Below are 67,003 nucleotides of genomic sequence, written 5' to 3'. Positions count from 1 at the left end.
TATTGGCCAATACTTCTCAGGCAGGAATGCAATTACACTAATAAATAATTATTAAAAACAAATTGAGGCTCTAGACGTTGGAGTGGAGTTGTGGATCCGAAGCAACAAGCCGGGCCGGCTCTTGCTACCCCGCTGGGGCTAGGCGGCTGCAGGGGCTTTGGGTGGCAGAGATGGGGAGAAGCCATGGGGAGGCCTGGCACAGCCGGGGGTCCTGCCCGTCTTCCCTTGGGGAAGCCGGCGCCTGTGTCCGAGGGGAAGGAGCGGGGCTGGGCCTCCCCGCCGGCCACTGCCGCTGCGGCTCAAACGTTGTGCATCCTCTTGGTGAGCTGATGCTCTTCGTCCACCATCTTGGACTTCAGGTGCTCCTTGTAGGACAGGATGTCGCCAGGCCATTTGCTGATGGTCTTCTTCTCGCAGACCCAGATCTCCTGGGCCACCTGGAGAAAGAAGGGGGAGGGCCTCCGTGAGGGGGAGGGGGAGGAGGAAGAACCCGCAGGCCGGGGGGGGGGGCTTGTACAACTTGCCAAATCATGGTTTGCAAAATTTCACTGTGTGAATCGGACAGTGGCACATTATGTCTTAACTGCGTTACGCCTCCCCTCCCCCGCCCCCAACAGACCTCGGGTTTCTTCCTACATTCTGACGCCTGACTTTGGCGGGAAGCTGGAGGCCTCCGGAGCACCAGGGCCCTCATGAGGAGAAACTGCCCGAGTTTTGACTTCACATCCAAGGAATCCCGAAACCGTTTAACAGACGGTCCTCATTTTGGCAACCGCAAAGGGACTGTGACCGTTCGGCTGTTAAGCGAAGGGCTTACTAAACACCGTCAAGGGTTTATGATCTTCCTTCAGCTTTCCTTTGATTTGGCGAGCCCAAATGCGAGAGATGGCTGTGGAGTCACTTTTTCACGACCGTCACAACTCATTAGTTGCTCTCTGAAGCAGCCATGAAACAAGGACTGCCTGTATTCTAAGGGTTTGCGCAACATGTGGTCCTTACGCTTTTGTCCAACCATCCACAATCAGACCAAGATTTTTCCCGGAAACTCAGTGTACAGCTTGCTGGCTAGTTTGCTCGGATCCAGGATGATCCACGAACCCTCCAAGGAGGCCCCCAACCAGCCCCCCCCAGCATGTTTGGCATGGGATCCTGGGAACAGCGCACAGGGTGGGCTCAGGAGCTCTGCAGGGGAGTCACAGGCCAAGCGGAAGGCCCCCCCCTCGCCTGGACAGGCCTCACAGCAGCAACCCCCCCACCTTGGACCGACCTGCTGAATGAGGCGGAAGTCGTGGCTGACCAGCATCATGCCGCCTTCGAAGTCGTTGAGCGCGTCAGCCAGGGCGTCGATGGTCTCAATGTCCAAGTGGTTGGTGGGCTCGTCCAGGAAGAGCATGTGGGGGTTCTGCCACGCCAGCCACGCAAAGCACACTCGGCACTTCTGCCCGTCCGAGAGGTTCCGGATGGGGCTGACCTGCCAAGCAGAGCAGTGCCCGTCTGACCCACGGCCAGCCTTCCCGGCTGGCCTGCACACGTGTGTGTGTGTGTGTTTACAAAAGCCACCAAACAGGCCCACGGGGTGGCCCGAGTTCAGCACTGGAGAGAGGCCGGCCACGGCTGCCTCTCGGAGACAACCGGAGCTGGCCCGGAGAAATGCCGGGGTGGGCGGGTGTTCCTCTCCCACTGAGCTCCCTCCGCGAGAACGGCTCCCCCGAGACCCCCCTGGGAGAGCCCCTGCTCCAGGCTCCAAGTGAAACGGGTGGCAATCCACGGGGGGAGGGGGGAGCCAAAGGGGGGGGCAGGGGAGGAGCCCTGCTTTCCTGACTCGCCTTAGGGCAGAGACGGAAGTCCTTATCCGTATAAGCCCAGACTCCTTGTTCGGCTCGCTGCGAGAGCAACCTGGCTGCTTCCGGCCCCAGATCCTTCCTCCCCCACCCCCCAGCCCCACCTCCGCGAGAGGTAAGGGAACCAGGAGCCGCGTGGAGGCCCTGGGCTGCTCGGCCCCTTACCTCTGGGCAGAGAGAGTGCAGTGCAGGAGGAGGCCACCCGGGAAGTCCCCCCCGCCCCCACCCCGTGCTGGGCACCCCCACCCTAGGCAGAGTGGGGGGGAAGGGGGGGCTGGACTAGAAGACCTCCAAGGTCCCTTCCCAGCTCCCTTCTGCTCTAGCGCCGGGCCCACCTGCTGTTTGCCGGTCAGCCCGTAGCGGCCGATGATCTTCCTCATCTCCTCCTTCTCCTTGATCTCTGGGTAGCACTTGAGCATGTACTCCAGTGGGGACAGGTCCAAGTCCAGCTGGTCTTGCAGGTGCTGAGGGAGGGATGGGGGGGAGGGATGGGGAGGGCCCGTTAAGAGGAGGCTTCTCCCCTCCCCCCTTCTGAAAAGCCTTGTCTAGGTCTTTGCCTGGGGGAGGGGGCAGCACGAGGCGTTGGCCGGGAAGAGGGTCCCTCCCTGCCAGCATTCAAAGCCCATCCCCCAAAACTCCACCTGGTGGTAGCGGCCGATCTTGACGTGCGAGTGCTTGCGGATCATCCCGTCGGTGGGGAGCAGCTGGGAAGGAAGCAGCGGCTGAGTAAGGGGCAGAGAGGAAGCCCACCCACCCACCCTTCTCCAGGGTGCTCAGCCCTCCCCAGCCCCTTCTCCCCTCCTGCTAGAAACGCCGCAGGGGTGGGGTGGGGTGGCTTTACCTCTCCAGTCAGGAGCTTCAGCAGCGTGGATTTCCCCGCCCCGTTGGGTCCCACGAGAGCCACCCGCGTGTCCAGGTCGATGCCAAACTCCAGGTTGTTGTAGATCCAGTGCTGGAGGCCGGCGGGAAGCAGAAGGGAAGCTTGCTATCCCATCTTCCCTCCCCTCCCTCGCCCCCTCCCTCTCCCTCTCCACTCACCCCATCTTTGCTGTAGCGGAAGCTCACGTTCTGCACCATGATGACCGGCGGAGGGATCTTCCCACACGAGGGGAAGTAGAAGGAGAGCGTCTGGGCGGAAAAAAAACCATTTTTTTCCCGGTTAGAATACGGCGTCGTCATGGGAAAGAAAACCCGTAAATTGACATCAACTTCCCACGAAGAAAGCTGATACGAAACATTCTACGGGTGGCACTTGCCAGCAACCAGATCAGCAAAAATGTTTTAAAAACACGTCAGGTAGATGTTGGAAATGTCAACAGAAGTCAGGCACGTATCGTCACGTTTGGTGGACAGGTGACGAAGCAAAGAATTATCGGAAAAAGACACATACTTGGTTAGAAAAGACGTTGGGAGGAGAAGTTGATTTTAAACCTGAATTATTATTATTATTTTTTTAATTAGGTATAATGCCAGAAAGGACTCAGAAACAAAGCTTATACGACTTTGCACGTCACAACAGAGGCAAGAATTATATTTGTGCAACACTGGAAAAATGAAGGAATAATTTAAAAAATACCAGAATGCGCAGAGGTGGACAGATTGACTATGAGACTGAAGGAAAAAGAAGAAACAGAATATTATCAAACTTGGGACTTATTTTACCGGCTGGAGAAAAGAAGAAAGGGTTAAGAATTAAATATGTATCAGCGTGTACCCTTGCGTCGGTTGAAAAATTATTATTGTATGGAAAAATGAATTTTAAAAAAACTTATAAAAGAAAAAAAAGGAGAGCGTCTGGAGACACACAGGAGGAGCACAACTCACAACTGTGTCCGGGTGCACCGTGTGTGTTTGTGCGTGGGGGAGGGAAATCCCACTCGCAACCCACCTTATCATTGATGACTCGTTCGGTCAGCCCGGAGGCCATCATTTTCTGGAGGGTCTTCTCTTTGCTCTGGGCCTGGCGGGCTAGCTTAGCGCTGCCGTGACCGAAGCGGGCGATGTAGTTCTGCAACGGGGTAAAAGTTTACTTCGGTGGCGAAAAGAACCCGCCGGGGGGGGGGGAAGCTGGCTGGAGCTTAGCCTGACTCGCAAGGCCCGCAGCTCGGGAGAGGCCAGCTGGCCTACCTTCATGTGGGCGATCTGGTCTTGCTCCCAGTGGAAGCGCTTCATCTGGTTCTCCTCCAGCTCCAGGCGGGTCTTTACGTACTGGTCGTAGTTGCCCTGCGGGGAAGGGAGAGGCGTTGCAGTTTTTCCACCACCCCCCCGCAACCAATGGGTCAGTGAAAACAAGGACTCCGCCCGTTTGGGAAGATTTTCCACCACCACCCTGCGACCAATGGGTCAGCAAAAAGAAGGACCCCGGCCGTTTGTGAAGGGTGCTGCTGCCTGGGTTCGGGGGCCGAGTCCCGCCACCCGCTTACCGTGTAGTACTTGAGTTTGCGGTTGTGCAGGTGGATGATGTTGGTGCAGACGCCGTTCAGGAAGTCCTGGGAATGCGAAATCAGCACAAGGATGCGCTTGAACCTGCAAGGGGAAGCCCAGAGGTTACCCCCCCAGCCAAAGAAAAAAAACCCACACACAAGAGGGCGGCCTCCAAGCATCAGGACCATCGTCTCACGTTTTCAGCTCCTCCTCCAGCCACACGCAGGCGTCCAGGTCGAGGTGGTTTGTGGGCTCGTCCAGTAGCAGCATGAAGGGCCGGATGAAGAGCGCCCTGCAAAAATAAGCCCCCACTTAGGAAAGCAGCCTCAGCTCCGGTGGGGGGACCCCCAAAGGTCGGCCGGGGTGAAGGGGGTCCCAGAAGGGCTGGGCTGGCAGCATACCCACCTGGCGAGCGCCACCCGCATCCGCCAGCCGCCGCTGAAGTCCTTCAGGCTCTTCCTCTGCATGATGGGTGTGAAGCCCAGGCCGTGGAGGATCCGGGAGGCTCGCGCCTCCGCCTTGTCTGCGTCCAGCTCCTCCAGCCGCTCGTACAGCTCCAGCAGCTTCTCGCATTCGGCTGTGGGGAGAGGGAGGAGGAGGAGGAAGAGGGGGCAGACTGAGCACGAGAGTCCTGGGAGGGCCTGCCTCCCCTGCCCGGCCGTCCCTGCAGCCTCACCGTCCTCGTGGGCCAGGCGCTCGGCCTCCCGCTCAAGCATGGCTCGCTCCGTGTCCACCTCCATCACGCACTGCAGCGGCGTCTTCTCGCTGGGAGGCATCTCCCGGGTCAGATGGTGGATGTCAATGTGCTCTGGGATGGGCACCTCCCGCTTTCCGATGGCCGACAGCAGCATGGACTTCCCTGCGGGAGAGGGGTGTGTGTGGATGGCCGGACGGGGGAGGGAGGGAGAGAAGGGGGAAGAGAGAGTGAAGGAGGGGGGAAAGAGAGAGGGGAGAGAGAAAGGAGAAAGAGAGTGAAAGAGGAGGGAGGGAGGGGGAGACAGAGAGGGAGGAAGTGAGGGAGAGGGAAGGGAAGGGAGAAGAGAGGGAGAAAGAGGGGAGAGAGGGAGAAAAGGAAGGAGAGAAAGAGGAAGAGAAAGAGGGAGGGAAAGAAAAAGAGAAGGCAGGGAGAGGGAGAAAGGGAAAGAGGAGAGAGGGAGAGAAAGGGAGAAAGGGAGAGAAAGGAGGGAGGGAGAGATGGAGAGAAGGGAAAGAGAAGGGGAGAAAGGGAGGGAAAGGGAGGAGAGAGAGAAAGAGGGAGAGAAAGAGAAGGGAGAAAGAGGGAGGCAGAGGAGAGAAGAGGGAAAGAGAGGAGAGAAAGAGGGAGAGAGAGAAAGGGAAGAGGAGGGAGAGGAAAAGAGGGAGGGGAAGAGAGGGAGAGGTGCCACCGGATGATGCAGCAGCAGCAGCAGCATACCACCACCACCCCGTCCCTCCCCCTCCCCCTCCCCCTCCCCTCTCCCTTACCGGTGCCATTGAGGCCGATGAGGCCGTAGCGGCGGCCCGAGTTGAGCTCCAGCCGGGTGTCGCTGAGCAGCTCCTGCCCGTGGAAGGTGAGCGACAGGCTGATCACGTGCACGTCGGTGCTGTTGGGGTGCGAGGCCAGCGCGCCCGTCACCGCCCGCCAGGCCGCCTTCTTCAGCTCCAGTGCCTCCAGCGCCCGCGACGCCGCCTCCAGCTCTGCACCCCGCCGAGGCAGGGAGGGAGGGAGGGAGAGTGGGTGAGCCCCGACAGCCTTCCCCTCCCCTCCCTCTGTGGCCCCAGCTCTGCCCCGGGAATGGGGGAGGGACGCGACGCCTCAGCCCTTCTCGCCCTCCCTCCCTCCTCCCCAGCCCCCCTCCCCCTCCCCAGGCCCCTTGGCTCCCCGCTTCCGCCTTTGCCCCACAAGGGGGGAGAGACCCGATGGCTCAGCCCTCCCCCTCTGCCCCCTCCTCCCCCTCCGGGTGTCCCTTGGCTCCCTGCCCAGGGAGGGAGGGAGAGCAGGTGAGCCCCCTACGCCCTTCCCCTCCCCTCCCTCTGCGGCCCCAGCTCTGCCCCGGGAATGGAGGGGAGGGACCCTTCTCGCCCTCCCTCCCTCCTCCTCCTCAGCCCCCTCCCCCTCCGGGCACCCCTTGGCTCTCCGCTTCCGCCTTTGCCTCGCAAGGGGGGGGGAAAGACCCGACGGCTCAGACCTCCCTCGCCCTCTCCCCCCTCCTCCCCCTCTCCCCCCTCCCTGACCCCCTCCTCCCCCTCCCTCGCCCTCTCCCCCCTCCCTGACCCCCTCCTCCCCCTCCCTCGCCCTCTCCCCCTCCCTGACCCCCTCCTCCCCCCTCCCTCGCCCTCTCCCCCCTCCCTGACCCCCTCCTCCCCCTCCCTCGCCCTCTCCCCCCTCCCTGACCCCCTCCTCCCCCCTCCCTCGCCCTCTCCCCCCTCCCTGACCCCCTCCTCCCCCTCCCTCGCCCTCTCCCCCCTCCCTGACCCCCTCCTCCCCCTCCCTCGCCCTCTCCCCCCTCCCTGACCCCCTCCTCCCCCCTCCCTCGCCCTCTCCCCCCTCCCTGACCCCCTCCTCCCCCTCCCTCGCCCTCTCCCCCCTCCCTGACCCCCTCCTCCCCCTCCCTCGCCCTCTCCCCCCTCCCTGACCCCCTCCTCCCCCCTCCCTCGCCCTCTCCCCCCTCCCTGACCCCTCCTCCCCCCCCTTGCCCCCACCGGGATCCTCCGGGCGCCCGTTGGCCTCCCCGCCGCCTCCTCCTCCTCCTCCTCCTCCGCCGGCCTCCTCCTCGTCGTCGGGGCCCCTGCCGGGCCTGGGCCGCGCCTTGCCGGCCTCCTTGCGGCGGGCCGCCTCCTTCTTCTTGGCCGCCTTCTTCTTGGCCAGGTCGGAGGGCATGGCGGCGGCGGCGGCGGCGGCGGCTCTTCCTCCTCCTCCTCCTCCTCCTCTTCCTCCTCCTGCGGCTGCTCGGCCCGCCACGGCACAGCTGCGGCCGCGTGCGCTCGCCCCGCCCCGCCGCCCGGACGCCGCCCAATCGCCGCGCCCGACGTCACCCGCGCCGGGGCCCCGCGGCCGGCCGGAGGGAGGGGGGGCGGCGCTCTCGCGAGAGGGAGGCGGCCCGCCCGGAGCTCGCCGGGAAATGGAGTCCGCGCGCCGACGCGAGAGGAGGGGCCAAGCCGCTGCGGCCGGGAGCCCCGCCCCCTCGCCTCCCAGCCCCGCCCCCCGGCCGGGAGGGCTCCCCTGGCCGCTTTTGGGGGGGGGGGCGGCCGGCTTCTCGCTCTGTGTGTGTGTGTGTGTGTGTGTGTGTGTGCGCGTGTGCGTGTGTGCCGCCGGGTGTGCAGAAGGTGGCCACGTCCCCCCCCCAAAAATTGCCCCCGACATCTCCCCCCCCCCCAAGGAGAGCCCCTTCCCTCGGTTCGGGACCAGCCTCCGGACCAGGGAGGGAACCTGGACTCCTCCCTTCGCTCTCTCTTTCCGGGAACCTGGTGTGTGTGTGTGTGGGGGGGGGCTTCTCTCGGTCCCCTGCCTGGCGGAGGAGGAGGAGGAGGGGAACTTGGAGGTCATCTAGTCCAGAATCGGCAGAGCACTGGGTAGCAACTCCCAGGATAATGGGACCCGGAGTCCATCTGCAAGGAAGGGGATTGAGGGACCCTTGGGTGGCATAGAAATAACAGAGGTAATACTAATACTAATAATAACAACAAACAAAATAATAATAATAATAATAATAATAATAATAATAATAATAATAATAATAATAATAATAATAATAATAATATTATGGAGGCTAATGCCTCCTTAAGTAACACCAGCTGCCTGCAATTAGTGCAGGTTCGAGTCCCACCAGGCTCAAGGTTGACTCAGCCTTCCATCCTTCCGAGGTAGGTAAAATGAGGACCCAGATTGTTGGGGGCAATTAAGCTGACTTTGTAAAAATGCCGCTTGGGTGTGTGTGAAAGCCCTAATAAGCAGGCATATACAAAGAATGAAGGCTACTGCTAAGTTTGTAAAGCCGCCCTGAGTCTTCGGAGAAGGGCGGGATATAAATGGAATTAAAATAAAATAAATAAAATAAATATAATAATAATAACAATAATAATAATAATAATAATAATAATAATAATAATAATAGCCATGGAAACTGCGCGATTATGGATGAAACGTGTAACAGTGATACCCATTGTCATCGGGGCACTCGGAACTATGTCCAAAAACGTTGCAAAACACATCAAGAAATTGCAGCTTCCTGCAATAACTCCAGCAAAGCTTCCAAAAAACTGCGCTACTCGGAACATCTTACATTTTAAGGTTGATACCTAGGATGCTGGCAGCAACCCGTGTCAACCATTAGTGCCAGTCAATTTGAGTGTTCAGTTGACTGAGTTTCATGTTTAATAATAACAACAACAACAACATGACAAAGTAGCAACAATGCTGCATTGGAAGATCTGCAAGAAATATCATTTGCCTGTAAGCGAGAACTGCTGGGATCATAAAATAGAGAAAGTCCTAGTAAATGATAAAAGTTAAACTGCTCTGGGACTTTAGAATTCAAACCGACAAGCACCTGCCACATAGCACCCCGGACTTAACAATTGTCGAGAAGAAAGACAAAAAAAGTCTGGATAGCGGACGTGGCGGTGCCTGGAGACAGCAGAATAGATGAGAAAGAACTGGAGAAGATTTACAACATACAAAGACATAGACATGGAACGACTGTGGCAAAGGCACGCAAGGGTGGTGCCAAAACAACCGGAGCACCACTTGGACACCATCATCGGCACCGACAAATTCGCCATCAGTCAATTGCAAAAGGCGGCCTTACTAGGAACTGCCTCCATCTGTAATGCCATCCAACATCCACATCTGCCTATCCCAGGTCCTTGGTAATTGAAATTGAAACGAAGCTTCATTGTCAAAGTACAACTATGTGTACATTGAGATTAGCCGAGCCTCCCTTTGTGCTCCCACCCCCAACACACAGTGACAACAAACCCTCCATCTTACTACACCATGTGAACCAACTACACCACACACCGGCCTCCCAAGTCAGTTCTGCATAAAATTCACAAAAGTTATTTCCCATTCAAAAGCCTAACAGCCTACGGATAAAAGCTGTTTTTCAGCCTGTTGGTGCGGCTGGCTATACTCCTGTATCTCCCACCCGATGGTAGGAGAGTAAAGAGGACTCGATAGGTAGACAAAAATGCCAAATCCAGTCTGAACATCTGGCTGACTGTGCGAGGATCAATAATAATAATGATGATGTAACAACAACAACAATAAAAAAGTTGGAAGGGACATTGGAGGTCATCTAGTCCATCCCCCTGCTCAGGCAGGAAACTCTATCTCGGGGGTCTTCAAACTTGGCCCTTTTATGACTTGTGGACTCCCAATTCAGCCTTGGTGGAGCAGTGGGCTAATGCCTCCTTAAGTAACACCAGCTGCCTGTAATTAGTGCAGGTTCGAGTCCCACCAGGCTCAAGGTTGACTCAGCCTTCCATCCTTCCGAGGTAGGTTAAAATGAGGACCCAGATTGTTGGGGGCAATTAAGCTGACTTTGTAATAATGCCGCTTGGGTGTGTGTGAAAGCCCTGATAAGCAGGCATATACATAGAATGAAGGCTATTGCTAAGCACATTGGTTTGTGCTTTAGATTGTAAGCCGCCCTGAGTCTTCAGAGAAGGGTGGGATATAAATGGGATTAAAAAAAAATTCCCAGAATTCCTCAGCCAGCATGCCTCGCTGAGGAATTCTGGGAGTTGAAGTCCACAAGTCATAAAAGGGCCAAGTTTGAAGACCCCTGCGCTATACCATTTCAGGCAAATGGCTGCCCTGTCTCTTCCAGTGTTGGAGCACTCATAACTTCTGGAGGCAAGGAGTTCCACTGGTTAATTGTCCTAACTGTCAGGAAGTTTCTCCTTAGTTCTAAGGTTGCTTCTCTCCTTGATGAGTTTCCATCCGTCGCTTCTGGTCCTGCCCCTTCGGGCACTTTGGAGAAGAGCTTGACTCCCTCTTCTTTGGGGCCACCCCTGAGATACTGGAAGGCTGCTCTCATGTCCCCCCCTCGTCCTTCTCTTCCTTAAACCAGTCATACCCAATTCCCGCAACTGTTCCTTGTATGTTTTAGCCTCCGGTCCCCTGATCATCTTTGTTGCTTTCCTCTGCTCTCTTTCTAGAGTCTTGGCATCTTTTTTCACATTGTAGTGACCAAAACTGGACGCCGTATTCCAAGCGTGGCCTTACCAAGGCCTTGTAAAGCGGTAGTTAACACTTCACGTGATCTTGCTTCTATTCCTCTGTTAACGCAGCCTAGCACCGTGTTGGCTTTTTGGGCAGCTGTGGCACACGGCTGGCTTAAAGAGCTGGACAGGTCCTCTGTGAAACCAATTCCACACACACACGCACACACACACACACACACACACACACACACGCAGCTTGACCTTTGCCCTCTCTGGTTGGCCCAGGTTGGAGGCCTCCTCCCAGGTGAAGGACTGGATGGCGGTGGTGGGATTCAGCCAGTCTGCCCCACTTCAGCAGAACTGGTTGTCATGGTTCCGACCGATGAAACTCTTCAAATAACTTGGAGGCCTCGTTTAACCTTAAAATACTATTTGAGTAGTGTAGCATCGGCGCTAACGTAGTCGAAGCCAAAAACTTGAGTTTCCCTCCCCTGGGTGCCTAGTATCAAAGCACAATTCCCTCCTTCAATGAACTGTCATAAATCACATTCCCCAATTAGTTTGAAATTGGGCTTCCCCTCCGGCTCTCCAGCCCGCCAATTCTTATCATCTCTTTCTTATTTCAAATAACCTCGGTTCTCACGCTAGGTTCACCATGGTTTGGTCTAACTAAACTTTCTCGTGCGACTCCCAAAGATGGGAGAGGATGGGAAGGCCTGGAGGAACCTTGTCCATGGGGTCGCGATGGGTCAGACACGACTTCGCAGTTCACAACGACAACCAACTCTCACCCATGTTCCTCCCCACGGCACCATCCAACTCTTAACTCGTAAGAGCGAAAGCAAAAGGTGACCAACGGTTGCGTCTCTGTTGTCGAAGCAAAAACGGCCTCGACACTGGTAGCGAATTTTTTGATGGCCCAGGCCCAGAACCGACTTCCGGAAGTGGCATCCAGGCAGAGAACCTGTTGCTCTCCTATTTGAGTCCCTAACCACTACCTGAGGGACTTGGTCTCCAAGCCACCGGCCGCGGGCACCCTCTTCCTCCTGACCAGCGCCTGGACGGAGGTCCGGAATGGCCCCAGCGGCCGGTGGGCCTCCTTCCCCGTCTCCTTCCTTCCAGGAGTTCAACCCGGCGCTGGGCTGCCCCTCGGAGAGTCCTCGGCCACAGCTCCTAGCACGGACCTCCTGTTGGACGGGCACTTCAACCGGTGGGTCTTCACCAAGGCCTCCTCCTACGGCGTGGACTTCACGGCCGCCCTGGGGCCAAGTTGGCGGTGGCCACCCTGGGCCAGCTCCCGCGCCCTTCGCGGCCGCACCTCATCCGAGCAGCAGAGCCAGAGGCACTGGGGGTGGGGGTGGGGTCACCGATGAAAGGTTTCTTGCTGGGGTGTGCCAACGCTCTGCCCCCCTCCCCTTGCCAGGCTGGGTAAGCCAGGGGCATGTGCGTCGGTGAACAGAGGCTGCCAGGCTTGCAGGTGTGTGTGCGTGTGTGTTTCTCGTTTCAGCCCTGAAGTGGCAGCCCCTCCCTCCCTCCCTGGCAGGGGGGCACCACCACCGCTTAAGGCCCCCTGGCGCTGGATGGGGGGGCTGGGTGCCCCTGCAGCCCTGGCGGCTTCCTCCCCTGCCCAGAGGCCTCAGCCCGCCCGGCATGGTGCACCTCCCTCACCTTCGCTTGTTTGCTGCTGTGAAAGCCACACACACACACACACACACACACACACACACCACCTCCCCCTTGCACCCACGGCAGGGGCTGTTGTGGGACAGCAGCACTGGCCCCGGGTGCTCTAGGGGATGAGGCCCGGCTTCCCTCTGGAGCTGGCACCTCGGCCTCCCTTTCTCCTCCTGTCAGGCACTGGGGTTGGGTTTGTGTATCCAGGGAAGGGAAGACAATTAAGCAATGGAACAGCCTGCCACCAGAAATCGTGGGCGCTCCATCACTGCAGGTTTTTAAGAAGAGACTGGACAGTCGCTTATCTGAGATGGTGTAGGTTCTCCTGCTTGAGTAGTGGGGGGCTGGACTAGAAGACCTCTAAGGTCCTTTCCACCTCCTATCCCAGGGGTCTTCAAACTTGGCCCTTTTATGACTTGTGGAGTTCAACTCCCAGAATTCCCCAGCCGCTGGCTGAGGAATTCTGGGAGTTGAAGTCCACAAGTCATAAAAGGGCCAAGTTTGAAGATCCCTGTCCTATCCTATCCTATCCTATCCTATCCTGTCCTGTCCTGTCCTGTCCTGTCCTGTCCTGTCCTGTCCTATCCTATCCTATCCTATCCTATCCTATCCTATCCTATCCTATCCTATCCTATCCTATCCTATTCTACACTGTTATTTCTATTCTGTTAATTCCATACTCTGTTCTATTCTATTCACACTGCTGTACTGTAAAGATCTCCTTCTTGAGCAGGACTAGATGACCTCTGAGGTCCCTTCCAACTATTCTGTTCCATTCCGTTCCATTCTATATTATTCTCTTCTCTTCTCTTCTCTTCTCTTCTCTTCTCTTCTCTTCTCTTCTCTTCTCTTCTCTTCTCTTCTCTTCTGTTCTATTCTACAATGTTATTTCTATTCTATTAATTCTATATTCTATTCTATTCACTCTGCTGTATTGTAAGGGTCTCCTGCTTAAGCAGGGGGTTGGACTAGATGACCTCTGAGGTCCCTTCCAACTATTCTGTTCCATTCCGTTCCATTCTATATTCTTCTATTCTATTCCATTCCATTCCATTCCATTCTATCCTATCCTATCCTATCCTATCCTATCCTATCCTATCCTATCCTATCCTATCCTATCCTATTCTACAATGTTATTTCTATTCTATTAATTCTATTCTATTCACTCTGCTGTATTGTAAGGGTCTCCTGCTTGAGCAGGGGGTTGGACTAGATGACCTCTGAGGTCCCTTCCAACTATTCTGTTCCATTCCGTTCCATTCTATATTCTTCTATCCTATCCTATCCTATCCTATCCTATCCTATCCTATCCTATCCTATCCTATCCTATCCTATCCTATCCTATTCTACAATGTTATTTCTATTCTATTAATTCTATATTCTATTCTATTCACTCTGCTGTATTGTAAGGGTCTCCTGCTTGAGCAGGGGGTTGGACTAGATGACCTCTGAGGTCCCTTCCAACTATTCTGTTCCATTCCATTCCATTCTATATTCTTCTATTCCATTCTATTCTATTCTATTCTATTCTATTCTATTCTATTCTATCCTATCCTATCCTATCCTATCCTATCCTATCCTATCCTATCCTATCCTATTCTACAATGTTATTTCTATTCTATTAATTCTATATTCTATTCTATTCACTCTGCTGTATTGTAAGGGTCTCCTGCTTGAGCAGGGGGTTGGACTAGATGACCTCTGAGGTCCATTCCAACTATTCTGTTCTGTTCCATATTTCATATTCCATATTCCATATTCCATATTCCATATTCCATATTCCATTCCATTCCATTCCATTCCATTCTACTCTGTATTTCTATTCTATTCTATTCTATTCTATTCTATTCTATTCTATTCTATTCTATTCTATTCTATTCTATTCTATTCTATTCTATTCTATTCTATGGCTCCCACTTTCGGAGGCTTATAAGCTCCAGGGTTTGTGGGGGTGGGGGTGGGGGCGGGAGAGCAGGAGAGCCGAGGGGGGCTTCTTCCTTCACGGGGGACCCCTTCGAGTCAGCTTCGGCCTCTTGGTGCCCCCCTGAAGGAGGAGGGCCTGCAACTTCCCAACCAGGTGCCCTCGCCTCCTTCCTAGGGCTGAGGGGATCGGCTGGCTTCCGGCCTACGGTCAGACCGGAACTCGCAGCCTCCTGCTTTGTAGCCCGCTGCCTCCATCTCTACTCCAGAGAGGCGCTTCTGGGGCCCGGTCGCTGGCTGTGGGGGGGGGGAAATGAGATCGGTCCTCAGTCCGTCGTTTGATTGACGGTTTTTGCAGTGGGAAGGTGTGCCTGGGCCCTGCAGAATTTGGGCTGGTTGGCCAAGGCCCCGGGAGACAAATAGACAACTTGGGGAGATTGAGAGAAAGTGAAGAGGAATAGAAGAGCCTCTTGTTACGGGTGAAGAAGGAGAGCGCAAAAGTTGGCTTGAAACTGAACATTAAGGAAACCAAGATCGTGGCATCCGGCCCTCGCAATTCCTGGAAAATAATAATAATAATAATAATAATAATAATAATAATAATAATAATAATAATAATAATAATAATAATAATAAGAAGAAGAAGAAGAAGAAGAAGAAAATAAAAATAATAACAATAACAACAAACAATAATAAGAAAATAAAAATAAAAATAATACAATAACAAACAACAAAACAACAACAAAACAACAACAAACAACAACAACAAAACAACAACCATAATAATAATAATAATAATAATAATAATAATAATAATAAGAAGAAGAAGAAGAAGAAGAAGAAGAAGAAGAAGTTGGAAGGGACCTTGGAGGTCATCTACTCCAACCCCCTGCTCAGGCAGGAAACCCTAGACCATTTCAGACAAATGGCTGTCCAGTCTCCTCTTAAAAACTTCCAGTGTTGGGAGCATTCACCGCTTCTGGAGGCAGGTGGTTCCACTGGTTAATTGTTCTGTCAGGACGTTTCTCCTTAATAGATGGGGGAAGAAATGGAGGGAGTGACAGATTTTATTTTCTTGGGCTCCAAGATCACCGCAGACGGGGACTGCAGCCAAGAAATTAAAAGACGCTTGCTCCTGGGGAGGAAAGCCATGGCAAATCTAGACAGCACACTAAAAAGCAGAGACGTCACCCTGTCAACAAAAGTGCGTATAGTCAAGGCCATGGTCTTCCCAGTTGCAATGTATGGCAGTGAACGTTGGACCGTAAGAAAGGCGGAGCGCCAAAGAATTGAAGGCTTTGAACTCTGGTGCTGGAGAAGACTCCTGCGAGTCCCTTGGACTGCAAGGCGATCAAACCGGTCAGTCCTAGAGGAGATCCACCCTGACTGATCTTTAGAAGGCCAGATCCTGAAGCTGAAACTCAAACACTTTGGCCACCTAATGAGAAGGAAGGACTCACTGGAGAAGAGCCTCATGCTGGGAAAGGTGGAGGGCAATAGAAGAAGGGGACGACGGAGGAGGAGGTGGCTGGATGGAGTCCCTGAAGCTGGAGGCCTGAGCTTAAATGGACTCCAGAAGATGGTAGAGGACAGGAAGGCCTGGAGGAACGTGGTCCGTGGGGTGGCGATGGGTCGGACACGACTTCGCAGCTAACAACGCCAACAGAGAAAGGGTCTGGAATTTAAAAAAAGGAAGCAAAAGGGAAGGGTCGCCCGTGCCAAATGCTGGGCTGAAGAAGTCCTCGGATCCTCCTCCACCACCACCCCGGCTCGGTAATTACAAGGCTGGTAAAAATGATTTTTTGGTACCGATTGCCGGCTGAGGCGGCAGCGTTATCTGGCCGCCAATGTCACTGCTGGAAAAGCAAGGCGGGCGTCGTCCACGGGGGTCTCCTTTCCGGATGGGGAGCCCTAACGTTTCCCCTTTCCTCCCACTTTGGCCGGAGTCCGGCCGGGCGCCCTGAGCCGAAAAGAGGCCCGGGACCTAAGAGAAGGCCGCAGCTGAGACTCCCGAAGAGCGGCTGGAAGGGCTGGCTTCCAAGCTGACGTTCTTTGCGGCATCGGGTTCAAACCACGGCAGCCAAGGCCGAGGGGAGGGGGAAAAGCGAGGCCTCTGGCTCACGGCCCAGGAAACCCCCCCCCCATGGCTTCTCTGGCGGGGATGGGGGAAGCGCTCCAGCAGCCCAGGAGGCGGTCAGCCCTCCCCCACAGGTGGGGAAGGGGATGGGGTGGGGGCTTCATTTAGGTGCCGGCCGCTAGGAGGGGCCCTGCCCAGATCTTTTCTGTTGGCATTCGGCTTCAAGAGGGGGGGTGTTCCTTCTTCCCCTTCCCCACTTTCTTCTCCCCTCTCTCTCTCCTCTCTCCCTCTCTCTCCTTTCTCTCCTCTCTCCCTCTCCCTTTCTCCTCTTTCTCTCCCTCCCTCCCTCCCCCTCTCTCTCTCCTCTTTCTCTCTCCTCTCTCCCCTCTCCCTTCTCCTGTTTCTTTCTCCTCTCTCCCTTTCTCTCTCTCCTCTCTCTTTCACTTCTTTCTCTCCTTCCCTCTCCCTCTCTTTTTCTCTTTTCTCTCCCCTCTCCCTCTCCCTTCCTCTCCCTTTCTCCTCTTTCTCTCCCTCCCTCCCTCCCTCTCCCTCTCTTTCTCCTCTTTCTCCCTCCTCTCTCCCCTCTCCCTTCTCCTGTTTCTTTCTCCTCTCTCCCTTTCTCTCTCTCCTCTCTCCCTCTCTCTTTCACTTCTTTCTCTCCTTCCCTCTCCCTCTCTTTTTCTCTTTTCTCTCCCCTCTCCCTCTCCCTTCCTCTCCCTTTCTCCTCTTTCTCTCCCTCCCTCCCTCCCCCTCTCTCTCTCCTCTTTCTCCCTCCTCTCTCCCCTCTCCCTTCTCCTGTTTCTTTCTCCTCTCTCCCTTTCTCTCTCTCCTCTCTCCCTCTCTCTTTCACTTCTTTCTCTCCTTCCCTCTCCCTCTCTTTTTCTCTTTTCTCTCCCCTCTCCCTCTCCCTTCCTCTCCCTTTCTCCTCTTTCTCTCCCTCCCTCCCTCCCCCTCTCTCTCTCCTCTTTCTCCCTCCTCTCTCCCCTCTCCCTTCTCCTGTTTCTTTCTCCTCTCTCCCTTTCTCTCTCTCCTCTCTCCCTCTCTCTTTCACTTCTTTCTCTCCTTCCCTCTCCCTCTCTTTTTCTCTTTTCTCTCCCCTCTCCCTCTCCCTTCCTCTCCCTTTCTCCTCTTTCTCTCCCTCCCTCCCTCTCCCTCTCTTTCTCCTCTTTCTCTCCTCTTTCTCTCCTGTTTCTCCTCTCCCCTTTCTCTCTCTCTCCTCTCTCCCTTTCTCCTCTTTCTCTCCTCCTTCCCTCTCCCTCTCTCTCTCCTCTTTCTCTCTCCTCTCTCCCCCTCCCTTCTCCTGTTTCTTTCTCCTCTCTCCCTTTCTCTCCTCTCTCCCTCTCTTTCACTTCTTTCTCTCCTTCCCTCTCCCTCTTTTTCTCCTTTCTCTCCCCTCTCCCTCTCCCTTCCTCTCCCTCTTTCTCCTTTCTCTCCCCTCTCCCTCTCCCTTTCTCCTCTTTCTCTCCCTCCCTCCCCCTCTCTTTCTCCTTTCTCTCCCCTGTCTCTCCTGTTTCTCCTCTCCCCTTTCTCTCTTCTCTCTCCCTCTTTCTCCTTTCTCTCCCTCCCTCTCCCTTTCTTCTCTTTCCTCTCTCTCCCTCTCTTCTTTCTCCTCCCTCCCTCTCGCTTTTTCTACTCTTTCTCTCTCTCCCTCTCCCTCCCTCTTTCTTTTTCCTTTTTCTCCCCTCTCCCTTTCTTTCTCCTCTTTCTCTCCCCTTTCCCTCTTTCTCCTTTCTCTCCACTCTCCCTCTTTTTAATCTTTCTCTCCCTCCCTCCCTCCCTCTCCCTTTCTCCTCTTTGTCTCCTCTCCCCTTTCTCTCCCTCTTTCTCTCCCCTCTCCCTCTCCCTTTCTCCTCTTTCTCTCCCCTCTCCCTCTCTCCTCTTTCCTTTCCTTTTCTCTCTCCCTTTCTCCTCTTTCTCTCCCTCCCTCCCTCTCCCTATCTTTCTCCTTTCTCTCCCCTTTCTCTCCCTCCCTCTCTCTTTCTCCTTTCTCTTCCCTCTCCCTCTCTCCTCTTTCCTTCACCCCTCTCTCTCCCTTTCTCCTCTTTCTCTCCCCTTTCTCTCCCTCCCTTTCTCCTTTCTCTCGCCTCTCGCTCTCTTTTTCCTCTTTCTCTCCCTCCCTCTCTCCCTTTCTCCTCTTTCTCTCCTCTCCTCTTTCTCTCCCTTTCTCCTCTTTCTCTCCCCTCTCCCTCTTTCTCTCCCTTTCTCTCCCCTCTCCCTCTCCCTCTCTTTTTCCTCTTTCTCTCCCTCCTTCCCTCTCCCTTTCTCCTCTTTCTCTCCTCTTCCCTTTCACTCCCTCTTTCTCTCCCCTCTCCCTCTCCCTCTCTCTTTCTCCTCTTTCTCTCCCCTTTCCCTCTTTCTCCTTTCTCTCCACTCTCCCTCTTTTTAATCTTTCTCTCCCTCCCTCCCTCCCTCTCCCTTTCTCCTCTTTGTCTCCTCTCCCCTTTCTCTCCCTCTTTCTCTCCCCTCTCCCTCTCTCCTCTTTCCTTTCCTTTTCTCTCTCCCTTTCTCCTCTTTCTCTCCCTCCCTCCCTCTCCCTATCTTTCTCCTTTCTCTCCCCTTTCTCTCCCTCCCTCTCTCTTTCTCCTTTCTCTTCCCTCTCCCTCTCTCCTCTTTCCTTCACCCCTCTCTCTCCCTTTCTCCTCTTTCTCTCCCCTTTCTCTCCCTCCCTTTCTCCTTTCTCTCGCCTCTCGCTCTCTTTTTCCTCTTTCTCTCCCTCCCTCTCTCCCTTTCTCCTCTTTCTCTCCTCTCCTCTTCCTTTCTCCTCTTTCTCTCCCCTCTCCCTCTTTCTCTCCCTTTCTCTCCCCTCTCCCTCTCCCTCTCTTTTTCCTCTTTCTCTCCCTCCTTCCCTCTCCCTTTCTCCTCTTTCTCTCCTCTTCCCTTTCACTCCCTCTTTCTCTCCCCTCTCCCTCTCCCTCTCTCTTTCTCCTCTTTCTCTCCCCTTTCCCTCTTTCTCCTTTCTCTCCACTCTCCCTCTTTTTAATCTTTCTCTCCCTCCCTCCCTCCCTCTCCCTTTCTCCTCTTTGTCTCCTCTCCCCTTTCTCTCCCTCTTTCTCTCCCCTCTCCCTCTCCCTTTCTCCTCTTTCTCTCCCCTCTCCCTCTCTCCTCTTTCCTTTCCTTTTCTCTCTCCCTTTCTCCTCTTTCTCTCCCTCCCTCCCTCTCCCTATCTTTCTCCTTTCTCTCCCCTTTCTCTCCCTCCCTCTCTCTTTCTCCTTTCTCTTCCCTCTCCCTCTCTCCTCTTTCCTTCACCCCTCTCTCTCCCTTTCTCCTCTTTCTCTCCCCTTTCTCTCCCTCCCTTTCTCCTTTGTCTCGCCTCTCGCTCTCTTTTTCCTCTTTCTCTCCCTCCCTCTCTCTCCCTTTCTCCTCTTTCTCTCCCCTCTCCCTCTTTCTCTCCCTTTCTCTCCCCTCTCCCTCTCCCTCTCTTTTTCCTCTTTCTCTCCCTCCTTCCCTCTCCCTTTCTCCTCTTTCTCTCCTCTTCCCTTTCTCTCCCTCTTTCTCTCCCCTCTCCCTCTCTCTTTCTCCTCTTTCTCTCCCCTCTCCCTCTCTCCTCTTTCCCTCTCCCCCCCTCTCTCTCGTTCCAGGCCTTGGGCCTGGGTAGAAAAAGGCCCTTCATCACTGGCTTGGCACGAGGGTCCTGGGCACAAGTCCCAAAGCGGGCTCCGCTTATTTCAATGGAACTGTTGGGGTTATCCTCCAGAGCTGGCAAGGGTGTGCATGGTTTATACACTGGGGGGGGTGCGCCCCAACACGGTTCACCCCCTGCAGGGTCCCGTTTGCTGCCTTCCTCCCGGCCGGGGCAGGCGGAGGCCGATGCCAAGAGGGATTCAGGGCATCCTTTGCCACGGGGGGGGGGGCTGGCAATCACGGGCAGGCATTTCTCCGGATGGAGGGGGGGGAGGGCAACTAGAGCTTGCAGTGGCTCTTCCCCCCCTCCCCTCCCCCCTGGGGGGGGGGCGGCGGCGGCGGCTTTTGCGGAATCCTCCGGATTCAGAAGGCTCCGCTGCCGGGCTGCATCTCCCCAGCAACTGGGATGGCATTATACTGTTCCCATGGAAACTCCGGCGGCGGCGGCGGCGGCGGCGGCGCAGCATCCGCGGCAGCATTCGGGCAGGCGGGCAGGGAGCCGGCGGCGGCGCTTGGCAGCTTTGGCGGGGCTGCGGCGCTCTTTGTCTGCCTGAACGGCCGGGGAACGGCTCGGGCGTCCGGGGCAGGCGGCGCTGGAAGCCCGGCGGCGGAGCCCACCTTGCCCAGAGCCCGAGGACCGGTTGGCGGAGCCGGGCGGGCGGCACTTCCGTGCCCGGCCTGAGAGGCACTCAAGAGCCGGGGAGCCGGGTTGAGGCCGGGAGGGGGCTGCTGCAGCCACGCCGCCGCCCCCGCCGCCCCCACCACCACAGCGCAGCAACAGCAGCAGCGGCAGCAGCGGCGGCATCAAGGTAAGCGAGGGGCTGCTCCTTCCCCTTAGGCCCCCGGAGTCGGCCGAGGGAGGGCGGCTGTCCGGCCCCCGGGAGCCGGGTTCAGCCGACCGGCCCGGAGGAGCCGGTGCGGAGCGCGGCACCGAGGCACGGGGCGGCCGGCGGCACCCTCGGCTTCAAGCGCCGCCGTTCCCGGAGAGCTGAATGCCGACGCTGAATGCCGACGGCAGGCCGGCCGGCCGGTTGGCTGGCTGGTTGGCTGGCTGGCAGCCCCCAGCGCCCGGGAAGCCCGCCTGGCCAAGCGCTGCGGAGCCCGGAGGGGGACGGGGAGGTTCAAAGGCGGGGACCCTCCCAGGCGGAGCTCCGCCTTAGCCGTTTGGACCCCGCCTAGCTCGGGCCCCAGCCAGGGGGAAATCTCTCCTCCTCCGTCCGAGACAAAAGGCCCGCCACCTTTTCTCTACCCCGAACCCTCCCCACCCCCGAGACCTCCCCGCCGCTTGAGGCGGAGGCACCCGGCGTGGGCGGAGACCGCTGGCGGGGCCGACCGGCCCTTTCCTGCCCGCTGCTCACGGGCAGGATGCTCTTGGTCGGAGCCTGCCGCCGCCCCCCCCCTCCCCCTGCCCCGCTTGGAGACCCCCGCGGGTGGACCGGGCGGTCGCGTCGTCGTCCGAGCGAGGGGGCGGCAATCCTGGACAGCTCGGGCGCTGGACGGCAGCCCTTGCCCATCCGCCGGCCTGGGGGGGGGGAAGCGACCCTTAAGGTAGCACCCGGCAGTCATTAATGCCCTCTGGGTGGTTGGTGCGGAGGAGAGAGGCTGAAATCCGGACCCCGCCCGTCCCTTGTCTGCTTTTCACGGAAGGCCCTGTTACCTACCCACCCCGGTGGGCTGCCTGCCCTTCGTCCGGACTTGCCCCGGAGCCAGCTGCCCCCTCCCACCCCGACGGCTTGAAGAGAAGCAGGGTGTCCCAAGAGCCCCCTTTGCCCCCTCTCCCGGTCCGAAGTTCCAGGGGGGGGTCCCTCGTCTCTGCCAGCCCCGGAGATTCCTGGGTTTGGAAGAAATAAGGCGGCGTGTCTGTGTGTGTGTGTGCGCGTGTGTGTGTCTATGTCCCCGTTCTCCTGGGATTTTGCTCGAATGGAGGGAAACCCTCTCTGCGGATGACCGGGGTGGGGGTGGTCCAGCTCTGGGCCTCGGTGTCCTTTGCAGCAGGTGGGCGAGAGAGAGAGAGAGAGAGAGAGCTGGTCCAGCCAGGGGGCCGGGCCGGAATCCGCTCCTCCTCCGGGAGGCTCCGGAGTCCCTAAACTGGCCAGCTGCTTTTTACATTCTTGGTCCTCCCAAGATAAAAACGACGCAGTTTAACGTGGGGTCCAAACACGTAGTGACACACACACACGTGGTGTATTGTTTGCGTGGGACGTCCGCTGGAGGACGCGGGTGGGTGGACGGACGGACGGCCCTTGAGGCTGCCTGGCCACGTCGTGTCTCGGCCCGGCGGGGTTATATGCCAATGGTCGTGTGTGTGTGTGTTTCTGCTTGCTTGTCCTGTGAAAATGTCGTGTGTGTGTGTGTGTGTGTGTGTGTCCGCGCGCGCGCTTCTGCTTGTTTGTCCTTTGCAAATGTGTGTGCGTGTGCGCGCTTGAGCTTCTGCTTGCTTGTCCTGTGCAAATGTCGTGTGTATGTGTGTGCGCGCGCGCGCTTCAGCTTGCTTGTCCCTTGCAAATGGCCTTTTCAAAGCCAAGCTGTGTGTGGCGGGGGTGGGGGTGGGGGTGGGAACTGGTCCCCGCTTTCTCCCCCCCTCCAACCTTTACTCATCCAGCTTCCCCCCTTTTTCCTTAAGGGGGTCCTGGTGAACCCCCTGGGCACCTTTGAGTTCCTGGGTTGGCGCAGCAGCTGCCCGACCCAATTCAGTCCCTCGGGGAGCTGGCGCGGCCTTTGCCGCCACCCCCCCCCCCGTCCGAAGGGGCCCGGGGCCTCCCTCGCCAGGCCCTGTGGGGGGATGTGGGGGGACATTCCCGGGTCTCCCCAGCAGCCGGAGCTCCCCCAGGGAGGAAGCCTCCGTGGGGAAGGAGGGATCCGCGAGGTGGCTTCCCCGGCAGGAGGGGTGGGGGTGGGGGGAAAGCCGGAGCTTGGCGCTTTCTCCCCCAGGACCTCCAGCTGTCTGGCGCCCTCAGGAGTGGAGTTCCCGGCTGGGAAGGATGGGTCCTGGCAGGGGATGGCCTCTGCTGACAGGGGCTGGGTGAAATGGGGGGGGGGGGGCGCGGTGTGGCTTTTGCTAGAATGCCCAAATGAAAGGCTGGCGGGGGGGGGGGACTTGGATCCCAGACGACGACGACTCTTACTTGTTGTCTGTTGGGTAGCTGAAAGGAGAGACCCAGGGACACGCGGGGGGGGGGTGTCTTGTCCAGGGACAGGATTGATTTTTAGCAGGCTTTTTTTCTGCAAACCCCCCCCCTTAGAAAAAAGGGCGCCTGGGCCAACCTGCCCCCCCTCACCCCGCCCCGAAGCTTTTCCGTCCTTGGAATCGGAGCCCTCTTGCTCCAGCCAACTCTATCTGGGACTTAGCGGAGGGGTGGGTGGGTTCCCCCCCCTTACGTTTTCCTCCGTTAGTTGTCATCAGTGCACGCCTTGTGTGTGGGGGGGGGGGAATGGGGAGCAGCCCCAATGTCTTGCGGGGGTCAGCACCGCCTGGGCCTTTTCCGCTTTCTCCCAGCGGAGAGAAAGGGGGCGGTGCGGGGGGGGGCGGGGTTTCTCCTTCCTTAAGCCCATAACCTGGCGGGGGGGGGGGAGGTATCTGCATCTGGCCCAGGGGTGGGATTCAAATAGGTAAACGACCGGTTCTCTGTATGTGGAAGCCGCTTCTGGAAGTCCATTCTGGGCCTGGGCAACAGACCATTTCAATCAATCAATCAATCAGAATAGAGCCGGAAGGGACCCTGGAGGTCTTCTAGTCCAGCCCCCTGCTCAAGCAGGAGACCCATTTCAATCAATCAATCAATCAATCAGAATAGAGCCGAAAGGGACCCTGGGGGTCTTCTAGTCCAGCCCCCTGCTCAAGCAGGAGACCCATTTCAATCAATCAATCAATCAGAATAGAGCCAAAAGGGACCCTGGAGGTCTTCTAGTCCAGCCCCCTGCTCAAGCAGGAGACCCATTTCAATCAATCAATCAATCAATCAGAATAGAGCCGAAAGGGACCCTGGGGGTCTTCTAGTCCAGCCCCCTGCTCAAGCAGGAGACCCATTTCAATCAATCAATCAATCAGAATAGAGCCAAAAGGGACCCTGGAGGTCTTCTAGTCCAGCCCCCTGCTCAAGCAGGAGACCGGCTTAGACCATTTCAGACAAGCGACTGTCCAGTCTCTCCTTAAAAACCTCCAGGGATGGGAGCTGCCACGATTTCTGGTGGCAGGCTGTTCCGCTGGCTCGTTGTGAGGGCGGATCCCGCGATGGCAGACCGGCAGCCTCTGGGAGCGAGATCGGGGGAGGGGGGGAGGGGGGGTGCCCAGAGAGGAGTAAAGAGGCTGCAGTCTCCCCCCTCCCCCCCAGGGAGCAGGTCGGGGGGGGGGGCGGACGGGCTCCTGGTCCAGCTTCTTCTCCGCCAGCTGTTCTCCGAGTCTGGTCCGGGGACACCCCCTCCCCCGAGAGCCTCCCGGGGGGACGGGGGGGGCGTCCGTGACGTCAGTCGGTGATTTGAAAGAGGCTCAAGTTTTAATTTCTAATGCGGAAAAGGCGGCTGGGATGCAGCTCCCAGGAGTCAAAGGTATCCCTGACCCTAAATTGCCGCTCCCCACTAGAGACGGAGGCGGGGCTGGGGGGGCTCTCGGGGGGGGGCTTGCCCAGCAGCGGCCAGCGTTTCTCCCCCCCCCCCCATGCTGGCGGAAGGCGAGGCGAATATTGTCGGAAGGGTTGTAAGCCGGACGGGCTGCCTGCCTGTGGCATCACTGCTTCTCTCTCTCTCCTCTCTCTCTTTCTCTCTCCTCTTTCTCCTCTCTTTCTCTCCTTTCTCTCTCTCTCTCCTCTTTCTGACTCTCTTTCTCTTTCTGTCTTTCCTCTTTCTCCTCTCTCCTCTTTCTCTGTCCTCTCTCCTTTCTCTTTCTGTCTCTTTCTCTCCTCTCTTCTTTCTGTCTGTCTCTCTCCTTTCTCTCTCTTTCTCTGTCTCTGTCTGTCTGTCTCTTTCTCTCTCTCTCTCTCTTTCTCTCTAGTCCAGGGAAGAGCTCCCGAGGGCGGAAAGAATCTTCTGACCTGCCAGATGTGGCATCTGGTCTTCTCAGCTGCACAGCTGGGGCCCACAGGCCAAAGTCTCTGACTCCCCCTCCCCTTCCTCTCTGCTGGCCTCTGCCAGTTGGGTCACCCCCCAGGGCCAGGCCTGAGTGCCAGGGAATTTAGCCAGCTGTGTATGTGTGTGTGTGTGTGTGTTTGTGTGTGTGTGTGCAGGTTCCAAGGAGCTCTCCACCTGGCCTTGGCTGCTAGCAAAGGGTGGGAGGGGGTCCTCAGAAGCACCTGCAGTGGGGTCCAGCCCCAGCTGAGCCCAGCTCCTCGGTGCCAGCCTGCCTCCTCTGGGGGGGGGGGCTTGGCTGCAGAATCTCTGCTACTCCTGGCCTTCGGAGCGCCCCCTTTGCGTGCTTTTGCAGTGGGGAGGGCCTTTTCTGCCCACACTTTCAGGCCTTCTGCTCCTGCTCTTGGAGAACTGCCCTGCCCTAGGCAGGAGAGACGTGGCACCCGCTCCCTGGCAGAGGTGGCCCTTGCAACCGTGGCCTCCCCAGGGGCGGCTGAATCGCAGCCCCCAAAGCGACGGGAAGCAGGGGCAACCGGCTGGCTGCTTCTCCTGCTCGAGCAGGGGGCTGGACTAGATGACCTTCGAGTTCCCTTCCGGCTCTATTCCATTCTGTTCTTGCTTGTGCCACCCACCCACCCACAGAGACACCCTTCGGCTGCTCTTCTTTCGTGACTTAGCGTGGGAAAGCCGGATTTTGGGGTCCCTTTACCACCACCCCGGGGCCTCTGGGTGGACCTTCTGGGTCTGCCTGGCTTTGGGACTCTGCTCCGGGCGGGGCATCTATCGGTCCCACGGCCGGATTTGGCCCGTCGCTTGTCGAATGCCCGACCTTGGCCTTCGGTAACGGGCTTCTCCGCAAACCGCCCCCCCCGCCAACAAACTGGGGCGAATGGCGCTTAAACCTTGTGGCAGAAAGGCAGTGAAAACCCATTCATCTGAATTCGGCCAGGCCTGCCAGGAAGAGGGCCCAGGTCTTCTGCCCAGGGCAATTGGCAAGGGGAGGGGGGGGGCTCCAAAGGGCACCTCCCTGGCAGGAGGAAATCTCAACACACACACACACCTCTCTTTTCTGCTGCCCTTTGTTATTTAGCTGGAGGCTGGTGCCTCCTGGGCTAGGCCCAGAGGCAGGGGGGGGGGCTCTCCCCCCAAGCAAGAACTGTCCCATATGCAGAAAACAGGGGCTCTGGCTGGCTTTGTGACCGATGCCCCCAATAGCCTTGGCACGCCTGGGCCCCAGAGCAACCCTAAGTGGGAGCCTGCACTTCCTGTGCACACACACACACACACACACACCGGTGACACTGGACATTTTGGGGCTGCCCACCAGGGCTGGGGGGCAAAACCCCTGCTCCTCCCTCTGGCTGAATGGGTTAGGGCCAGAGGTAGGCAACCTTGGCTCTTTTATGACCGGTGGACTTCAACTCCCAGAATTCCCAAGCCAGCACAGGGGAACCACGTCCCCCCCTCGATGACTGGTGGACTTCAACTCCCAGAATTCCAGAGCCAGCACGGGGAACCACACACCCCCCCATGACTGGTGGACTTCAACTCCCAGAATTCCCGAGCCATCACGGGGGGGGGGGAACCTTGATGACTGGAGGATTTGAACTCCCAGAATTCCCAAGCCAGCACGGGGGGGGGGGAACCACGGCCCCCCTTGATGACTGGCTCAGGAATTCTGGGAGTTGAAGTCCACCAGTCATAAAAGAGCCAAGGTTGCCTACCCCCTGGGTTAGGCTCTGGGAGGGAGGGGTTACCAGAGGTGATCCCATCCCACCGGAGACCCCAGGCCACCTTCTCCCCTGCAGAGTAACTTCACTTGCCCCCCCCCCAAATTGAGCCAGGTGCCTTGATGGGGCCGACAGCCGCGGACTAAGACCCTTTGCCCAACGGGCGTCGGTGTCACATCCGGCAAAGACTCGGGTTCGTGTGTGTGTGTGTGTGTGTGTGTGTGTGTGTCTTTCTCTCTCTCTCTCTCCCCCCCCCCCCCGGTCGGCGGTGGGTGTGTGCGCCAGGAGCATCACTCCTTGCCTCCCTTTGGACTCTGCTCACAGAGTCCAAAGGGAGGGTAGGTGGGTGGAGACACGCGGGGAGGGCAACCGTCGAGGATTCCGTCTCGTCCTCTGCCGGGCAGAAGCGAAGCCGTCGGTGTGTGTGTGTGTGTGAAGCTGCCCCATTTGGTGTGTGTGTGTGTGTGTGTGTGCAGAGATGCTCCCTTCCCGCCGCATCCATCCTCAGCGGATGCCCTTGCAAAGGCCGTCCGTCGATCGGAGAAGCGGGGTACCGGCGTCGGGGCTCCGGGCGGCGCCGCTTCCGACGGAGACGGGCAAAGGCGGCTCGGCTCTCCGTCCCGGCAGTCTCGTCGCTGACGGTCCCGACGTGGCGGAGAGCGGGGTTGCCCCGGACGGGGGGAGGACGCACCCCACCACACACACTTCCCTCGGTGGGAGGGGCCGCTTTCCCCGCCCGCGGGGGGGGGGGACTGGGCGGGGCAGAGGCAGCCCTGGTCGGCCGGCGCCTCGATGCAAATGGCCGCGCCTGCGGCGGGCAAGGCCGAAGAGGAGGAGGAGGAGGAGGAGGGGTCTCCCGGCCGGCCACGCAGGGGTTAAGGCCCGCCCCTTTCCCCCTCTGCCCGCTCTGCTGACCTTCAGAACACACACACACACACACACAAAAGCGCCTCCGCGCCGCGCATGCGCCTTCTCTGCCTCCCTGACCACCCGCCGGAGCCCGGTAACGGGGCGGGCCAATCAGAGGGGCGAGGTCTGCAGGAGCCCGGAGGGGGGGGTCAGCCCGCCCTCCCTCCCTCCCTCCCTCCTCCCCCTCGCTTGGCCCCTCCCCAACGGAGCTGGAGCCGGACGGGGGGGCGCGAGGGGGATTCCCGCTCGGGATTCGGCCCTTCCGCGGCCCGTTCCCCGCCCGGCTTCGGCGGGTGTGTTTGTGTGTGTGTGTGTGTGTGTTCCCCCCCTCTCCCCGCCCTCGCCGCCCCAGCGCCGACCTCCCCGGGAAGAGATGGGGCGGCGAGGCCGCTCGCCTCGGGTACCCCGCCTGCCCGTTACCTGGCAACGCTGCCTCTGTTGCCAGGGCGATGCGCACCGCCAGATGCCGGCGGACCTGGCCGCGCTCCGGCCCCCGGCGGCAGGGCAGGTCCGGCGGCGGCGGCGTCTCCTCCCCCGCCTCTCCTCCTCCTCCTCCTCCTCCTCCTTCCCCCCGCAGGGTCCGCGCCTGGGCTCCGGCTGGGGAGCCGGTCCTGCCTGCCCGGGACTGCGGCAGCCGCGCCCGCATCCATCCATCCGTCGGCCCGGCCGGCAGCTCCGCCATCCATCCATCCATCCATCCATCCGTCGGCCCGACCGGCGGATGCGGCCCGGCAGCGGCGGAGGGAGGGGCGCGACGGCGGGCAGTCCTTGCGTGTCCGCGGAAGGACGGGCAGACGGCGCGGTGGCCGGCCAGGGAGCGGCCAGGCGCGGCCGGCGCGCTCGTCCTCTGCTCGGCTCGCCCGCCGGCGGCCGCTCGGCCGCCCCTCCTCCTCCTCCTCTTCTTCCTCTTCTTCCTCCGCCCGCGGCGCTGCCGGCAGACCCCCGCGGGCGGCTGCTGGGCGGCGGCGGGCCGGGGCCGTCGCCGTGGGCCGTCGCGCCCGCCCTGCCGGGGCCCTTTCCCCGCTCGGCCGGCGGCGCTGTTAGAAGTGCGAGCCGAGCGCCCAGCGGCAGGGCTCGGCGGGAGCCGGGGGGAGAAACGGCGGCGGCGGAGGAGGAGGAGGAGGGAGAAGAAGAAGAAGAAGAAGAAGAAGAAAAAGCGGGGACGAAAAGCGGGCGGCCGCGGGGCGCCGGCGCCAGCCGGGCGGCGGGGAGGCGGAGCGGAGCCGAGCCGGCCCGATGGCCGCCGAGGAAGTCACCGGGGGCGCGCGGAAGGCGACGAAAAGCAAACTTTTCGAGTTTCTAGTCCACGGGGTGGTGAGTAGGGAAAAGTTCGGGACTCCCGCCCTGGCTCGGGGCGGGAGGGGCGAGCCAGCCGGCCGGGAGGGGGGGGAGAGGGAGGGCGGGCGAGGGGGAGGGTCGCCGCCCCTCCCCCCCCGGCATGTGCTTGGAGCCCCCTCCCCGGAGCAGGTGCGTCGCCTGGGGGGGGTCGCGTCCCGGGAAGGCTCTCCCTCCCCCACACACCCCCTCCGTCCGAACGTGCCCGACTGGAGCCGGGAGGGCAGACCGGGAAAACGGGAGAAGTCGAGCTGCCTCCGGGAGGAGCCCCTGCCTGGCTCCCCTGGGGGGGGGCTGCCTACCGGCCGCTGCCTGAGCCCAGGTGGCCCCCCTCGCTCTGCCAAGGGCCCGGCTCTTGTCTGGGCCACCCCGGGGTCCCAGCATCTGCTGCAGCTGCCAAGGGTGGGGGGCGGCGGGGGGGGCAAGTAGACGGGCACTCCGGAACCCAGGGTGCAGAAGAGCATCGGTGGAGCGTTGATTGGCACCCGGACCTGGGCCCTCGTTTCTCTCCCTGGCTGCCCAGCAGTCCAGCCCCCCCCCCCCCCCCCGACTCTGGCAGCTGCTGAAGGCTGCCTGAAGTCTTGAAGGGTTGGCGGAGTCCCGTGCCCGCTCCCCGTGGCCTGGGCCCTCCGGTGGCCCTTCCTCCGGGCAGGAGGGCCGCTCTGCTTTATAAGGGGCAGCTCTGGTCACTAGGGGGGGGGCGGCTTAAGGGAAGCGGGTGGCGCAGGCCTCGCGCCCGGGTTAGGGTTTGCCCCAGGGTTGGGTGGGTGGCAGAGGGGGTGCCCCTTACCCACCTCACCCCGGCTCTCTCCTCCCTGCGCCGTAGCCCCGGCTGGGGGACCCGACCTGGCAGCGGCCGCGGTGGGGCTTGGGGTTGGCAGGTCCCAGAGCCTCTCCTGGGGCCGGGGTGTGGTGGTGCCGCCTGGATGGGGAGACCCCCTGACCTTTGAACCTCTCCAAACCCTCAACCTTGCAGGGCCCGGATTGACCCCTCTAGAAGCCGAGGGGGAGGGGAAGTGAAAGATATATATATATATCTCCTCCCAAGACGTGTTCAAGCATTGCCCCGGCTTCTTTCTGTCCTGTGGCGGGTTCGGAGTTATCTCTTCCTCCCAAACGCTCCTCCGTGCTCCGGAGTCCCCATCACAAACAGGCTGTGGCGACGAGGAAGGCCGGGTCCCTTTAAGAGTCTTCCGTCTTTTTTTTTTTTTGACCAAAAATGAGAGAGGAGTCTGTCCAGTGGCTGCTTCCGAGACTCCATCGCTCCTGAAAGTTGCAGTTGGCACTGAATTCTCACCAAACTCTTTGCATCCCGCTGAGGAAAGTGGCTCTCCTCACTTGAGCCCGGAGGAGGAGGAGGAGGAAGGTGGGAGAGGGAGGAAGAGGAGGAAGAGGAGTTTGTGAGAGACTCCCTCCAGCTCAGTGGCTCCCAACCTTTTCTGTACCCTGCGCCCCTAGGACGCTTCACATACGTCCTTGCACCCCTTACAAAAACTCCAAGTAACGGCAACGAAATATCCGTATATTTTGAAAAGCCCGGTTTTCGCACCGCCTGGAATGTCAACCCGGCACCCCTGGTTGGGAAGCCCTGCTTTAGCTGGTGGCCTTTGCTGGCCTGATGCGCTCCCCCCACCCCACGCCGGAGGGTGGTCCCCAGTCTTCCTCCCCCCCTTTCTCGGAGAAGAGCTCAGGGGAAGATCTCCCGAGGCTCCGGGCGGTGTGGACGGAGGAAGGGCCGGAACTAGCCAGGAGGGGGTTGGACGGAGCCAGACTGGACAGGCTGGACAGCCGCGGGCCCTTCCCGTCCCTCCAGCCAGCTCCTAAGCCCAGCAGCTACAAAACGCCGGTTGCCATATAGTAATTGCCCCGAAACGATAGTGGCAACGCTATCGTTGCAGGAATAATATTTTAAAAATTGAAGAAGAGGAAGCAGGGCCTGGCCGATACAGACCGAGGTGTGGCAAACGATGTCCCTTGCGGCTTGGGGGGGCCTTCCCGAGGCCCATGGCATCGGGGGCAACCGCTGCCCGCACGTCTGCCACCCCTGCACACCGCAGGGCTGAGGGGCCCCCCCAAAGGGCCGCTAGGGCCAGGCGGGCTGCCGGGAGTGGCTTTGGCCCGATCCGCCCAGATCTCCCACCTGCCTTCGTGCCGGCGATTCCTAAAGAGGCCGGGCGACAGATTTGGCTGACGGGCGAGCTGGGTGTCCTTCCATCGACCGCGTGGAAGCTGAGCGACCCTAACCTCCAGTCCCAGACCGCGTTCTGCCTCCGTGGCCCATTGGGGGATCAGAGCTGGCCTTGAGAGAGCCCGGCTGAGGTCACGGCAGGCGCCACCACCAGCCTTCCTCCCACCCGCCTGTGGCCTGTAAAGAGAGGAAGAGGCAGCATTGCATGCGGCCTCTGTTCCCTTGCTGCATGCCGGCGATTCAGACCAGGGTCCCCAACTTCCCCCCACCTCCCGCCGTGGGCCGTGGACCGGCACCATCCAGCGATGTGCCGGGAACCGGCCCAGGCAAACCGAGGAGGCCCCGTCCGAGCACGCGTGGCACGCAGGCAGCCTTTCCGTACCACGTCCCCTCTGGTCGGTGGGAGAAAACTTCACGGAAAACGGGTCTCCGGCCCCGAAATGATGTCTTTGTGTGTGTGTGTGTGTGTGTGTGTGTGTGTGTGTTGCTGCCGATTTAGACCCTTGATGGCGTCTCAGGATTTCTTTCGAAGCGAGTGGGCAGAGCTTGGTCGCTTCCTGGCTGCTCTTTTCCCCCTTTGGGGAAGCGGAAACGGCGCCCACCGCATCCCGTAGTTTGGCCTCCCAGAAGGCTTGCCGAGCACCAGGCAGAGGATGGGAGGCACCCCCCACACACACACACATACACACAGCCCCTCTTCTCCTTCTGGTGAGAGGTCTTAGGAAAGGGGTGTGCAAACGGTGTCCCCGGGGCTGTTGTTCCTTTTGCTCACCCAACAGAGGGGTCTCTTCAGGGGACGGACGGACGGACGGATGGAGGAGGCCAAAGAGACCCCGTTTCCCCGTCCGTTTCCTTGCGGGGGGGCGTGCTGATTCCTTTCCTTGCTTAAAGAAAAAGGCCCTCGTGCCCCAAGGAAGGGAAGCGCCGATCCGAGGCTCCCGCGGACGCCTTGATTTGGCTGTGGCGTCCAGCCCTGCCCACCCGACACTCAGGCGGCAGAGGCAGATTGAGGTCCGGCGAGGGACGGCCCTCTGGGCATTGCTTGACCCCCATCCAGGCAGGGCAGCCAGCTGGCCGGCTGCCTCTTTGGGCCAGAGGTTCTGACGGGGTGGGAATCTTTTGCTGCGGCTTAACCCCCTCGGCCTGCGCTCTGGGACGAGGGCCTAGACGCGAGACACTCGGAGAGCACCGGGGTTTTCCCAGTCCCTCCACCGGGGCCAGCGTCCCCTCTTGTTGGGGGTCCCCTGCCCTCCTTTCTAGCCGGTTGCCTTTCTTCCTTCCCAGTGGGGGGGCACCCCCTTTCTGCCCAGCTCACCCACATCCCAATCTCCCCCCCCCTTGGGGCTTTCATGCCCGGAGGGCCGCCCCCCCCGCTCCGAGTCCAGCCGGAGCCGCAGAGGGCCCCTTGGGCAGCCCTTGTTCCCAGGACTGAGCCATGTCGGCCGGCCGTGGGATGTTTTGACCAGGCCCTCGGCCGTGATTGACGGGAAGCAGCTGAGGATCCAGAGCGGGCAGCGACTTGGCGCCGGGGAAGCTGCCGAAGGGCGGGCGTCCTGGGCCAGTTGGACAGGACAAGTGGTCCCATTGCTATCAGATTGCGGGGGGGGGGAAGGGAGGGTTGGGAACAGCAGCAGGTGTGCCCTCTGGGAGGAGGGCTGCGTTGACCCCCCCACCCACTGTTGCCTCCCCCCCTCCTGGCCCTGTGGCCCCCCCTGCACAGCTGCCACCAAGCAGTCGGGGTGGGTTCAGGGGGGAGGCGGGAGCTGTTGCAGGCAAGGTCCTCGGATCCTGGCCAGCCTCGGTCCAGGCAGGGAGAGCCCGTGGGAGGGTGTGGGGGGGGGGGTAAGAATGAACGGGGGGGGGGCGGAGGCTGCCTGCCCCTGCATCATTCAGGGAGCAGCTTCCAAGTCCTCTTCTTCCGATGCGGAGGAGGGTCCGCCTTGGGTCCCGGAAGGAGTCCGGGCGGGGGGGGGGGAGAAGGGAAAGAGGCTGGCCAAAGCAAGCCAAGTTCTGGAGCCCTTGGGGGAGGGGCCCGGACAGAAAGGCCCAAATGGGGTCCGGAGAGGAACGGGTGGCTGGCTGGGGCTGGCTCTTGGCCCGGGGCCTGCTTCTCTCTCGGGATGGGACCCCCCCCAGGCCCACCCGGCCGCGTCGTCGTCCTGCAAGCTACCCATTGGAGTGGGGGGGGGCACTCTACCCATCCTTGGGGGTGGGGTGGGGAGCGTGCCAGAGGCTTTTGTTCTTGGCCCGTCCGCGGCCCCGTTTCCGGCTCTTTTCCCAAAGGAAAGGCAAAGCCGGTGGGGGAACTGGGTGAGCCAGGTTGGGAAGACCCAGAGCGGCCGAGAGAGGCTTTCCGGATGGGAACCGGACCAGAAAGGGCCGCCTCCGATTGTTCGGTGGCATGTCCCACAATTAGGGATGTGCCATGAGGCTAATAATAATAATAATAATAATAATAATAATAATAATAATAATAAAATATGTTGGAAGGGACCTTGGAGATCATCTAGTCCAACCCCCTACTCAGGCAGTAAACCCTAGACCCATTTCAGACAAATGGCTGTCCAGTCTCCTTCTCCTCTTCCTCCTCCTCCTCCTCCTCCTCCTCCTCATCATCATCATCATAAAGTTGGAAGGGACCTTGGAGGTCATCTAGTCCAACCCCCTGCTCAGGCAGGAGACAGTTTCAGACAAATGGCTGTCCAGTCCAATAATAATAATAATAATAATAATAATAATAATAATAATAATAATAATAATAATAATAATAATTTGTTGTTGGAAGGGACCTTGGAGGTCATCTAGTCCAACCCCCTGCTCAGGCAGGAAAACCTAGACAGTTTCAGACAAATGGCTGTCCAGTCTAATAATAATAATAATAATAATAATAATAATAATAATAATAATAATAATAATAATAATAATAATAATAATAATTTGTTGTTGGAAGGGACCTTGGAGGTCATCTAGTCCAACCCCCTGCTCAGGCAGGCTACCCTAGACCATTTCAGGCAATCCTGCTCCTGGGTTGCCTCAGCTCCCTCTTGTGACTGAACAAACCGTGGCCACGTTCCCGCCTCCTGCTGATTTGCAGTGGGGAGTTGGGGTGCTGTTGGAAAGGCCGGGCTTGGGGTGGGGGGGGTGGGGGTCGCCTTAGTCAAGCTGGGCCCCCTCCGAGGGAAAGACACCGGAAACCAAAATTCCTGCCCCGGGCGGTGGGGGGAATCTGTGCTCCGGACCGGGTGACAGGATTCTTGGTGGCGCCTGGCAGTTGCCATCCAAGGCCAGAATCGAGGGCTAGCAAGGCTGGGCGGCTGGATTGTCTGAAGGAGGGTGCTGGCCTGGGTGGGGGGGCATTCCTGAGAGTAGGGTGAGCCCAGAGTGGGGGCTCCTCTCCTGAAAATGTCCCCCCCTTCCAAGGGTCAGGTTCTGCATCGGCCAAGACATCCGGGAGGGGAAGTGAGGGGGCCACAGATGACGCGGGGGGGGGGGGGCGTCTGCCCCACAGGTGATGGGATGCCAGCCCCTCTCCAGGCAGATGCTCCAGCTGCTGAAACTCCCCGGGGACCGTGACTCTGGGGCGGCTTCGAGATCGTGGTCTCTGGGGACTGTCCCAAGCCACAGAGGGCCCGACACGTATGGCAGGGAGGGGGGGTTATATGTTGGATCTGGTTTCCCTGGGCAGGTCTGGCGTGACATGGCATCCGAGGGGGTGACCGTCGGTCCATAGCCATGGAGAGAGGCTCGCTTGCCCTTTGTCTTGCTGCTGCGGCACACACCCCCCGTGCAGGGAGACGGGCCCGTTCGCTTTGCCTGCCTCAGGTGATCCCCGGCCCACTCGGACCTGGGACTCTGCTTGGGGTGACCCAGTTTCTTGCTGCGGAGAGACAGGCCATGGGAGCTACTATGTGGGAGGCTAAAAACCTACAAAGAGCGGTTGCGGGAACTGGGCGTGTCTTGTCTAATGAAAAGGATGACTCGGGGGGGGGGATGGAGGGAGACACGATAGCAGCCTTCCAATATTTGTGGGGCTGGCCCAAAGAAGAGGGGTGGGGTGTCGCGCTATTCTCCAAAGCCCCAGAAGGCAGGACGAGAAGCAACAGATGGAAACTCAGCAAGGAGAGGAGCCACCTGAGTCCTTCGGGAGAAGGGCGGTATAAAAATATAATAAATAAATAAAATAAATAAAGAGAACAGTTAACCAGAGGAACTGCTTGCCTCCAGAAGCGGTGGCTGCTCCATCAGTGGAGGCTTTTAAGAAGAGACTGGACACCCGTCTGAAACGGTGTAGGGCACGGCTGTCAAACTGCCGGCCTGCGGGCCGGACGCATCACAACAAAACTGCGTCCACCCCATTGCCGGCAATGGGAAAAAAGCTCCAATACGTCGTGCGACGTCACGTGACGTCGCGAGTTTGAAATGCCTGGTGTAGGGTCTCCTGCATGAGCAGGGGACTGGACTAGATGACCTCTGAGGTCCCTTCCAGCTCTGCAATTCCATTTTATCCAGGCTGGCTAGTGAAGTGGCTTCAATGTACACAGTGGGAGTCCACCAGGGGTGCGTTGCGGTGGGACACAACCTCGGGGTGTTACCAGGGCCGAGATGGGGGACCGAATTCGAGTCTAAGACTCCCGAAGTAGGGGGGAAGGGTCGCCGTGGTGGTGTTTTCAGAGCGGGGGGGGGAGCCCAGTTGCCTTCCCTCTTGCACCCGTGCCTGCAATTGCCGCTTCCTCAGGTAAAGGAGCTGGCATCGGCCACTGTTAAAAGTGCAGACGAGGGAGAATGGGGAAGCCGCGTCGGGCAGGGCGTGCGAAGAGGGTTTCGCTCTCCCGCCAGGGCAGGAGGAAGACGGCTCCCATTGGAGGACTGGAAAGGGCACCAATGAGCCCAAACTCCAGGTGGGAAGGTGGAGCTGCCCACTCAGAAGAGCGAGTGGCTCGGCCCCCACCAAAGAACACGTGAAGCCCCGTGGCTATTCAACAGGTTTATAGAGTGGGGGGGCAGCTTAAGGAACACCCCACTGAGGTCTAGAAAGCGGGTGCCTGACTGCGCACCTGGTGTGTGCAGAGACGGGGCTCCGTGGCGCTCTGGGTGGGTGTGGCCACGGTGATCGGAGTGACGTGAGACCCACAAAGGGCAATATTGGTGACACCCGCAGACGGGAGGCGCAGGGGGGATGCAGAGGAGTTAGCAGTGGGGGGGGAGAATGGGCGGAGAAGGGCTAAAGGGCCCAGAGGCTGATAGGATACGGGGCAGTTTGGGGGTCTGTTGGGAAGGCGCAAAAATGGTGTGCTAAAAAATCGGCTTCTGCCCAATTTCCCGGTGGGAAGGAAAGCCGGGCACGTTAAGGGGCCGAGGGATTCCGTGGGAACGGGACGCCTGGACAATTTGCAGAGCGAAAGACACGGGAGGAGAAAGGACGGGCGTGGAAGGGCCACGCAGGCCGCTCCAGGACCGAAGGGGCTCTTTTGGGGCGGGCTGGGTCCTCGGCAGAGCCGGAAGGTAGAGTGGGCGGTGGGGATGGGAGGCCGAGAAAGCCGGGCCTGGGTGAAGAGGGTGAAATCCCGGGAAAAAAGGGAACGGCCAGGTGGCGGCAAGAATAAAATCCCGAAGCAATGGACGGACGGGCCCGACGATGGGAGCAAAGCAGGTGGAGGAAACTTGGCAGCGCCTGTTTTGGGTTCGAGAGTGCCCCTCTTTTTTTTTCTCCGGCTTCCAATTTCTGACCGTTTTCTGCGCTTCTTGAATCCCAAAAGGAGCCAGCCTCCTCGTTAAGAGTTCCCTCTTCTCTGGAGGGGAAGGGAAAAAGACACTTTGGGGGAGGTCTGGAGATGCCCACAGCACCTGCCCGCACCTTCTTGCGGGATGACGGGATAATAGCCAGAACCCGGAGTGGGGTGGTGTGTGTGTGTCTCTCTGTGTGTGTCTTCTGGTCCAGCCTCCGAGGTGCCTTCCGGCTATTCGGCTATCCTTTTGGGCGTAGACGAGTCCAGTCTCCTCCTCTTGAAAGCCCACGGGGACGGGGCACACCCGCAGCTCCCACCAACTGACCGTTCTCGCCGTCGGGAAATTTCTCCTCCATTCCAGGCTGGGTCCCTCTTCCACGGGAGAGATTTCTTAAAAGCAGCGGCCGGTGCCGGGGAGGGGGGGGAAATAACGCCCCTCTGAACGAAAGCCCCACCGGGTGCCAATCCCACTCCTGCCAGGGTCCTCCTTAAGTTTCCCCGCGCCGTTTTCCTGGCGTCGCCTGGCTGCCTCACCGGTCCACCAGCCAGTGCCCTGGTCCCCCTCGTGGAGGCAGCGGGGGTACCTCTGTGGTCTTGGATCTCGGGTGGCCGCTGGCTGCCACGGTGTCAATCCGTGGCTTCCGATCTGTCCGGATCAAAGTCGTGGATGTAGAGGCGAATGCGGCCTTCGCCTGGATAGAGGCAGGGGTCAGGCTGCGGCCTCTTTCCCGGCCCTCTCTGGCTGCTGGAGAACGGGGGGGGGGAACGTGTTTTGCCAAAAGCCTGGGGGCTAAAAGGAAACTCTTTTATGCCTCCCGCTGTTCAAGTTTGCATCCTCGGTGGCTTCTTTGGGGTTTGGTTTTATCCTGGAGCGAAAGGAAAGGCTTTTTGTGGCCACCTTGGCGCGCTCCTTCCGTCCAGTGAGGTCCCGGCACTGATGCTGTTGCGGCTTAGCCCTCAGCTGCAGATGTTTTCTTTTTATGGCCTCCTGAGGGGGGGGGGAATGTCCGACGAAGGGGCCTGGACCCTCCTGCTGATTGACGGCCAGGATTTCCTTGGTCCTCCAAGAGGGGAGGGCAGCCACAGCCAGGAGGCGGCAGTTCCTCCAGCCCTGGAGGAGGATTCGAAAGCCTTGGGAGCCAGCAGGCCTTCCCCACCCTGCTCCTGTTGGGGGTCTCCGTGCCCGTCCTGCCTCTGCCGGACGTACGCTCAGGCCACAGCCTGGCGGGTGCCTCTTCCGTGGGATTCCACCTCCGCCCTTCCCGTCTTCCCCACCTGCTACCTCTTCCTCCTCCTCCTTCTCCCTCTCCCTCTTTCTCCCTCTCCTTCTCCCTCCTCCTCTTCTAATAATAATAAGAAGAAGAAGTTGGAAGGGACCTTGGAGGTCATCTAGTCCAACCCCCTGCTCAGGCAGGAAACCCTAGACCCATTTCGGGCAAATGGCTGTCCAGTCTCCTCTTAAAAACGTCCAGCGTTGGGAGTATTCACCGCTTCTGGAGGCAGGTGGTTCCACTGGTTAATTGTTCTAAGTGTCAGGAAGTTTCTCCTTAGATCCAGGTTGCTTCTCTTCTTGGTCAGTTTCCATCCGTTTCTTCTTTTTCCTGCCCTCAGGCGCTTTGGAGAAGAGCTTGACTCCCTCTTCTTTGGGGCCGCCCCTGAGATACTGGAAGGCTGCCATCATGTCTCCTCCTTCTCCTCCTCCTTCTCCTCTCTATCCCCTGTCGTGGGTCCTTTCTGCTTCGGAGCGATGGCGGATTCCCGAGAGACGCCTCCCCCGCCCCAGGAGGGTTTTTCCTGGATCTCCAGTCACTGCCGAGGTCCTGTTGCTTCTCGGCACTTACAGGCCTCCTCCTCCTCCTCCTCCTCCTCCTCCTCCTCCTCCTCCAGCCCTCCGTTAGAGAGGCCAGAGGGGTGGGTTAGGCCTTTGGCTGCCTCCAGTGGGCCTCTCACAAAATGGCCGCCCCAGAGAAGGGCTGTGGTCTTCCCAAAATGGCTGCCGGAGGCCACTTGACCACCCGGCGAGCTGGTGCAATCCCCCCCCCCCGCGGGCTGTTCTCGGCGGCCTCCGGCGATCTCCTTTTTCCCCCGGGCAAGGTGGGCCCTCCTCCATTTTCTTTTCCCCTGGTGGAAAGGAGGATAACGCTTAGATATGCAGCCCAGCTCTTCCGTGGCCCTTGGCGCCTCCCCAGCCCCCCATTTTGGAGCATTCTTGTAAAAGGTCCGCAGGAGCCCCCCACCCCCACCCCCACCCCGCCTTGCTGTCTGCCACTTGCCCCCCCTTTGGCTTTCCGGGTCCCCCCCGTCTGGGTGTGGAGGGGGGGTCTCCACCTCAGGACCCCCCAGGTCTGGGCGTGGAGGGGGAACTCCACCCCGGGTCCCCCCAAGTCTGGGTGTGGAGGAGGGTCTGCCTTGGTCCCCCAGGTCTGGGTGTGGAGGGGGCGACTCCACCCCGGGTCCCCCGAGTCTCTGGGTGTGGAGGGGGGTCTCCATCCTTGGCCGGTGGGGTGAGAGAAGCCCGGCAGCCGGGCCAGGTCTGGAAGGGGGGGGCTGGGCCTGGGGAGAAGCTGGGCTCCGTGGGGCAGCCGTGAAATAGACTTGTTGTTGGGGGGTCAAGAGGGAGGGGGATGCTGGGGGGGCAGCAGGAGGGAGGGGGGGAGTTTCCAGAAAAGCCGCAGGGGGGGTCTGCTGAAGAGAAACGGGGGGGGGTTGGATCTCCTGATCCGTCAACCTGGGGGGGGGTCTGGCCTTTTGCACCTTTGGGGCACCTCCTGCAGGGCTCCCTTCCCTTCCCTGTGTGTGTGTGTGTGTGTGTGTGTGTTTGTGTGTTTCACAATTGAAGGAGAGCACAAACTTTCCAAAGAAAGCCCCTCCCTCCCTCCCTCCCTCTCTCCCTTCTTTCCTTCCTCCTTCCCTCTCTCTCCCCCTTCCTTTATACTTTCTTTCCTCTCCCTCCCTCCTTTCCTCCCTCTCCCCCTTCTTTCCTTCCTCCTTCCCTCTCTCTCTCTCTCCCTTCTTCCCTCCCTCCCTCCCTTTTCTCCCTCGCTCCCTCTCTCCCTTCCTTCCTCCTTCCCTCTCTCCCTCCTTTCTTTCCTCCCTCTCTCCCTTCCTTCCTTCCTTCTCTCTCCCCTCCATCCCTCCCTTTATACCTTCTTTCCTCTCCCTCCCTCCCTTCTTCCTTCCTCCTTCCCCCTCTCCCTTCTTCCCTCTCTCTCCCCCTCCCTTCTTTCTTCCCTCTCTCCCTTCTTTCCTTCCTCCTTCCCCCTCTCCCTCCCTTCCCTCCCTCCCTCCCTTTTCTCCCTCGCTCGCTCCCTCCCTCCCTTTATCCCTTCTTTCCTCCCTCCCTCCCTTCTTTCCTTCCTTCCTCCTTCCCCCTCTCCCTCCCTTCTTCCCTCTCTCCCTCTCTCCCTTCTTTCTTCCCTCTCTCCCTTTCCTTCCTTCCTCCTTCCCCCTCTCCCTCCTTCCCTCTCTCTCTCCCTCCCTTCTTTCTTCCCTCTCTCCCTTCTTTCCTTCCTCCCCCTCTCCCTCCCTTTTCTCCCTCGCTCCCTCGCTCCCTCCCTTTATCCCTTCTTTCCTCCCTCCCTTCCTTCCTTCCTTCTTTCCTTTCCCTTCTTTCCTTCCTCCTTCCCCCTCTCCCTCCCTTCTTCCCTCTCTCCCTCCTTCCCTTCCTTTCTCTTCTTTCCTCCCTCCCTCCCTTTATCTCTTCTTTCCTCCCTCTTCCTCCCCGCCAGCTCCTGCGTGTCCCTCTTAGCGGCTGTGGCCAGGGTGGGGGTCAGCCTGACGAGGATCCCCCCCTGTCTCCTGCCTGCCAAGCTGCACAAAGGGGGGGGGGTCCTCCCATCTTCTCCCCCCATCAGATTTCCCCAACCGCTTTCCCTCAATTCATCTCTCCAAATGGGATTTTGTTTCATTGGGTAATTAATTCGCCCCCCCAGGCTCTCATTCCCCCCCCCAGCAGAAGCTCATTTTCCCCTCCCGGCCCAATTTGTTTCCTTCCCAGAGAGGCCTCCTCGCCTTCCCCCCCCCCGAAGCTGGTCCCCCCCTCACCACCCTTCAGAGCAGCGGGCCTGTCCAGCCACGGACCGGCTCGGCTGGCGGTAGCCCTGTGGCCCCCCCAGCCCCCCCGAGGCCTTGGCGGCTTCCTTCCCTCTGCTGTGGCACGGGGAGGGGGGGTCCCTCTGAGCACCCCCGCTGGCTTGGCCCCTGTGAAAGGTGGGAGCTGCTCCGGGGAGGAGCGTTTGGATGCCCTCCGTCTCCGGCCTGGCTGGCTCGGGGCCTCTGCAGCTGTCCGGCTTGCAAGGGCAGAGAGGGGGACGACTCGGCTTCCCTCGGCCGGCTTCAAGGCATCGTCCTTGGCACCCCCTCCTCTCCCCTCCGGCCCCCGATCGGCACAGCCGGCCACCTGCTGCGGCCGAGGGCACGGAAGGGCTCCCGGGGACAGGCAGGCACCCGTGCCACCCAAGGGGCCAGCTGGGCGGGCGGTTGGCTCAGGACGGGGCCCGTTTCATTAACCCCCCACCCCCAGTGCGTGCCGCTCCCCCCGGACCTGAGCCTGACTCCCCCCACCCCCGGCTGACGCCCCTCTTCTCCCCCTCCCCCCACCCAGCGTCCTGGGATGCCCTCCGGCGCTCGCATGCCCCACCAGGGGGCCCCCATGGGTCCCCCGGGGCCCCCCTACGTCGGAAGCCCCTCCGTGCGTCCCGGCCTGCCGCAGGCGGTGATGGAGCCCACGCGCAAGAGGGCGGCCCCCCAGCCGCAGCCCCAGCAGCCCCAGCAGACGCCGACCCAGCCGACGCAACCGCAGCCCCAGCAGCCCCAGCAGACGCCGACGCAGACGCCGGGGGCCGCCCCGCAGAGCCGGTCCCGGAGGTGAGCGGGGAGGGGGGCTGCGGGAGCGACGGGCAGGCGGAGTGGGCAGATCCACCAGTCCAGCCCCCCCCTCCACCCTCTCACCCTTCGGCCCTTTCCTCCTGACCAGAGCCGGGAAGGAAGGAGCTGCCCGGCCACGGCTGGTGGGGTGTGGGCAGACGGGGCCACGCAGGAGCCCTCCCTCTTGCCCTAACCCTCTGCGGCCAGTCGCTGGCGGGGTGGCAACCGACACGTCTCCTGGGTTGCGGGCTCCTACAGGGGGGCAGCAGCTGGCTGGGCCCAGCGGGAGCCGGTCCTTGGCCCCATGCCTGGGAGTCTGGGGGGTTCAGGGGGCAGCAGAAGGAGAGACCCCCAGAAACCCTCGACCGGGACCCTCGTGGCGGCGTCTCTAAGCGGGTGGGTAGGTGGGTGGGTGGGTTCCTCTGACGGCCGGTCCCCCGGGCCCTCGGCCTCTGCTCTCTCGCGCAGTGTGAAGAGGAGGAAGATGGCGGACAAAATCCTCCCTCAAAGGGTGAGTGGCTCTTCCCGCCCTCCTCTCCCCTCCCTCCCCCCCTCCCCGAGTTGGAGGGGGTCCCCGGAAGTCTCCAGGGTTGAGGGGAAGGGGAGGGGGGGAGGACTGCGGGGTCCTTGGGGCTCTCGGAGCCGGGCGGGTTTTCTTGCAGACGTTTCGGGACCCAGCTAGGGAACGTCGCCAGGGCTAGAAAGGAGCGGGGGTTTGGGAGGGGGAGGGGGAGGAGGAAGAGGAAGTAGAGGAGGAGGACGAAGAGGGGGAGGGGGAGGAGGAGAAAGAAGGAAGAGGGGAGGAAGTGGGGAGGGGGAGGAGGAAGTAGAGCAGGAAGAGGAAGTGGGGAGGAGGGATGAGGAAGAGAAGGAGGAAGAAGAGGAGGATGGGGAGGAAAAAGTAGAGGGGGGAGGAGGAGGAGGAGGAGGAGGAGGAAGAGGGGGAGGAAGAGGAGGAGGAGGAAGTAGAGGTGGAGGAGGAAAAGAAGAGGACAGGGAGGAAGGAGGGGGAGGAGAAGGAGGAAGAGGGGAGGAGGAAGAAGGGGGAGGAAGTGGGGAGGGGGAGGAGGAGGTAGAGGAGGAGGAAGAGGGGGAGGAAGTGGCAGCCATGCTGTGTCTCTCTTCCCCCCAGATCCGGGAGCTGGTGCCGGAGTCCCAGGCCTACATGGACCTGCTGGCCTTTGAGCGGAAGCTGGACCAGACCATCATGCGGAAGCGGGTGGACATCCAGGAGGCCCTGAAGAGGCCCATGAAGGTGGGAGGGGCCGGCCCAACTAAACCCTCCTCTTCCTCCCCCCTCCTCTTCGGGGGGTGTAAGCGCTCCACCGGGCTTCTAACTCTTCCTGCACAGGGTGGGTGGGTGGGTGGTCCGCTCCGGGCCAGAGTTTTTGAGGAGGGTCTCCTCCCCCCTCGTTGGAGCCTCCTGGGGCTCGGTCGGTCGGGGAGGTTGGGGTCCTCCCCCCCTTGCAGCTGCCCGGGAAGGGAGGGATGGAGGATCTCCTGGTGGCCCTGACTGGGGGGGGGGTTTGTGTGTCTCTGCTCGGCCCGCAGCAAAAGCGGAAGCTGCGCCTCTACATCTCCAACACCTTCAACCCGGCCAAGTCGGACGCCGAGGACTCGGATGGCAGCATCGCCTCTTGGGAGCTGCGTGTGGAGGGCAAGCTGCTGGACGACGTAAGACGGGGCGTCCGGGGTGGGGGGGTGCTGGTGGGGGGGCCGGGGGGCACGGGCCAGGTGCCCCCACCAAAGGTGTCCAGCCTCTCCTGGGGCAGCGTGACGGGGTGGGGGGTGTGCTCCGTGGAGGCTGGGGTGGGGGTGGCCGGAGCCGGTGGGGAGGGGGAGGATCTGAGTCCATGGGGGGGGGGCCTTGTCTTCTCCTGACGGGGCCGTGTCCCCCCCACCCACCCCCACTCCACAGCTCAGCAAACAGAAGCGGAAGTTTTCCTCTTTCTTCAAGAGTTTGGTCATCGAACTGGACAAGGACCTCTACGGGCCTGACAATCATCTGGTTGAGGTAATGGGCTTGCCCCCCCCCACCCCTCACACCCTCCCCAGGCAGAAAGAAGGGGATGCCCCTCCTTTTTCCACCCGCTGCGTGTTTTGGGGGCTGGCGGAGGCAGAAAAAGCGTGAGGGTCGCGCACGTGTGGCTGTGTGTGCGCGCGCGCTTGCTTCCATTTCCCCTCAACCTCCGTTCTCTTCCTGGAACAGGGGAAGTTGCCCGCCCTACAGTCATCCTCCCAGCCCCCGCTTTTCCATTTCTTCAACTCTCCTGTGTCTCCCCACCCCCGTGTCCCCCCCCACGGACAGCCCACCCTCTGCTAAGGTTTTCCCCGACTTGCCTCGCGTTTTGTGTAGCAACAGCAAAAGCAGTTGGACGTAAACGCCGCTCCGCGCTGCTCTACGGCACTCTCTGAGCGATTTACAGAGTCCGCCTCTGGCCGCCCCCCCCTTACACAATCTGGGTCCTCGTTTTACCGACCTGGGAAGGACGGAAGGCCGAGTTCGACCTTGAGCCGGTCCAGGATCGAACTGCTGGCGATGGGAATGCAAAGTCGGCCTGCGATGCTGCGTTCTGGCCACCAGGGGTCCCTCTTCTGCATATGCCCAGGGCCGCCCCCTCCACCAGCCTCCGTGGGTGGGAGGGTGAGACCCACAGCCACGGTTCTCCTGCTGGGGCAAGTGGGGAAAAGGAGCTTGGCCCGGCCTCGGGAAGAGTTTCCTTGGCCCACTTGGCCAGCTGGAGCGGCCACGTTCGCCCTCCTGGGGCCGGTGCAAAGGACCTCGGTTGGCGTGACCACAGTTGTTGGCTGACCACAATGGGAAAAGCCGAGATCCTGGATGGAGCCGATCCTGGGCTCCCTTCTTTGGAAGAGCCCTTGACTCCGCCATCTCTTTTCCGCTCGCTTGGCGGCGGTCGTGACTCTCCCGCCTGTTTATTCTGGGATCACGCTGCGGTGGAGACTGGGGGCGTCCTGGCCCTTCTCTCTTGCGGGGCGCGGAAGTAGGCTTGCGGGCTGGAGGATATGCCGAGATCTAGCCCAAGATGGAGCCGCCGCCTCCGCACGGGGTCTGAAGGGCCGACGACGAGCGGAAGCGGGAAAGGAGTGGTGGCGATCGCCAGTCTCGCTGCCGGCCTTCCTGATCGCTGGTAAGGCTGGTGGGAGTGGCACGCCCGGTCCCCAGAAGGCGGCTGGCCGATTCCCTGTCCCCGGTGTGATGGGCTGGCTTGGCCCAAGCCGCCTGCCCCCTTGGCGCCCCGTTGGAATCGGCAGGGCTCCGGCGGAAGCCCGTCGGGGATGCAGGTGGGCGCAGGGCCTAAGCGGACGAAGTATTGTGGGTGGCTGAGCAACTCGGGGCAGCGGCAGAAGTGCCGGGCCTCTGGGGCGGGCCAGGGTCTCCGTCTCAGGGCCGCTCTTGCTTCTTCCCGGCAGTGGCACCGGACCCCCACCACCCAGGAGACGGACGGCTTCCAGGTGAAGAGACCGGGAGACGTCAGCGTGCGCTGCACTCTGCTGCTCATGCTGGACTACCAGGTGGGGGGAGTGGGCTTCGGGGGCAGGCCTTCGGACCCCCTGGCGCCCAGCTCCCGAGTCACAGGGGGGGGCTCGTCAGAACCGCTGAGCTGCGGCAGGGTGGTGGGGGGGAGGGAGGGAATATGCGGAAGGGAAGCTTGTGGTGACCCCGACTCCAGCCGGGCCACGTGCCAGCCGGACTGCTCTGCTCTCCCACTGCCGTGGTGCCCCCCCTCTCCTCCCCTCTCCCGGGGGCAAAGCCTTCCCCCCCAGGCACCCAGGGGCCACAGGAGAAATAAGCTGGATGCGTTTTAGAGGCAGCAGCCCACGCCAGATCCCAGCCCCAAGGCCGCTGGGCAGCCTGGGGTCCTTCCTGCCGCTTCCTGTGGCACCAGGAGGGCAGCGGGGGGGAGGGGGGGAGAGAGACTGAGCTGTCCAGTGCCTGGTGTGTGTGGGGGGGTCACCTGACCCTGTTTGGCAAAGGTTGGGGGGGGCTCTGGAAGCGGGCAGTGCAAGATACCCAACCTTTTTAGGGAAAGCTACGGAGAGGCGCTGATAACTGCCCCTTCGGAGAATCCCGCAAGGAGTGGACCATCCGCCCCCCCTCTCGGTCTGGATTCGGGCCTGGGTCTAGGACAGCCGTGCTTGCACATGCCAAAGACCCCCCCCCCAGCAGGAGTGGGGTGGGAGGGGTAGGTCCCTCCTGGCTTCCCTTCCCAGACCCCTCCTTTGTGTGGTGCCTCTGTTTCCCCCCCCTCTCTGCCACTGGCTGCCAGGCGTGTGCCTTGAAGCCCAGAGCCAGGCAGAGAAGTGGGTGATGTGAGGGTCCCCCCATTCCCCCAAATTCCAGGGGCCCCGTTTGAAGAGCTTGGGGCCACTGTAGCTAAGCGTCGCTCGCCTCCCGAGTGGCCAACTACGGGTGTGCTGCCACAGGTGGGCTGGGCCTCAAGAGCTCCCGTGGCAGCCACACGTGGCCCAGAATGGCATGGGGGGGCGAGGGATGCGTCATAGGGTGCCCGCTGCTCCACGGGCTGCATCGACCGTTGCTGGGCTTCTGGAGACCATCCAAGGTTGCCACCCGGGAAGCCCTCCATGCTCAGGCTTCCCCCCCCACCCGGCTGTTCCTGCCCATCGTCCCACCAGATCCAGCAGTGCCCACTCCCCCACCCCCCGTCAGGCCCAGGAAACAGGTGCCCCCTGTGGCAGGCCTTCCCCGCCCCTGCCCCCACCCAGGGACAGCCTCTCCCGGAGAGCTACAGAGCCCCAGTGCAGCTCCTGGAGGGCCCGGGAAAATCCCGCAAGGCAGGCCTGGGAAGGGGGCCGGGGTGAGACCCCAGCCTCTTTTTTTTCTTCCCGGGGAGGGGGGGTAGGTGGCATTGGAGCCAGCATTGCTCAACCTTTGACGCAGCGCCTGTTCACGTACTTATCTAACGTCTGGGTCTCCGGAATATAACGAACGAACAAAAAAAAGGCGAATAAATAAAAGCTGCCTGCAAAGCGGGTGGGTGGGATTCCCCCGGGCGGCTTTCCCCGGACTGCACTGCGCAGCCGGACAAGAGAACGAGACCCCCGAGGAAGCCAAAGGGCATCCTTTACGGCAACGTATGATTTTAATTCACCGAAACGCAAGCTGCCCTCGAGCAGATCCGCCGAGGCAGCGGTGAGGGAGCCAGGCCGGGCAGATGAGCCGTTGGGGCAAAGGGGTCCCGGGGTCCCCGCTGGGAAGGATGGGGAGAGAGCTGCTGGCCCAACCCCTTTGCAAAAGGCAAGAGGCTGGAAAATTTAGAGCCTGCCAAATTTATTGACATAAAACAGAGCAAAACCAAACACGAACCATGAAACAGGAGCTATTCAAATGGTTGCCTTCAGCAAACCAGCCCTCCCACGCATTCCCCTTTTAAACAGTTCTAGGCGTGGCTTCTCTCTGCCTCCTTCCGAGGTGCCCCATTGCCTTCCTCTGTTTACTCCTAATTGACTGCCTCCTGCGTCGGGCATCCTTGAACAGGGCCAGCTGTGGGTCATCTTCATCCACGCTGTCAGGCTCACACAGCTGGGTCTGCGTAGTGACCAGATGAGAGGGGCCTGGCTGAGGGCTCTGTGAAGCATCAGGGCTATCCTCTGCAGGCTCTCCAACACCCCCCTCCTCCTCCTCTGAATCGTCCGACCCAACTGCCGAACCCACAGGCTGACCCTGAATCACAACAGGCCGGGGTTGGGGTGGGGTGGGGGTTGGGCAGCCTCCCCAAAGCCCTCCAGCCTTTGGGCGTCAAAGGAGAGCCTCAGTTGCCCGAGGGGACGCGTGGCCTTTGCTCTCTGCCCGCAGCCTCCCCAGTTCAAGCTCGACCCCCGGCTGGCCCGCCTGCTGGGCATCCACACGCAGACCCGCTCGGCCATCATCCAGGCCCTCTGGCAGTACATCAAGACCAACAAGCTGCAGGATTCCCACGACAAGGAGTACATCAACTGCGACAAGTACTTCCAGCAGGTGAGCAGAAAGGGAAACCGGGGGTGGGGGGGCGGGGGGGCGGAGGAGGGGCTGACTTGGACCCCCTGGGATTAATCTGGCCCTTTGCCCCGGACCCCCAAGATGGGGTCTCGGGGGGGCAGGGCCATTGGGGAAACGGAGAAGCTGCTCGCTGGCTTGTAGTGGGAGGACAGGGCTAGTGTCCGGGTCGGGGGTCTCCGGGGGTTTGCGGAGGGGGGGGACGGGACAGGGCCTCCCTCTGTACCTCTTGTCTTCCTTCTCAAGGAGGGCGGGCTGAGGGCCTCCAAGTTCCCCCACGTCAGAAGCCGGGTGGCAGGGCAGGGGTGCTCCCGGGGGTCCGAGGGTGTGGGGAGCTTCTCTCTTGTACCCATGGGGGGGTGATGAGAGGGAGGGGTTTTGTCCACCCACCCCCCATGAAGCCCGAGGTGGCCGGTGAGAGCAAGGCCTCTTTCACGCCACCCCTCACCCCTACCCCGGTGCTGCTCCTGAAGCCGTGGCATCATTTGGGAGACCTTTCCACGCTTGAGGGAAGCCTGGCAGGGGCTTCCTGTGTGTGTGTGTGTTTGTGTGTTTTTGTGTGGGTCTGTGTGTGTGGGGGGGTCCATTTGGGGGCAAGGAAGAAAAGAGGGCAGGAGACATCCCCACACACACCCCGGGCAGAGCGAGGAGAGAGGTCGGCTGGCCGCCTCTGGGCTGCCGGGCTCAGAGCGAGCGACACAGAGGGGCCGACCCCGAGGTTCTGCCCTGCCCCCTCCCGAGACAGACCTGGGGGGCGCCGACCGAGAGAGCCGGGGAGGGAGAGGGCCGGGCGGGGGGGGGAAACCCTGCTCACCCTGGCCGGTTCTCTGGCTGGGAAGAGGGCGAACGCCACTGACCGTCGTCCCGCCCGTGGCCGTTTCAGATCTTTGACTGCTCCCGGCTGAAGTTCTCCGAGATCCCGCAGCGGCTGACGAATCTGCTGCTCCCTCCGGATCCCATCGTGATCAACCACATCATCAGGTCCGCTCGCTTGGCGCCCCTCGTGGCACCCCCGCCAGTCTCCTTTGGGGTGGGGAGTCCTCCGCAGGAAGGGTGCTGATGCTCCAGGCTCTCTCCCCCACCCACCCCCGCCCTCCAGCGTGGACCCCAATGACCAGAAGAAGACGGCCTGCTATGACATCGACGTGGAGGTCGAGGACCCCCTGAAAGGGCAGATGAGCAGCTTCCTGCTCTCCACCGCCAACCAGCAGGAGATCACCGCCCTGGACAACAAGGTGCCGCCAGACGGGCTGGGGCGGAGGGAGTGCGGAGGAGGCCAGCAGCTTAGACGGCTGCGTCAGGCTAGGTTCCCGTCTGGCCGTTACGGGGCTATAAACAACTCAAAGGCCCTGAATATCCCTAATATTCCTCCCGCTACGTTCTGCACAACACCAACCCTGCGAGGTGGGCCTGAAGGTCTCCTCTCTGCAGCCTTTTTATCCAAGCGGCCACTTTCCAGCGTTGGGGGGGTGGGGTGGGGTTGCAGGGCAGGTTGAGGGGAGGCTTCCTCCCCCGCTTTGGCCTTTTGGGGCTGCCCCAGAGATCCCTGACCGGGGTGAAAGCCCAACGTTTCGTGAACAAGTGAGACGCTAGCGGGCCTAAACTGCCTGCCCCCCCACACCGACTTTACTGCTGGGCCTGGGCATCTGCTGAGAGGCACCACGGGCTGCTTCCGGCCACCTATGCCAGCCGCTTCCTGAGGCTGCCCGGAAATTCCCGTTTCCTGCTCAGGTCACCAATTTGACCTGCTGGACGGGTGACCGGGGTGGTGATGGTGAAGGGGGGAAATGCTTTTGTACCCTGGGGGGGCAGGCAGTCCCATCTTGAACCCTCTGGCGGGGTGGGGGGGAAGACTGTGAGTGCCCTGCCAGCCTAACAAGTGGGGGGGAGACAGTGGGTGCGAGGGGGGGGCTGCCTAAGCCAGCGGGGTTCTCCGCTCCGGTCCGTCCTGCAGATCCACGAGACCATCGAGTCCATCCACCAGCTGAAGATCCAGAGAGACTTCATGCTGAGCTTCTCCAGAGACCCCAAGGGCTACATCCAGGACCTCCTCCGCTCCCAGAGCAGGGACCTCAAGGTGGGTCATCCCCCGCGCACCAGGGCCCCGAGCTGGGACGGGATCCCGAGGGCCGCCGGGCGTTGCTACGCTTGGACCGGTGGTGGCGAACCTATGGCAGGCGTGCCAGAGGCGGCGCTCCGAGCTCTCTCGGTTGGCACGCTCGCCAACACCGCCAGCAGCAGGTCCACTGGGCCACCACCGCCGCCCGGCACAAAGGAGAGCGAAGCGGCCGACTAGCCAGGTCGAGCAGAGGTGGCAGAGCAGAGGTCACCAAACCGTTGTCGATCGGTGGACTGGAAGAAAAGGCAGGGGGAAGCCTTTTATTAAACGTGGGGGCGGGAGCACGCACGCAGTGCAAATGGGGCGGGGCTAGTGCCTGCGTGAGACTCACTAGCCCTGCCCCGTTCTCGTGGGCTGCAGCCCCTTGTATCTGCACCCCGCAGCGTGGCGGCAGCCGTTTTTGCGGCTTTGCAGCACAGTGGCCCGTTTTTGCGCCCCCCCCCGGGTTTTGCGTGCCAGAGGCGGCACTCGGAGGCACCTCCCTGCCTCACCCCCCCCACCCACCCGAAGGCACCACAATGCTGAGGCGCCCCTGGCACTTTGCGACAAATAAGTGGGTTTTGGTTGCGGTTTGGGCACTTGGTCTCTAAAAGGCTTGGACCTTCGGCCTTGGTGTGGGGGGGCTGGCCTGCCACCCCAGAGACTCCTGGCTGCTTTTTGCTCCTCCCTTCGCTCCGGGGGCAGCACGAGCACAGGGGGCTTTCGAGCCAGGGTAGGGGGGGAGGAGAGCCGGGGAAGTGGGGGGTCTCCAGAGGGCTGGCAGGTCAGCGTAACCGAAAAACAGCCCCGGCTTCCCTCAGCTAGCGGTGAAGGCTCCCGGGTGCGTGAGGAGGTTCGTTCTCGGGAGGAAGAAGCGGCCAGGCGCACGAGTCTCCGGGTCCCGGAAGGCAAAGAGGAAGGTTGAGGGAAATGGGGTGGGCACGGCGGGAAACCGAGGCAGGCTCAGAAATTGCAGAAGGAATTCTGCAGGCAGCCGGAACGGCCTCTGTCAGCGACCGGGAAAGTCTTCCCGGTCTCCTGGGTGGGGGGAAGGGAGGGAAGGGAAAGTGGGGGGAGCTGGCAGAGTGTTCTAGAACAGCCACGCAGGTAGTCCTCGCTTAATGACCGATGGTTCAAAGTTACATTGCCCAATCCCAGCTTACGTATGAGCCGTTTGTGGAATTATGGCTGCCTCCACCCCCACCCCCCATCGAGAAGTCACACGACTGCATTTTGGGGCGACTGTCTTGCGTTTACCACCAGGTGCAGAGACCCGAATCCCCCTGAGCCTTCGGCACAAAGCTCGATGCGTTTTCCGTGCCAGAGAATGTGGCTCGCTTAATGACACAGTGACTCACTTTACGATTGTCGTAAAACGGTTGTGGAGTCAAGTCAGGCCACAGGGTGACTGGCTTAACGACCGCAGTGGCTTGCCATTGAGCTCCCAGGTTCTGTCCTGGTCCTTAAGTGAGGACTACTGAGCTGAGAGTCAGAGGGTTGGGAGGGACCGCAGCCGTGACCGTAGGGTGGCAGCCATGCCCTCCTGGCCAGAGAGATCCCCGGCTTTGTTTGAGGGTCTCCGGTGTTGAAGCCCCCCTCCCGAAGCGTTCCCCCCCACCTGGCCGGGACCTGCCTCCTCCTGGTTGGCCTTGGGAATTTCCCTTTGCAAAGCTTGGGTCCCTTCCCCCTCCCCCTCCTCCTCCTCCTCTTCCTCTTCCGCCTCCTCCTTCTCTTCCTTCTCCCCCTTTACTTCCTTTTCCTCTCTACTTCCTCTTCTTCCTCTATTTCCTACTACTACTACTTCCTCCTGCTCCTCTACTTCTCCTTCTCTTCCTCTTCCTCCTCTACTTCCTCTTCCTCCTCCTCTATTTCCTGCTCCTCCTCTTTTTCCTCCTCTCCTTCTATTTCCTCTACTTCCTCCTCCTCTAATGCCTCCTTCTCTATTTCCTACTACTTCCTCCTCTACTTCCTCCTCTTCCTCCTTCTCTTCCTCTCCCTCATCTAATTCCTCCTACTTCCTCTACTTCCTCCTCCTCCTCTACTTCTTCCTCCTCTTCCTCCTCTTCTGCTTCTCCTCTTCCTCTACTTCCTCTACTTCCTCCTCCTCTACTTCCTCCTCTAATTCCTCCTCTTTTACTTCATCTATTTCTACTACTTTCTCATCTCCTCTTCCACTTCCTCTTCCTCTACTTCCTCTACTTCCTCCTCCTCTACTTCCTTTTCTTCCTCCTCTATGTCCTCCTCCTCTGCCTCCTCTACTTCTCCTCCTCCTCCTCCTCCTGCTCCTGGGTCAGGATAGGGCAGAGGACCAGTCCGGCCCCCTTCTTCTCTGGAGCACCTCCCCGGGCCTAGGAAGGCCACGTCGCCTTCAGGCTGCCTCTCCCCTCCCCTGTTTCGCTGCCCTTTCCGGCCTCTCAACTTCTCCTCCTCCCGCGGTGGGGAGAGAAACTGGACAGGGGCGGCCCAGGCTGGAGAGGAGCGGTCATTTCCTGGGCGCCTTGACTCTCTGGCCCTGCTGACGCGGCCTGAGTGACCGGGTCCTCCCTCTCGACCGCTGCTGATGCTCCATCTGTGCTCCTCCAGGAGACTCGCATCACTCTCGCTGCAGCTGCTGCCACCACCGTCGAGCTGACCCCCACCTCTTTTCCATCGCATCCCTTTGACTTCGGGGCCGGAGTGTTCGCCTCTCGCCGTTCTGTTAGGCGGCGACCGAGGTTCCAGGGCAGCTTCGGAAACTTGGGCCTCCCCTCTGCACCTTCTCTGCAGACGGAGGCGTCTCCTCTCTGTCCCCTTTTCAGCGAGGGAGAGGTCGAAGGGCACCAGGCCAGCCCAGGACCCTCAGGTGCCCACTGGAGACCTTCCTCCGTCCGGGCAGAGGCCCACAAAGGGGTTGGGTGAGGGTTGTTCACCCACTGGGGATCCGTCTGGCATGGGGCCATCTGTCCATCCATCCATCCATCCATTGGTTTATTCATCCATCCATCCATTGGTTCATTCATCCATCCATCCATCCATTGGTTCATTCATCCATCCATCTATTGGTTCATTCATTCATCCATCCATCCATTGGTTCATTCATTCATCCATCCATCCATCCATTGGTTCATTCATTCATCCATCCATCCATTGGTTCATTCATTCATCCATCTATCCATCCATTGGTTCATTCATTCATCCATCTATCCATCCATTGGTTCATTCATTCATCCATCTATCCATCCATCCATCCATTGGTTCATTCATTCATCCATCCATCCATTGGTTCATTCATTCATCCATCCATCCATCCATTGGTTCATTCATCCATCCATCCATTGGTCCATTCATTCATCTATCCATTCATCCCATCCATCCATTGGTTCATTCATTCATCCATCCATCCATCCATTGGTTCATTCATCTATCCATCCATTGGTTCATTCATTCATCCATCCATCCATCCATCCATTGGTTCATTCATTCATCCATCCATCCATTGGTTCAATCATCCATCTATCCATCCATCCATTGGTTCATTCTTTCATCCATCCATCCATCCATCCATTGGTTCATTCATTCATCCATCCATCTATTGGTTTAATCATCCATCTATCTATCCATCCATCCATTGGTTCATTCTTTCATCCATCCATCCATCCATCCTTCCTTCCCTTTGACCGAGGCTGAGGTCCACTTTATCCAAAGCCTTTCCGAAGTCTCGGGACACTGAACTCCTTCCCTTCCCATCTAATCTAGTCAGAAGAAAAAAGTGTCTCAGAAGCTGCTGGCTTCTAGTCTCTCTCTCTCTCTCTCTCTCCCTCTCTCTCTCTCTCTCTCTCCCTCTCTCTCTCTCTCTCTCTCTCTCTCTCTCTCTCTCTCCCTCTCTCTCTCTCTCTCTCTCACACACACACACACACACACACACACACAAGCCCCGTCTTAGTGCTGAGTGATCTTTCCCAGGCGCCACCCGTCAAGGCAACCGGTGCATTCCGGATTCTCTGGGTCCTCAGCTCCACGTCTTCCCTTCTCCTTCGCTCTTTTGGGGTGTGGGGACGTGGTGGATTGGGCCTGTCTCGTTCGAGCGCAGCTTCCCCCTTGGGCTCAGGCAGCATCTCTCTCTTCGGTCTGGCATCTCCCCCCCCCCCGCTTTCTTCCCGCCCTCGCTTAACCATCTCTCTCTCCTCCCCTGACCTCTTGGCTTGACCATTCAAATGGCCACTCGACCATCACGCGGCAACAGAAAGTTTCGAAGCTTAGCTTGTCCCGGGAGGTCCGGTCGCCCACCCCCTCCTGATCGAGAGCAGAAGCCCCCCCCAAGATCAAGGCCTCCGCTGACCTGCCGCCTTTTCCTGCTTCTGTTTTCTGCCCATGGACGGAAAGGGGGTGGGGAGTGGGGGGGAGGCAAAATGGCAGATTCCGGAGGGGAGGGCTATGTCAACCACCTAAACCAGAGTCCCCCCCCTGATCCTTCGGGCACCAGGGACCTGTTCCACGGGGAGAGGTTTTTTCCCGCGGACCGGCGGGCGTGTGGTTTTTGTGTGCTGCCTCCATCTCGCGGATGGGGCTTTGCTCGTTGGCGCGGACCGGTGGCTGGCGTGCCGCGACCCACTACCGGTCCGCAGACCGGAGGTTGGGAATCCCTGACTTAGGAAACTTACTTTGTGCTTAATTAAGCTTCCTTCCCCGGGAGTAAAAGTATATCACCACGCTTCTTTAAGGAAAAAAACACGTACCGTAGCCCAGCTCAGGGAAACGGGGGTGGGTGGGGAGGGGAGGGGAGGCACCCCAGAGCAGCCCAAACGGGGCTGGTTCTGCACTTTGGGGCACCCCAGAGAAACTCCCCTTCCTCCTCTGGAGGGCGCCCTTGGGAGGCTGCTATCATGTCGGCCCCCTGTAGGTGGGACCTGGAATTGTAGACCGTTTGGTGGGGCTTCTAATCCAACCTCCCACCCCCCCCTCTCCGGGAGCCTCCTCCCATCCTGTGATAAATGGCCGCCTGGTATTTCCTTGAGAGCTTCGAGTGACGGGACCCCTCCACCGTTCCTGGACGGAGGCCGTCCCACTGCTGAATGGCCACCCCAGTCCAAGCCTGCGGGGACCGCGGAGTAGAAATCCATGTCTTCCTTGGGACATCCCTCCGTGCGTTGGGAGACACACACACACACACACACACACACATCCCGGTCCTTCGAGGGCTCCCCGTAGGGGCCGCTCCTTTAAGCCCCCTCACCCTCTCGGTCATAACCCCTCGCCTCTGAAGGTTTGTTCCTGCCCCTTTTGAACTGTGGTGGCTGGACTTGGAGAGTGGGCGGGTCCGAGCGGGCTCCAAGCCAGGGCAGGGCAAAGAGGAGCACGGTCCGAGCGCGGGACAGTTCTCCGAAGAGGAACGACCACACTCCGATCCAGAGGCCACCCAGCCCGGAGCAGGAGAGCTTCCCTCTCCCCTCCCGTGAGGCTGGCAAGATTCTCCTTCTTGGGCAAAAGCAGAGAGAAGGGTGCACTTTGGCTGAGTTTGCCCCACTGTCGCTCTTGGGCTGGGCCCGACCCGTTTACTCGCTGTGTTGTTGTTGTTGTTGTCGTTAGTTGCGAAGTCGTGTCCGACCCATCGCGACCCCACGGATGACGTTCCTCCAGGCCTTCCTCTCCTCCGCCATCTTCTGGAGTCCATTTAAGCGCACGCCTCCTGCTTCAGGGACTCCGTCCAGCCACCTCCGTCGTCCCCTTCTTCTCTCGCCCTCCACCTTTCCCAGCATGAGGCTCTTCTCCAGTGAGTCCTTCCTTCTCATCAGGTGGCCAAAGGATTTGAGTGTCCACTTCAGGATCTGGCCTTCTAAAGAGCAGTCAGGGTTGATCTCCTCTAGGACCGACCGGTTTGATCGCCTTGGAGTCCGAGGAACTCGCAGGTGTCTTCTCCAGCACCAGAGTTCAAAGGCCTCCATTCTTTGGCGCTCAGCCTTTCTTGTGGTCCAGCTTTCACTGCCATACATTGCAACTGGGAAGACCATGGCCTTGACTATACGCACTTTTGTTGACAGGGTGACGTCTCTGCTTTTTAGTGTGCTGTCTAGATTTGCCACGGCTTTCCTCCCCAGGAGCAAGCGTCTTTTAATTTCTTGGCTACAGTCCCCATCTGCAGTGATCTTGGAGCCCAGGAAAACAAAATCTGTCACCACCTCCATTTCTTCCCCATCTATTTGCCAGGAATTGAGAGGGCAAATTGATCTTGCTGTGTAGCTCCCGTTAATGGTTCCCCAGGTGAGGAGGAGGAGGAGGAGTAGTAGTGAAAGATGAGGTAGAGGTGCCACCTCCTTGCCACCCCGTTCCCATTTCACTTCTTCAACCTTGCAGCAGACCTACAGATGTTTCATTTTTCCCGTGTTTTTGAACTTCTCTCCCTTCTGGGCAGTTCCTGCGAGCCGGAGTTCATTGCTGAAGAACCCGGCCATTTCTGGGGAAACCCCATGGCTCCTTCTCCCATTTTCCCGTCCGGTTCCCCCGCCCGACTCTGCCTGCCTCCTTCCAGACGCCACCCTTCCCCGCTCGGCACCTGGAGCTCTCGCCTCCGGCCCATCCTTCCTCCTGAGTCCAGCACGGACTCCGGGCTCCTTGACCCCTAGGGGGGTCAGCCTCGCTTCTGTAGGCTCTCGGGGGCCGATGAGGCCCACGACGTCACGTAGGCCCGTCTTTGTCTTTCTGGCGCCTGAAACCGTGGCGAGCCAAGGCAGAACTCGGCAACGCCTCTGAAATGCCTTCGCTGTGTCCCAGCACACCGCGTGTCTCCGCAGGGTCCGTGCCCATTGAGGCGCCGGAGAATCACCCCTCGTTTCCCGGAGCACAGTTACGGCCCCGCCGTGCATTTTGGGGCTGCCTCCCTTCCAGTCCGCTGCGTTCAGAGCACCCCGGGCCTCCCCTCCCTCGCGCCAAGGAGACTCTCGTGGGGTCCCGGGGGTCAGCTCAGGAGCTTCGTGGGAAGCTCTGGCTGGAGTGGGGAGGGGGCAGCCACGTGGAGTTGGAATTGTCGGTTTCTTTCCCCCGCGGAGACTCGGAGGGAGCCTGTTTGGGCTCAGCCGCTCACGGGCCCTTCTCTCCTGGCAGGTCATGACGGACGTGGTGGGGAACCCGGAGGAGGAGCGGAGGGCAGACTTCTACCAGCAGCCTTGGTCCCAGGAGGCCGTCAGCAGATACTTCTACTGCAAGGCAAGGCGGTGGGGTGGGGCGGCGGGGGGGCCTTGAGACCCCTTCTTCTGGGGCCCAGAAGCTCCTGCAGCCTGACCAACTGCTTCTTTCCACCCCATTCCTTCTTTCAGATCCAGCAGCGCCGGCAAGAGTTGGAACAGTCTCTGGGGGTCCGCAACACATAAATGTCTGCCAGCCGAGTCTTCCCCCCGTTCCCCCCCCACTCCACCGTTCCATCAAGCATGGACATTTCTGTGTTCCATCGCCCGACACCCCCCCTACACACACACACACACCCCAACGGAGAATGGACCGGCTCCGTGATCAGCCTGGGGGAGCCCACCACAGCACCAGCATCACCAGCTATACAGTCTGCCTCACGCACACACACCCACCTCCCCGCTCTCCTCCTCCTCCTCCTCGGCTCAGGACCAGGCGAGACCTCTCCCCGTCACGGAGACCGTTGCGTGGGCTGCGCAGAGGGAAGCGAGAGGCTGTGGCCCACCGTCCAGACCGAGGGCGGACGGCCTGCCCCCTTGGCGCCTCCGTGCCCAGGCTGCCGGTTTGGGGATTTCACGGTGCCCATTCGCCACAAAAGGTCTCGGCCACCATCAGAGCCGGCTGTAGAATGAGATCCGCGACACATCCCAGTGTGGGCTGCGTGAAGCCAACTAACCACACGCGACCGGGTGCGACACTGGGGGGGATCCTGCGACGGCCCCGGAAGTTCGGTGAATCGGTGAACGGCAGCTTCTTCCGGGACACATCCCACTGTGGGCTGCATGAAGCTAACCGACCACGCGCGACCGGGTGCGACGGATGGGAGGGGCCGTCTGCTGCGTGGGGCAGCCCGGCGTGGGGAAAGGGGGCTCTCAGCAGCAGCCCCTGAGAGATCCAGAGGCTGGTGACCCTCTTCACAGTAGGTCCAGGAGGCCCAATTTGCCACAGAGCCACGGAGCTCTGCCTGCCTGTCCCCCAGGTGGGCCCTGCCCGGACCGAGCCCCATCATGGCACCTCCCAAGGCACCAGAGGAAGGGAAACACACACACACACACTTGGGATTCCCCTGAGCCTTTGGGAATCAGCTTGGATCCCTGGGGAGCCCACCGTGACCAGCCATCGGGTCCCCTTGGAGCTGTTGCACCCTGCAGGCTCTGTGTGTGTGTGTGTGTGTGTGTGCCAAGCTGGATGCTGCCAAGGGACGAGGGGGGGGGAGAGAAAGGAGGCAGAGGCTGCCAACTGCGCCCCCCCAAGAAGAGGGAGGTGGGAAAGGGCAGGAAGGCAGCCGAGAGCCAGCACCATTCCCATCCCGTGCAAGATGGGGGTGGGTGGGTGGGTCAGGCGAGCCGGTGTCTGTCCCTCCGTCCGTCCTCAACCCCACGGAGGTCGGAAAGGAAAGCAGAGGTGGCCAGACGAGGGCTTCCGCGGAGGTGGCCGATGGCTCCTAGCGACCCCTCCACCCCGCGGGGGGGAGGGGGGGCAGCGGCTGGGTGCTTTGGATCGGAATCGGTGACCCGATTGGCTGGCACCCGACCCGAGGCAGCCTCTGTTCTGGCTTGTCTGCCCCCAATCCCCATGGAGGGAGAGGGTGGGGTGGGGTGGGGGTGGGCAGCATTGGAAATCAAGGAAGAGCTGACCTTCGTCTTCCTCCTCTTCCTCCTCCTCTGCAGCAGAGCAGGCCTCTTGAAGGAAAGGGCCAGGTGTCATCTCCACCACCACCCCCGTGCACCTGAGCCCCTCCTCCTCCTCCCCCCCTCCTCAGGGGAGGGGCTGTGAATGAAAGGGTCAGGGGAGCATGGGGGGGAGAGCCGTCCCCACCGCCACCCCTGCGGAGGGGTGGGGTGTCAATTCACCCTGTCTGTTTTTAGCACAGGAGTGTGTGTCTCTTCGGCCGCTTTCTGGTGGTGGTGAGGGGGGGACGGACGCCCGGACCCTGGGCTGAGAGGGAATCACAGGTCCCATGTTCCACCACCCGCACCCACCCTCCACCCCCCACCGTGGCCGCCGTCTCTTTGTCGTTTGGTGCCGAGTGATTTGTAGGACAGCCTTTCAATAATAATAATAATAATAATAATAAAAAAGAGCCTCGTTTGGTTTTGTGTCTCTTTCATCCTTTTATTGGGCAGGGTGGGGTCCCTCCGGGCGGGGGCAGCCGCAGCAGCGGCGGAAATGATTAAACCAGAAAGAATCCCGGGGGGGGGGCTGCATTTCGGAGGGAGGGTCTCTCTCTCCCCGGCTTGGCTGCAGGGGGACCAAAGAGGGTCCCATCAGCCACCTCTTTCTACCAGCGGTTTTTTTTGGGGGGGGGGAACTTCTTCTTTTCCAGATGCCCCAGTGGGGAGGGGACGGGTGTGTGTGGGGGGGAAGAGGCCAGCCAGGCCACCCAGAAGCCACATCCTCATTGGCCAGAGGCTGCCTGGCCCTGTCCTGGCTCCTCCTCCGGGAGGCGGGGGGGGGGGAGGTTGTTGGGGGAGGGTCCTCAAAGAAGCCACCCCCCCCTTCTCTCCTCTCTCTCTCCCTCTTTCTCTCCTTTCTTTCTCTCTTTCTCTCTCTTTCTCCCTCTCTCCCATTCTCTCCCTCTTTCTCTCCTTTCTCTTTCTGTCTCTCTCTCTCCTCTCTTTATTTCTCTTTTTGTCTCTCCTCTCTCTTCCTCTCTCCTCTTTCTCTAGATCTCTCTCTCTCTCTCTCCCTCCCTCCCCCTTTCAGGAGAACAGCCAGGGAGGGCTGGCTATGCAGGGGGGCAGCCCCACTGGATAGTTTGGGCCCGATTCCTGGCAGACGGCCGTAGGAGGGGAGCCCGACCGGCACAGTGGCTCTGAGCCGGAAGACTGAGTTGGGCTGCCTGCCCCGTTCCGGATGGGATGGGATGGGGGGGTATCCGTTGCCACCCACAGCCCAGAAGGGCCCCCCCTTGAGCCCAGAAGGGCCCAGCCTTGGGTACGGGCGGTCCCTGACCCGGCTGCGAGGCCCGTCTGAAACCAGCCCATCAAGGGCAGGGTTGGGTCAACCTTGGCCCTTTTGTGACGCGTGGACTTCGATCCCCAGAATTCCTGAACCAGCCACGCTGGCTCGGGAATCCTGGGAGTCGAAGTCCACGAGTCGCAAAAGGGGCCAAGGTCGCCCAGCCCTGATCTTGGCTGGGAATCGCCAGGCAAGGGGGCTCTTGAAGCCAGAGGATGCCGGGCCTCTGCCGGCTTCCTCCGGGCCTTCCTTCCCTCCCCAAGGCTGCAGCGGCAGAGCTGGGCTTCTGCCTCAGGCAGCAGGGATGGGGCCGCCCCTGCCGCCGGAGGGGAGCCGGCCGGGCACCAGCCAAGAGGCTGCCGTCTGCCACTGCCGGGCCAGGAGAGGTCCTCTCACCCAGCCTGGCTGCCTACGGGCACCGTCTTCCAGCAGGGGAGCCAGTGGGAAGGGCCCCCCTCCCGAGGGAAGGGAGCTGGACTTAAAAGGGCTTCCCCCCCTGTAAGAGCTAGCTGGATGTGGACCCCCTATGCCTGGACCCCGAGCGAGCGGCAGGCCGAGAGTTCGGTGCTGATCGGCTGGGTGTGGGGTGCGATGTGCGGTCGTCCTCCGTGGTGGGGAGTCTTCCGTATTTCTTTCCTGGGGAGGGGGAGCTGAGAGAGGGTCTTCTCCCCGCCTCTCCCCGGCCAGCCGGGTCACCAGGTGAGCCGGAGGACGAGCGCCACCTTCAGGATGGCAAAGGCCGTGGCGGGCAGTGGCAGGGAGGCGCCTGGGGACGTATAAAAACGAAGGCCATCTCAGCAGAGACTCGCTGCGGGGGGGGGAGGCTTCCCACGCTGAGCAGGGGGGATGGGCTAGATGACCGCTGGGTGCATCACGCGACTTCACTGTCCTGTTGCAAATACCGGGAGCTGGGCCGGAGTCCCAAGGTGACAGATTGTCCAGATCCTTTTCCGTCAAGGTGGAGACGGGACCGGCTGCTTCGCTCCGTCCCGGCCCAGAGGGTGGCTGCAGGGCAGCTGCCTCGGTCTCAGTGGGGGGGGCGGCTTCTCCAGGGGGGCTGTTAAACTGGGAGTTGGGGGGGTCTCTCCCACCCCCAGAGGCTCCGGGCCTTTGAGTGACGCACGGGCCCTTTGCTCGGCAGCCCTTGGCAGCCTCCCCAGAGAGCTGCCCCCCGCCCGTGGGGAACCCCCCCCCGGACTGAGCTGGAAGCTCCTGACTTAACGACCGGGGCTGGGATTTTTTGCTCTTCGAACAGAGGCCGCTGAGTCAGAGGCCCCAATTTTGCGGCCCTTTTTTACAGGGGTCGTTAAGCCATCTCTGCTTTTTGTTCAATAAACCCAGCTTCCCCTTCCTCGGGACCACCACCACCCTGGAAGGTCTTTCCTGGTATCCCCCTCCCCTTGCCTTGCTTCCCAGCCTCTCCCCCGCCCTCTCCCAGAGAGAAAGTGAAGAAGCCTCTCGGGGGGGCGGGTATCTCCCGCCAGGAAAGTCAGGCAAAGACAACCCCCCCACCCTTCATTTCCTCGCTTTCCCCAGACGCCCCCCAAGCAGCGGGCCTCACAAGGCATGTCGCGTTGGGTGCCCCTTTCAAAGTGGGTCGTCGTGAGGCACCGTGTGTAGAAAAGGAGCGGAGCGTGCGCCGCAAACGTCCCGACGACCCTCTCGCCGCGTAGCCGGAGGGGAGATGAAGAGGGCTTGAGGGCCGCTTCCCTCCTGTGGCGCTGACCCCTTTTCCCGGCACAAGGCCACCCCGTGGTCCCTGCCCCCACTTTGGTCCAGCATGCAAGTCCAGATCCGCAGTGCTAACCCTGAGTTGGGGAGGGGGATGGCTGAAAAGTCCTACCTGCGTTGGGGAGGCAGCTGGGGGGCTGTCCCGACCAGGACCCGTCCGCCCGGCAACTCCGGGCCGCCGAGCCCACCAGGCTGTAGCCAGGATGGCAGCGGAACTGGACCAGGGAGCCCTCCAAGTAGCGGGTCCCGTCTTTTGCCCCATTGGAGGGAGGGGGCAGCCAGCTGCAGGAGACCACTGGAAGGAGGGAGGGAAAGAGGGAGGGGTTTGGGATTCAGCCCCTCAATAGGCCGGGCATGTCCTCGCCGGACAGATAGGAAGTCTAGAGATAAGAGCGCCTCTCTCCCTCCCTCCCTGCCCCACTCCACCCCACTCCGCTCCACCCCGAAGGGAGCTGCCGATGCTGGGACAGCCCCCATGGGCCGGCTCCACCTGGCTCTAGCATCTTGTCTCAGGGGTGACCCGGGTGGCCGCGCTGAGACGGGCCGACGTACAGCAGGGCTTTTCAACCTTTTCACCCATTGTACCACTTTTAGGATACGGCCACATCCGAGGACCACCAGTCGCCTAGCAAGGGGTCAAAAACTCAATGACAACCCCCCCCAAAGGAAAAAAGGGATGAAGTACAGGTCGTCCTTGACTTACGACAGTTCGCTTAGGGACCGTTCAAAGTTACAAGGGCACAGAAAAAAGTGCCCCCCACCCCCAAGCCACAGCAGAGCAAGACACCCTGCCCTGCCCGCCTGGCGGCGTTCTTCCTCCTATCCGAGGTTTTCATCATTGGGAGCGTTTCTGTTGAGGACTGGCAGTGGGGGTGGGGTGGGGGGTGTTTGGTTTTTATTCCCCTCCGTCTGCTGGGTGGTTGCAGCAGGTTTGGGTCACTTCACGTGACCTTGGGACACTGTGACCGTCATAAATATGAATCAGTTGCCAAGCATCGGAATGTAAATCGCAAGACCCTGGGGATGCTGCAACATGGCATGGGTCCGGGATACCTCAGGGACCACCTGCTGCCGGCATCAACTCCCCTCCGCCCTGTGCGTTCCCACAGAGAGGGCCTCCTCAGGGTGCCGCCAGTCAGGGAATGCCGACTGGTGGCCCCCAGGGGGAGGGCCTTCTCTGTGGGCGCTCCGGCATTATGGAACCAACTGCCGGTGGAGCTCCGGATGGCATCAGACCTCCGAACTTTCCGTCGTGGCCTGAAGACCCACCTATTTGAAATAGCTGGTCTGGCCTGACCGGGGATTATGGGTTTTAATTGTTGTTTTAGATTTGTATTACTGTTTTTAACTGGGCATGGGTTTAATCTTTTTTAATTTTTGTATTGTCTTTTTTATATATGCCCTGTGAACCGCCCTGAGTCCCTACCAAGGAGAAGGGCGGTATATAAATTAAATAAAACTAAACTAAACTAAACATTCCAGCTGATTGGTGCTTCTTCTGGGCTCAGCAGATGCGCCGGGATCAGTGCCGAGCTCCAGCTGGATCCTGGCGCTGATCCTGGCGCTTCCACCGAGCCCCGACAGCCCTGCAGCTCCAGCCGCAGGTGCCAATGTACCCCAGGTGGTACCTGTACCGCTGGTTGAAAAGCCCTGATCTAGAACGCACATGCGGGGGGGGGAGTGGGGGGGTCACTGGTGCCCTTTGAAAGGCTACTCCGCCCGTTTGAGGCATTTGTGGCGGGCTGGCTGTTTCTTGCCCGCAGCAGAACTTGGCACCTGGCTGAGCCCTGCGGCCCCAGTCGCAGGCCCTGAGCTGTGGGGGCTGCTTATAATCCCCCTCCTGTCGCGTTGGGGGGGCTCCCAGGGCTGAGTGGGGGGGGCATTCGTCCATTCACCTCAGTTCTCAGATGACTCAGATTCCGACCGGTTGGCGGGCACTCGGTCAGAGAATCCGAGTTGGTGCCACCGCACAGCCGGGATGGGACACGGAGGCGTTCAAGGGGTGCCGGGACCGAGCAGAAGGCCGGCTTGGGAGAGCGACCCAAAAACTGTCACTCTGCAGGTCTAAGGTTGGGGGGTTCTTGTGTTGGCGTTGCCGTGCGCCGGGCATGAAATGCCCACCAGCCACCGGTGGCGCAGGGGACTTCGTGGTTTTTACCTGGCCGCAAGCTCTGCCGGAGTTGCCCGAAGCGCTGGTGGGACAGCCGGGTGACGTTCCCCGTGGCCAAGTCTCCGGTTGTCAGGACGTCGAACCGGCAGAAGGGATCGTCCCGGCACAGGGCCTCCGCCTGCTCCTGGAGGGAAGCGTCGGCGTCATGCGGAGGGGAGAAGACGGGGACGAAAGAGGCGTTGTGCTTCGGACCGCGGACGAAGTCGCGCAGCAGGTCTGCCGTGTCGTAGGTGAAGAGGGACGTCTCGTTCGTAATGGCCCCTAAGAAGGAGGAAGGAAGGAAGGAAAAACGGCCGTTCCGAGCCTTGAAGAAGAAGGATCGGAAAACTTTCCAGACAACAGAATCTCTCTGGTATGTCGGCTTCCTCCGGGGGCTTCCAAACCAACATTTCCTTTCGGGGGGGGGGGGGAGGTGCTCAAATAATAATAATAATAATAATAATAATAATAATAATAATAATAATAATAATAATAATAACAATAATAATAATAGTAGAAGTAAAAGTAAAAGTAAAAGTAAAAGTAAAAGTAAAAGTAAAAGTAAAAATAAAAATAATAAAGTTGGAAGGGACCTTGGAGGTTATCTAGTCCAACCCCCTGCTCAGGCAGGAAACTAGACCATTTCGGACAAATGCCTGTCCAGTCTCTTCATAATAGTAATAATAATAATAATAATAATAATAATAATAATAATAATAATAATAATAATAATAATAATAATAATAATGTTGGAAGGGAGCTTGGAGGTCATCTAATCCAACCCCCTGCTCAGGCAGGAAACTAGACCATTTCGGACAAATGCCTGTCCAGTCTCTTCATAATAGTAATAATAATAATAATAATAATAATAATAATAATAATAATAATAATAATAATAATGTTGGAAGGGAGCTTGGAGGTCATCTAGTCCAACCCCCTGCTCAGGCAGGAAACTAGACCATTTCGGACAAATGCCTGTCCAGTCTCTTCATAATAGTAATAATAATAATAATAGTAAAGTTGGAAGGGACCTTGGAGGTCATCAAATCCAACCCTCTGCTCAGGCAGGAAACCCTAGACCATTTCAGGCAAATGGCTGTCCAATGTCTTCTTAAAAACGTCCAGTGTTGGAGCATTCACCACTTCTGGTGGCAGGTGGTTCCACTGGTTAGTTGTTCTAACTATCAGGAAGTTTCTCCTTAGTTCCAGGTTGCTTCTCTCCTTGACTAGTTTCCATCCATTGCTTCTTGTCCTGCTTTCAGGTGCTTTGGAGAATAGCTTGACTCCCTCTCCTTTGGGGCAGCCCCTGAGAGACTGGAACACTGCTATTTAGTTTGGCTACGGCCGTGAGTTGTTATTATTATTACCATCATCATCATCATCATTATTATCATCATCATCATCATTGTTGCTGTTTGGTTCCTTGATAGGTTGGCTAAAAACAAGGAGTGTCCAGGTGTCAATGATGGACACGGTTATCCTGCGCGCACAATGAGAGCGTTTCCTTCGGACGCTGCTGGAAGCGGCCTTGAAGTGGCGACAGAGCAGGCTGCCCGTGCTCAGGGGCTGCTCCAAGGACGGAAAGAGGGGCACCGTCGCAGCCGTCATCCCTTCGTGGGCCAGAGCCGCCGCCTCCAATAGGCGCCTCTGCTGGACGGGTGGCCATGCCAAACGGAGAAATCAAATACTGCGACACACTGTGTGTCTGCCCCGTGGAGCCCACGGGGGCATCGAGCAGGGGGCACCCTCCGGTGGTTTAAAATGGCAGACCACGGGCAGCCTCTCCTGGGAGGGGGGGGCGAAGGGGCTGCCCATCCCGCTTTCGCCGGCGCCTGGCAAGCTCAGGTGTCACTCCTCGAGACGGGGGGGACCCTCCTCGTCGCTCCTTGAGAGGGGACCCCTCCTTGTCGCTCCTCAAGACGGCACTTAGCGGCCGAAGGAATAATATCAGCACAGCTGGAACAACACAAGGCTGCGTCTTTTAATGGCCTGAGAAATTTTGGGGAGACACCAAGCATCCTTTTACTTACCTGGGAGCCGCGGCCAGCACCCCGCGCTCGTGTTTTTTTGTTGTTGTTGTTGCTTTTATTCCGTTTTAAATTCTCCTGTGGCCGGCCGGCCCTTTTGCCGGTCTGATGCCAAGAGGGTCTAAGCTGTCTTGGGTCACTCGGGTGACTCAGCTCTGCCCATCCTTTCCTCCTCGTTTCCCCACCACCACCCCTGCCGTTTTCCCTCCAGAATGGCGGTACTCACAGTCTGCTCCGAAGGCAAAGTGCTCCTGGGGGCTGCTGCTGGCCACATCCAGGGCCGTCCCGTCGGGAAGGGTCAGGTCATCTTGGGGCCTGCCGTTCATGCGCCCGAAGAGCCCCTCCGTCCGGTTCAGGAAGGTCTCCGGCAGCAAAGCGGTCAGGCTCAGCGTCTTCCCTCCGCGGCCACTGACCTCCACGCCGGCTCCGGAGGAGAACATCGCTGTGACGCTCTGCCCAGGGCCCATGTAGAGGAAGAGGCCTGCGGGAGAGACACGGCAAGAGCCTGGCCATTGCGAGGCAGATGCCCCTCACCCCGGCCGGCCGGACTGGCTGGTATCCTGGCCCCCTCCCCAGAAAGAGAGAGAAATTGGCCTCGTCCCTCTCGCAGCGATGGCCGGGATGTGCAGTGGGTGGAGGGTCCGGTCGGCGGCGCAGCTGAGTGGCCAGGCCAAGGGGAGCCGGGGAAGGGGGAGGCTCAGAAGGCTCCCTGGGGAGTCCTGGGGCCATTTTTGCTCTCTCCACTTGGCCTCGGTTGCTCGGCCCACCCACCCACCCCGCCGCCGTCCCCCACCCCAGCTTGGAACACCATGTTCGGCTTCCACAGGACCCTGGAAGGCCTGGAGAAGGACCGCCGAGAGGGCTGGAAAGCGGACGTTTAGAGGACCTTGGTGGGGTTTCGCTGGCAGGAGAGAAAGCCGAGGGCTGCCAGAGTTGGGATTAAATTCCTGCTGAGAGTGACCAAATCTCCCAGGGATGAAAGCTGGAGTGTCAAGGCAGGAGGGGGACCCCGCCGGAGAGTAAGAGCCATCACTGGGCAGAATAGGTTGCAGCGTGGAGAGGCTTCTCCATCCCACTGGAAGCTGTCTAGGGGTGTCCTGACTCTTGCAGTGTGCAAGGGGTGGGCCTGATGACCTCTCGGGTCCCTCCCAATGCTACGATTCCGTGATTCTATCACTCGGACAGCCCGTGGTTGTCTGGGGCCTAGAAACGAAAGGAATTTCCGGCAGGGCTCCCCTCTGCCCCCCCCCTTTGAATCCCTGTTCTTCTCTCACCTTTTAAGTCCATCCAGGCTTCTTCAGAAAAGTTGAGGGGCCTTCTGATTCAGCAGGACCTCCAAGTGGC

General features: G+C 60.0%; 3 protein-coding genes across 4 annotated transcripts in view; 1 reads left to right on the top strand and 2 right to left on the bottom strand.

The window, feature by feature from the left end:
- The window catches only part of LOC310650435 (ATP-binding cassette sub-family F member 2), a 7,218-nt gene extending 17 nt beyond the window's left edge, over nucleotides 1–7,201 (bottom strand). The window contains exons 1-14 of the mRNA XM_083379972.1: nucleotides 6,948–7,201; nucleotides 5,730–5,942; nucleotides 4,942–5,124; nucleotides 4,671–4,842; nucleotides 4,462–4,557; nucleotides 4,265–4,367; nucleotides 3,969–4,064; nucleotides 3,730–3,849; nucleotides 2,880–2,969; nucleotides 2,683–2,793; nucleotides 2,483–2,545; nucleotides 2,177–2,305; nucleotides 1,268–1,471; nucleotides 1–437 (exon numbers count right to left, since the gene is read on the bottom strand). The exon at nucleotides 1–437 is cut by the window's left edge and continues 17 nt beyond it. Coding sequence (XP_083236098.1) covers nucleotides 300–437; nucleotides 1,268–1,471; nucleotides 2,177–2,305; nucleotides 2,483–2,545; nucleotides 2,683–2,793; nucleotides 2,880–2,969; nucleotides 3,730–3,849; nucleotides 3,969–4,064; nucleotides 4,265–4,367; nucleotides 4,462–4,557; nucleotides 4,671–4,842; nucleotides 4,942–5,124; nucleotides 5,730–5,942; nucleotides 6,948–7,125 — 1,896 coding nt within the window. The 5' untranslated portion in view covers nucleotides 7,126–7,201 and the 3' untranslated portion in view covers nucleotides 1–299. The remainder of the gene's footprint in view (nucleotides 438–1,267; nucleotides 1,472–2,176; nucleotides 2,306–2,482; nucleotides 2,546–2,682; nucleotides 2,794–2,879; nucleotides 2,970–3,729; nucleotides 3,850–3,968; nucleotides 4,065–4,264; nucleotides 4,368–4,461; nucleotides 4,558–4,670; nucleotides 4,843–4,941; nucleotides 5,125–5,729; nucleotides 5,943–6,947) is intronic.
- Nucleotides 7,202–28,426: 21,225 nt separating this feature from the next.
- On the top strand, nucleotides 28,427–58,874 carry SMARCD3 (SWI/SNF related BAF chromatin remodeling complex subunit D3). 2 transcript variants are annotated; one of them, XM_083379974.1, is made up of 13 exons: nucleotides 28,427–28,718; nucleotides 41,257–41,519; nucleotides 41,988–42,030; nucleotides 42,652–42,774; nucleotides 43,071–43,193; nucleotides 43,438–43,533; nucleotides 44,952–44,993; nucleotides 47,356–47,517; nucleotides 48,419–48,516; nucleotides 48,635–48,770; nucleotides 49,490–49,612; nucleotides 56,711–56,812; nucleotides 56,923–58,874. In XM_083379974.1, the coding sequence occupies exons 1-13, from the start codon at nucleotides 28,641–28,643 to the stop codon at nucleotides 56,974–56,976; spliced, it is 1,443 nt and encodes a 480-aa protein (XP_083236100.1). In that variant the 5' UTR covers nucleotides 28,427–28,640; the 3' UTR covers nucleotides 56,977–58,874. The 2 variants fall into 2 exon arrangements, with proteins under 2 accessions (XP_083236100.1, XP_083236099.1); XM_083379973.1 differs by having other exon boundaries at nucleotides 28,428–28,718; nucleotides 44,952–45,053.
- A 49-nt stretch (nucleotides 58,875–58,923) lies between these two features.
- On the bottom strand, nucleotides 58,924–66,998 carry LOC310650486 (sushi domain-containing protein 2-like; the record flags this gene model as incomplete). The annotated part of the gene is given in 6 exon segments (XM_083380035.1): nucleotides 58,924–60,518; nucleotides 61,596–61,778; nucleotides 63,642–63,914; nucleotides 65,886–66,140; nucleotides 66,934–66,970; nucleotides 66,972–66,998. Coding segments are annotated over 6 exon segments (849 nt in total), but the record flags the coding sequence as incomplete, so codon positions are not given.
- Between the last annotated feature and the right edge of the window lie 5 nt (nucleotides 66,999–67,003).

The sequence above is a fragment of the Vipera ursinii genome (genome assembly GCF_947247035.1).
Source record: "Vipera ursinii genome assembly, contig: SUPER_Z_unloc_1, whole genome shotgun sequence".
Classification (NCBI taxonomy): Eukaryota; Metazoa; Chordata; class Lepidosauria; order Squamata; family Viperidae; genus Vipera; species Vipera ursinii.
Note: the sequence above shows the minus strand (reverse complement) of the source record. Positions and strands in the feature narration are given on the sequence as shown.

Coding starts and splice junctions, on each gene's coding strand:
- SMARCD3 (XM_083379973.1), top strand. CDS start 28,641: ATGGCCGCCGAGGAAGTCACCGGGGGCGCGCGGAAGGCGACGAAAAGC. Junction 43,194..43,437: donor AGGGCAAGCTGCTGGACGAC/GTAAGACGGGGC, acceptor CCCACTCCACAG/CTCAGCAAACAGAAGCGGAA. Junction 49,613..56,710: donor CCCAGAGCAGGGACCTCAAG/GTGGGTCATCCC, acceptor CTCTCCTGGCAG/GTCATGACGGACGTGGTGGG.